The sequence below is a fragment of the Arachis hypogaea genome, chromosome 16 (assembly GCF_003086295.3).
Source record: "Arachis hypogaea cultivar Tifrunner chromosome 16, arahy.Tifrunner.gnm2.J5K5, whole genome shotgun sequence".
Taxonomy (NCBI): Eukaryota; Viridiplantae; Streptophyta; class Magnoliopsida; order Fabales; family Fabaceae; genus Arachis; species Arachis hypogaea.
In genome coordinates, this window is record NC_092051.1 from 141,917,649 (window position 1) to 141,989,737 (window position 72,089).

General features: G+C 29.6%; 4 protein-coding genes and 1 long non-coding RNA gene across 14 annotated transcripts; 2 read left to right on the forward strand and 3 right to left on the reverse strand.

Annotated features, from left to right (window-relative positions):
* Positions 1-7,637: 7,637 nt before the first annotated feature.
* LOC112754121 (casein kinase 1-like protein 4) lies at positions 7,638-14,437 on the reverse strand. Of its 4 annotated transcripts, none has more exons than XM_025801710.2 (15): positions 14,252-14,437; positions 14,080-14,165; positions 13,911-13,951; positions 12,962-13,031; positions 12,704-12,852; positions 12,464-12,559; positions 11,732-11,802; positions 10,888-10,949; positions 10,723-10,786; positions 10,553-10,637; positions 10,159-10,285; positions 9,419-9,495; positions 9,081-9,138; positions 8,282-8,391; positions 7,638-7,922 (listed from the first exon to the last, which is right to left on the reverse strand). In XM_025801710.2, the coding sequence occupies exons 2-15, from the start codon at positions 14,153-14,155 to the stop codon at positions 7,743-7,745; spliced, it is 1,266 nt and encodes a 421-aa protein (XP_025657495.1). In that variant the 5' UTR covers positions 14,156-14,165; positions 14,252-14,437; the 3' UTR covers positions 7,638-7,742. The 4 variants fall into 4 exon arrangements, with proteins under 4 accessions (XP_025657495.1, XP_025657494.1, XP_072077469.1 ...); XM_025801709.3 differs by having other exon boundaries at positions 8,264-8,391; positions 14,252-14,430; XM_072221369.1 differs by lacking the exon at positions 8,282-8,391 and having other exon boundaries at positions 7,702-7,922; positions 14,252-14,434.
* Positions 14,438-14,988: 551 nt separating this feature from the next.
* LOC112755419 (uncharacterized) lies at positions 14,989-20,304 on the reverse strand. 6 transcript variants are annotated; one of them, XM_025803501.3, is made up of 11 exons: positions 20,158-20,304; positions 18,495-18,706; positions 18,358-18,402; positions 17,641-17,697; positions 17,318-17,387; positions 16,975-17,016; positions 16,742-16,815; positions 16,126-16,196; positions 15,903-15,988; positions 15,654-15,763; positions 14,989-15,351 (listed from the first exon to the last, which is right to left on the reverse strand). In XM_025803501.3, exons 2-11 carry the CDS (start codon positions 18,654-18,656, stop codon positions 15,289-15,291), a joined length of 780 nt encoding a protein of 259 aa, XP_025659286.1. In that variant the 5' UTR covers positions 18,657-18,706; positions 20,158-20,304; the 3' UTR covers positions 14,989-15,288. The 6 variants fall into 6 exon arrangements, with proteins under 6 accessions (XP_025659286.1, XP_072077472.1, XP_025659285.1 ...); XM_072221371.1 differs by having other exon boundaries at positions 18,495-18,702; positions 20,158-20,282; XM_025803500.3 differs by having other exon boundaries at positions 15,654-15,810; positions 18,495-18,702; positions 20,158-20,282.
* A 3,678-nt stretch (positions 20,305-23,982) lies between these two features.
* LOC112757729 (uncharacterized) lies at positions 23,983-25,137 on the reverse strand. Its single transcript, XM_025806285.1, has one exon. The coding sequence runs from the start codon at positions 25,135-25,137 to the stop codon at positions 23,983-23,985; it is 1,155 nt and encodes a 384-aa protein (XP_025662070.1).
* Positions 25,138-37,762: 12,625 nt separating this feature from the next.
* On the forward strand, positions 37,763-41,523 carry LOC112755420 (uncharacterized). 2 transcript variants are annotated; one of them, XR_003179000.3, is made up of 4 exons: positions 37,763-37,991; positions 38,065-38,181; positions 39,329-39,400; positions 40,824-41,523. It is a non-coding gene; the product is annotated as an uncharacterized lncRNA (long non-coding RNA). The 2 variants fall into 2 exon arrangements; XR_003179001.3 differs by having other exon boundaries at positions 40,828-41,523.
* Positions 41,524-69,400: 27,877 nt separating this feature from the next.
* Positions 69,401-70,441, forward strand: LOC112755421 (ethylene-responsive transcription factor TINY-like). Its single transcript, XM_025803502.3, has one exon. The coding sequence runs from the start codon at positions 69,561-69,563 to the stop codon at positions 70,197-70,199; it is 639 nt and encodes a 212-aa protein (XP_025659287.1). The 5' UTR covers positions 69,401-69,560; the 3' UTR covers positions 70,200-70,441.
* Positions 70,442-72,089: the final 1,648 nt, after the last annotated feature.

Consider the following 72,089-nt stretch of genomic DNA (forward strand, 5'->3'; position numbering starts at 1 on the left):
GTATTTTACAAAAGATCAAGCAAACATGCTCAAGAGCAAAGGTGTTTAAGGTCAAAACAGTTTTGATAAACACAAATGTTGAAAAATTATACACATGATTGATTGGCTCTAGTGCAAGTGGGAGATTATTGTGATAATAGTATGCCCAAGATCCAATCTATCATGATTGGCTCTCGTACAAGTGGGAGATTGTTGGGAATAAGTAGTATGACCACAATCCAATCAATCACGTGTCAAATAATTTGTTATTGTTATTATATTAAAATGTTAATATAATAAGGTCCTTGATTAAATTTAGAGATTTATCATTGTGATAGTGATCTTTTATAATTTAATCTAAATTGTTCTTGGTCATAGGATTATTAAAAATGACATTAATAATCTGGAAAGATCAATATATATATATAATGGTCTTCATTGGAAGAAGATTAATAGATCTCATTTATTAAATTATATATATATATATATATATATATATATATATATATATATATATATATATATATATATATATATATGGTGCATATAGAGATATGACCATTGAACCGACTCACTCTGAGAATTCCTAATGGTTATAATTACTGTATATTTGTCAATAGGATATTCTCAAGATGAACATAGTAATAGAGTTTCCTTTGACCTGCGACTATCATAGTAATTAACAATGTATTTATTATACTTTGATTCTGGACACCTAATACCCTAGGGTACTAGTTGAATGGATATTGGGTATGATTTAAATACTTGTAAAATTAATGATTAGTCAATAAAGAATCCGTCAACTCTCGATAAAGAGTTTGAGCTCTGATTATAATGACTGAGATGAATAAAACCTTGGCCAATGGGATTGAATGAATGAAGAAATGAGTTTCTTAGGTCATTCACAGTTCATTATAATAATGGTAACAAGCTAAGTTAGCGTTTGACAATTGAACCATATTGTAAGGGTTAACCAAGAGTTGGAAAGATGGAAGGAATTATACTTTGTTCTTCTAAGGTTCTTAGTAAAAATATATTACTTCATACTATCGGGTCATTGAGGAGTGTTGCTAGACGCCAACTTTGATTAGTAAATTTAGTATGACTAATTTACTACCCGCTTAGTATTGAACCTATGGGGTCACCCACTAACGAGTGTTATAATCTTTGCTATAGAATTATTTAATTATTATTTTGATTTGATCAAATAAATAATTATATTAATTCAAATGGAATATTATTATATTCTTTGCTAGCACCAAGAATATAATAATAATATGATAATTGAGAATATTAAATGAGATTTGAGAATAATTAGTTATTCTATTTCCGAATTTGAATTATAAATTTGGATGAGATCCAAATTGATTATATTTTAAATTGTTATGATATGATTCATAAAATTTGAAGGATTCGGATTTGGAATTTCAAGATATGATTTAAATTTGAATTGAGAATCAAATTTAAAATCAATAACAAATCTCATACTCTATATATATATATATATATATATATATATGTGTGTGTGTGTGTGTGTACGTCAAGAGTACAGAAAAGCAGACGAGAATAACAAGAGTTTTATTCCGTTATCTCTACACACATAAACGTATGTGAGCCTGATTCTTGGAGAAGAATTTTATGGCGTGCAAAGAGTTGCAAGAGATTTCTCAATTTAGATCAGATGTCCATTGGTCAAGGAGTTGACAGTAAAGGTTGGTTTCGGTGTGGATACGCATAGCGCCTTTGTACCATCGAAGGAGAAAGTGATTTTTACTAAAACGTCTAAAGGTATTTAGATCTGATCTATTATATATTTATTATTGGAATAAAGTTTAAGCAAAAAATAGATCTTTTTAGGATTACATTCTTTTCTTCCGCTGCGTGTTATGAACACATGGTAATCCAACATCATGATTGAAAGATATTCTACCAATACATTCAGCCAAATTCAAAAAATGAATGAGCAACCACATGTTACTCCTCATCAATTCCCAAAAACAAAACCTCAAGACTCCAATTGGTGAATTAGCTCAACAAGCATTTTGCATTGGAAAAAAAATTTCCTGTATTTAGATATTATAAACTGGATCGTCAGTTTCATATGGAATTGGATGGTTATTTTCTTAGACAAAATAGATGGTTATTTTTTATGTCTAGTAGGTATGTCATGATCGAAAGATATTCTAACAGCACATTCATCCATGTACATAAAATGAATGAGCAACCACATGTTAGTCCTCATCAAGTCTCATAAACAAAACGTCAAGACTCCAATTGGTGAATTAGTTCAACAAGCAATTTGCATTGGAAAAATAAAATCCCTATATATAGACATAATATATTGGATGGTTATTTAAATATGGAATCGGATGGTTATTTTCTTAGACAAAATGGATGGTTATTTTTTATACCTGATAAGCAAGTCATGATTGAAAGATATTCTACTAACACATTCAGCCAAATTCAGAAAATGAATGAGCAACCACATGTTACTCCTCATCAATTCCCAAAAACAAAACCTCAAGACTCCAACCAGTAAATAAGTTTAATAAGCAATTCTATTGTAATAAATAAATTTAAATATGCTACTTTTTTCTCTTGTAGACATTTTTAACATGTGGTAATCCTTCGGCTCGTTGTCTCAGTGTTCTCGTGCTGGGTCCTGTGAATGGTGAAGTCACTTCCTTACGCTTGTTTTATGGTATGTTGCGGCATCCAGGTTTAGCTTTGTCTTCCAAAATTAAAATCACCTGATCAATCACCTGATCAGATTAATTCAGGACACATCACAATATCAACAAGCGCACAATGTGTCACAATTGACCAGTAACACTAGTTGTCCACTACAAACACCAAGACTCCTAAATTCGCGTGATTCATGACAAAATTACGAGTTCATTAAAGAATCTAAGAAAGACATACACAAACACTAGCTTAATTGGAGCTTTAAAATGACACAAAAAACCAATATGCCCAATTGCTATTAACAGGAATATAGAAAAACTATGTTTCTAAAAATCCAACAAAATGCAAAAAAAAAAAAAAAAAAAAAAAACCGATCACTTGAGTTCAAAACAACCATCCAGATATATTTTAAAGTAATCATCTGTCTTATATTCACTAATTAAATCAACTCAAATAGGGACGCATCAAGATAACCACAAGCGCACAAAGCGTCGTAGTTGCCCATCAGCACTTGTAGGCCGCTATAAACACCTAGAAAACTACTTAAATTATGTGGTTCGTAAAAAAATTACCAAGTTCTCAAATGAAAGCAATAATACAAAAATACATAATTGAACTAAATAAAGGCTTCAAAGGGACTCAAAGACCAATCTGCGAATCTGTTGTTTAGAAAAAAAAACCAGATGAAATAACACTGAACAACAAAATAAATATGAACTATTAAGTCATGAAAAAATGAAGAAAGTAAAAAAAAAAACGTAAACCAGCACAACCATATAAATGACATACCAGCATATGAAAATTATTATATTAATCAAATCAAATAAACATAAGCCATTTACTTCTATAAGCAATACAAGCACGTTAACTTATTAGACGAATTATCACAAACTACCATAAGAAATGCCATACACTTAACTTGATAAGCATTAAAAAAAATAAAAATGAATTAAAAGTAAAACCTTACCTAACAAAATCATAACTAACAAAATCTACATGATTCAAACAAGTCAAGAAAAATCAAAACAAATACAAATCAATTGCTTGAAAACCAGGACCACTGTCCTTTCTAATTCGAGCATGAACAAAATTTTTCGCCCTAAAGAAAACACCAACATAGCCATCAAGAGCATTGGTAGCGCGGAATTACACTTTGCACAATTGAACCAATAAGTGCACTGGGTCATCCAAGTAATACCTGAGTGAGTCAGGGTCAATCCCACGAGGATTGTGATTTGAAGCAAGCTATGGTTATCTTGTAGATCTTAGTTAGGCGGATAGAAGAGTTGTTTGTTTGTTTAATTTGCATAAAAGGAAAATAAATAAAACGTTACTCAGTTGATGGTGAAAGCAATGATATGAAGATGGTTAAGGCTTGGAGATGCTTTGTTCTTCTGGATCAATCCAGTCTTACTGTCTTCTTCAACTGTGAATGATTTCTTCTATGGCAGGCTGTATGTGATCAATGCCTTTCTTAAGAGATCGCCAATACTCCTCCAGATCTGAACTCCAGGGTTAGTATGGATCCAGTTTGATTGAGGGTGAAGCTCTTGCAGTTCATTCTCTGTAGTGATCCTACTCAAAACGCCACAGACAAGGTCGAATCTTCCAGATCAGAGAATGCTACGCCTTTGGTTCTTCAACTGTGAATGATTTCTTCTATGGCAGGCTGTATGTGATCAACGCCTTTCTTAAGAGATCGCCAATACTCCTCCAGATCTGAACCTCAGGGTTAGTCCATCCAGTCTTATTGAGGGTGAAGCTCTTGCAATTCATTCTCTTTAGTGATCCTACTCAAAACGCCACAGACAATGTCGAATTTGGTTCTAGCCTCTACCACAAAGACTTTAATCTTCCCATACCTCGGCTGAACTGGTGTCGAGAAGTCCTCAACGAAGTCGTGGATTAGCCGTCTAGGAGATGTATAATCAAGCTAGTGGTTCATCATTGTCCAATGAATAACCTTGTGCGATTCAACGCATTCATAATGATGAAGAACGGATATACATCTTAAAATAGAGAATCAAACATGTATTGAGATAGAACAATAGTACTTTATTAATCCATAAAACTCAGCAGAGCTCCTCCCTTCAACATAGAAGGTTTAGAAACTCATACTGATAGAAAATACAATGATAAACGTGTAAAGTGGTGGAGAACCTCTGAAAAGTGTAAATGTTCTCAAATAAATACTAGACTAATGACTAAGGATTACATAAGAAGGGCAAAATAGTCTTTTAGTGCTAAAATCTACTTCTGGGGCCCATTTGGTGAGTGTTTGGGCTGAGCTTGAATGAGATCCACGTGCTAGGAGGCCTTTAGGGTGTTAAATGCTGGTGTCTTCTCCTTTGGGTGCTAGACGCCAAAATAGGGCAGGAGGCTAGCGCTAAACACCAGTTTTGAGCCTTCAATTCTGAAGCAATGTATGGACTATTATACATTGATGGAAAGCTCTAGATGTTAGCTTTCCATATCCGTTAAGAACGCTCTATTTGAACTTTTGTAGCTACAGAAAAGCTCTTTCAAATGCAAGGAGGTCAGATCCTGACAGCATCTGCAGCACTTTCTCTGTCTCTGAATCAGACTTTTGCTCCAACTCCTCAATTTCAGCCAAAAAATACCTGAAATTGCATAAAAACACACAAACTTAAAGTAGAATCCAAAAATATGAATTTTACACTAAAACCTATGAAAACTTAAACATAAATGCTGAAAACTATATGAAAATGATGCCAAAAAAGCGTATAAAATATCCGCTCATCAAGCATCAACTTAAACAATACGTTCCCAAAAAATTCAGGTGTTCTAATTTAGAAAAACAACCTGATCAAATCCAACTACAAAATCTACGCATGAACATCGAGTTACACGCAAAATAAAATTCATCAGGTAAGCATATTCATTATCCAACCTTATCAGCAGTGGGAGATGGTGCCGTTGCAGGAAACAGGGCCGAGCTGTTCACCGTTAACCTCAAGGGTGAGACAGAGGCAGAACGGGACCACAAGGATGGTTGCTGCCGCTAGAGAGAGGGTCGAGCCACTCACCAGAACGCGCGACCGAAACGACGACGGCGGGGCTTGAACTGCGACACCGACAGATGAGATGGAGACCCGCGATGGGAAGAAGGCCGGCGTGAGGGAGGAGAGGCGTGTTCTGCAGGCTAAAACGCGCATGCAAGAGAGGCTGGTTGACTGCGGTGGAATCTACTCCGATGGGGGCTGGATGTTCAGTTGAGAATGGGGTGGGTCGGGAGCTGAAAGGTGATGAGGGAGATGCAGTGTCAGTCGGCGGCGCTATAATGAGATGGTTATCGGAGCTCGCAAGGGAGAGGGTGAGAAGTGTGCCGTCGTTCACAAAGAAGGGATTGGGTAAAATTTAAAATAAGGATGGGATGGTTAAAATTAAATTGAAACTAAGGGTTTTGTTACACTAGGGTAAAAAGTGGGTCCATTTTCAATTTTAATTTAAATTGAGTCAAATAAACAATCCATGGTACACATTGTATAAATACTCCATTAGTTCCTTAGCGAGATTCTATAAATAATTAGTCTAAGTAATCTTTTTAACCGATAAACTGTTGATATGTTAAATGCCACTTAAATCAATAATTTTTTTTTTTGGATTTTTTTCAATTTTAAAATTAAAAAAAATTGTTATTTTCCCAACATGGTTTTTGGACTTTAATTTCCTAAATACATTTTTTTTTTCATTTAAGCAAGTTCGCTGGACCCAGGTGAACTCTATAAAAATTGGCAAGTTCGCCTAACTCCCGGCGAATTCCACTCAAGTTTTTTTCAAACACGTATTTTTATGTCTAGAAAATAGTATATAGATCTACAAACAGTATATAAGAGTACATAAAAATACACGAACAACAAGCATGACTTCTTCAAGGATTTTTCTAATTATAAATTAAAAAAAATAAGCCATATTGTAGTGGATTATTTTTGAGAAATAGTTATTTTTTTAATTTATAATTAAAACTTTTTTTGTTAAATATGACTTATTCCAGTGTACCTATGTATTTTTAAAGACGATAACAATGATTGCCATTGTTAAATATGACTTATTTTTTTTAATTTACAATTAGAAAAATCTTTGAAAAAGTCATGTTTGTTATCCGTGTATTTTTGTGTACTCCTGTATACTGTAAAAGCGCGTGATTAAAAAAAATTTGAGTGGAATTCGCCGGGATTAGACGAAATTGCCAATTTTTATAGAATTCGCCGGGATTCGGCGAACTTACTTAAATACAAAAAAAATTGTATTTAGAAAATTAAAGTCCAAAAATCATATTTGAGGAAATAATAATTTTTTTTATTTCAATTACATGGATAGTTTGAAATGGAGTTTTCGAACTATAAAAGGGTGTTTTTTATTCGGAACAACAGGGACAGAAATGACATATATACTAAGTTTTATTGTAGTATTATTATTTTTTTATTTTTAATTGTGATTTGTGATGGACCATGTGTTGAATTGAAATAAGACAAAATTATAAATTGTTTATTATGTATTGATATGTCCAATTATTCTGAAACTAATGGGAGTGAAATTCTCATTTTTTTTTGCAATTGTTTAATAAAATATAATTTTTTATTATTTAATATTTTTTATATTTTTTGTCTTACTTAAAAAATATAAGACAAAAAATTATATTTTATTAAATAATTGAGAAAAAAATTAAAAGAACGTATATGAAGAAGCAATGTGTATAAATATAGTTGATTTTGTATGTTTATAGAAGATATGAAAATCAATATAAAAAAGGAGTATTTTTATCAAATATTAATAATGAACATTCTGAATGAAGTTCTAAATCCAATAATTAGCCAATTTTTTTTTAAATTCTTTCTCAATCATTACTTTTTTTTTTATTAAAGATAGAATACTCGAACCCGCAATTTTTTAATTGAGTATAAGGAGACTATACCATTTGAGCTATAACTCATTGCTTTCTCAATCATTACTTAATAGTTAATTGTTAGTTAATAAAATTAATCCCTTTTTCCCTATATAACATGACACAGTTCATCAGATTGAAATTATAGTTTTTTTTTTTTTTACACACTATTTTAATTTGTTGAAAAAGTTCTACGTAACGTAGGTACAGAAGTTCTTGGGTTACCATAGTTATTATTGGCAGATACACAACCCTGATTTGAGGCTTCTGCTGGAATTCTAAGTTTTGAAACATTTTCTATGAAAACTCTGGGCATGCTGCTGGAAATAGATAAATCACTATTCTTCTCTGTCTGCAAAAATTAAAAATGATCAAACTCGTCAAATTAATAATTTCAGTTCACTACAAATTGATTCAAAATATCTTTTTAAAAAAGATAAAAAATAAATATTTTTTTCAAAAATCAATCGAAATTAATTCTCTGTCTTGTGATAAATTTTTTTTTTTTACAAGTCTCTAGGCTTAATAATTTTTATTGTAAGCTTAAGTTGTTAGTTAGAAATACACAAATAATTCTATGTATAAAAAATAAATTTGTAGAAAAAAATGAGTATTCAATTCGTTTATATTTGAAAGAGGAATAGATAGATGGAAGAAAACAGTGGAGAAATTTTAAACATATAGGAGTTGTACATGTTTTTCGATGGGAACCTTGTCGTTACATTTCTGAGCATTAGATTTCTTGCTGTTTATGCTAACATGAGGATTATCAGTATTAATCGATGGTTTTGCCACAATATCTTGAGTAACATCACTAACTCCTGAAAATGAAACTTAAAACTATCACAATGTGTTTAGCAGACTTCACAGTACTATGAATCTTTCAAATATTAGGTAAATAAATTATAAATAAGTTTAATATATTTTTTCTTATGTGTTATCTCTTCTTTTTTTAGTTAATTTTTATTGTACTAATAAATTACTAAATTAATTTGATTAAACTTAATTACAAAAATAACTTAGTCACGTAATATCACTGAAATTTTTATTTGTATATTTTATATTTCGACACAAATTTTTTTTTTTTGTAAAGATTAGTAGATTAAGTTTTAAAAAATTTTAAACTATTAAATACATTTCTAAAGATTATTAATATTGGATATATTAGATTTTAACTTCGATTTCTCTCCCAAATAATTCTATGGTAGCTATATACATATCTTAAATTACGAAATAAACACGTCATGCACGTTAACAGACACGTATATAACTGTGACAACATTAATTAAAAGACTATAAAAGACCCAACATGTCCAATATTAATAATCATTGATTAAGAAACTTTGATTATTAAAATTTGTAGGACATTAATCCTTTAGGAAAATTCTGGTGAACCTAATTGGGATATTATATATTAGTCTGAAAAGTTATAATCCACAGAGTTCAAGCTAAGGTGGGAATTGGGATATTTTGATGATGTGAAAATTTGTGAATAATAACACTTGATTACCTTGTTGGTTGTCACCATCCTTTGGTTGTAGATTGCTACGAACAGCAATTATTGGAGGCTACAAATTGCCAGAAACTCAAGCTATGTGAGAAACAAACCATGATATATACAACACCTAACAAGTGTTGGACTATCATAAACGAAATTTTTTTTAGAAAAAATCAAACAAGAGAATATAAGATGTCTTCTCATCTTATATTCTCTTGCTTGATTCTTTTTCGAAATCTCTCTACTGGTCGAGAATTTTTCTTGGTAGTCCAACGATAAGTAATATTATTTATCTAAATTTGCTATTAAAATAAATTAAATTAAAGTAGGCCAAGCCAAGCATAACTAACATTTGATTCAATTAACGTCTTTGTCTGCCGCATTTGCTGATATTTTAGAATGGTCCAGTCAAATAAATCATCATATCCTGCCAGAAAACAAAATTTAAAGATTTTATTACAATACTAACAAAGAAAACTGTGATATTACAATCTTACATGGATATATATATATATTAACCGATAAACAATAAACTAACATTAAAAATAGAGAAAATGGCGGCTTGGACTGAAGTACTTACAAGGAACTGAGCAAGAAAGCTCATTATAAGCATAATATACAAAAGAACACAACGATATCAATTTTGAGAAATATTCTATTACTAATAAAATTTATTGTTTTAGACTAATATTTTTAGTCATTAATTGAAATTTTTTTAATTTATTAATTTAATAATATTTTTTTATTTTTTAAATAATAATAATTAATTATTGATCAAAATAATAAATTTTATAATCATCTAATATTTTTTATTAATTAATTCATGTAAACGTCCCATTTAATATAGGATAAGAATTTGTTGTCATTATTTGCATTTGAATTAAAAATTTCATATGCTTTGCAAGGGAAAAAACGCTTTTAGTAGTCTTTTGTGAATAAGCTAAAAAGTAGCTAATAAAAATAAAAGGAGGTTAAAATTCAAATTAAATGAGACTAAAGTAACTAATAAAATGCAAGGTAATAATTTTAACATGTATAAAAGAAAAAACAATAATGAGCCACAGATATGATAAGCAACAAAATTAAATACCTTGAGCATTGAATAAATGACGAAACATGCGCTTCAAGAATCCATAATCTGGTCGTTGATCAAAAGTCAAAGAATGGCAATACCGAAAGTATGATGCGAACTGCACAGGACATGACTTGCAAAGTATCTAATAACAAAAACATAATATATATATCAATCAACTTCTATATATGCATTTAAAAAAGAAAATTAATTAAAAAAATATCTCAATGATAGGTACTCCTTCAAACGCAAACTTTAGTCTAAGATATATAGTAAGCTTCAATAATATTATTAACATGTTAGGGTGGAAGAAGTAAAACAAATTATTAACTCGCATTTTTAGCTTTATTAAACCTAAAAGTATATATATTAAAACGTTAAAGGAAAATAGAATGGGAAGAAATGCACATACATCAATTGGAATTGATTTCTTCATTTCACAAATTTTGTCGTATTTTTGTTTATTTGTTGGAGCTTGTAGACCTTGCCAAGGAAGGCTAAAATGCAAATCAAAAATTGAAATTGTTAATTAAAATTACATTTAATTTTTATGAAACCAATATGTTAATAAAACATATATACCTTCCTCTTATAAAGTACATAAGAACATAACCAAGAGACTCCAAATCATCCCGGCGACTTTGTTCTGAAGAAACAAATGACTTAAATTGAAGTAAAAATTATATATGAATTAATCTATAGACAATAAATAAAGAAGATAAAATTGATTTTGATATTTCTACTTACCAAATCCCGAATGAGTATTGCGACTAGCATAACGTGGAGTCCCTATTAAAAGTTTGTTTTCCCTTGATGATTTTTTTGTCATGTGTGGTAAAAGATAAAAGTATTATTGAGTAATAATTCTAACATGGAAAATGAATTTAAACAGGTAAAGTACAAGAAATACTGAGAATTAATCAACCAACAATTTCTTTGGAATATTATACTTCATTCCATTAAAAACTCTAGAGTGTAAGCTAATAAAGAAACAAAAATACTTTTATTTATTATTAATATTAAGAAAACTAACTTGGAGCCCAAATTAAGTACTTCTTATAAATTGATGGAAATTATAAGTTAAATTAAACGAAGCTTCTTATTTAAGATGGAAAAAGTGTCAAATTTGATTTGAGTAATTGGAAACTTTACAATACATACATATATGATAGAGAACGCATAGTAAAATATAGGGTTAATTAAATTTTTAATTAGATTTTTATATTATTTTTAATTTTATAATTAGGTTATTTTGATGTCAAAAATGTTAAAATTAATCGAATATTTTTTTTAAATACATGCGGTAAAAAATCTAATTAAGTTTTTAATTATAAATATCTTTAATTTACGAAAAAATATTTTGTTAACTCTAATATTTTTTACATTAAATAAAAATAACTTAATTATAAAATTAAAAATAATGTAAAGACTTAATTAAAAAAAATATATAAAAATTTAATTATAAATTTAGTAAAATAATAAAGACTAACAGAATAATTAAACCTAAAATATACTATATATAAAATCCAATTCAAATGATGTATCTAATAAAGTAATAAAACTCAATAAAAATAATAATAAAGAAGCATACCTACAAGGGATATGCTTATTTGTGATAGGGTCTCTGTATCTCTTTGCAAGTCCAAAATCAATCATATAAACCTGTATGCTTAACTAATCACTAATATGTATGCCATATGCCAAATGAAAAGCATGACAAAAGTTAATCTTCTTACTTTAGGTGCAATTTTGAAGTATATTGTTGGAGTAAATTTTTTTTTGTTTAATTACTCTATTAATTCTTATAGTTTCATTAAATTTATAATTAAATTTTTATATATCTTTTTTTAATAAGGTCCCTACAATGCTTTTAATTTTGTAATTAATTTTTTTTATGTCAAAAATGTTAAAATTAATAAAATATTTTTTTCAAAAAATATGTGATAAAAAATCTAATTAAGTTCTTAATTGTATATATCTTTAATTTGTAGAAAAGTATTTTGTTAACTCTAACATTCTTTTCACTAGAAAGAATCTAATTATAAAATTAAAAATAGTATAGAAACTCAATTAAAAAAATATATATAAAAAATTAATTAAAAATTTAATAAAGCTATAAATATCAATAAAATAATTAAACTATTTGTTTAATACATATTCCACACAAACCGTGTGAAGACACAAAAAAGGAAAAAGACGTGCCAAATCATCATATGGTCTTTGTAAAATATATTTTAAAAAAAAAAAAAGCAAATTATTTCATCACATAATTTATACAAAATTATACCTGCTTTGCTAAGTCACCAAAAAAAAAAAAAAATACCTGCTTTGCTTTTTTGCCAAGACCCATAAGGAAGTTATCTGGCTTAATGTCTCTATGCAAAAAGCCCTTGGAATGCAAATACTCTATCCTTGTAAGCTGAATGAAAAATAAATTGAAAAAATTAAATTTCCACAATTATATATGCAACAAAAAAGATTTTCAATTAATTACGAGAAAAAGGCTTCTTTTGTGGAAACCTTAAACCTCACTAACCAATATAAATGTGTTTTAATTAATTACCATTTGATCAGCCAACATCAAAACGGTTTTTAATGAAAATTTCTTGCCACAATAGTAAAAAAGGTCTTCAAGACTTGGTCCTAAAAGGTCAAGAACTAGAACATTCTTGTCTTTATCAGTGCCACTCCATTTCACTCTTGGAATACCGCCTAAATTAAAATATATACATAAATATCATATAGAATAAAAAGACAATAACAAGATTCATGGAAAATATTGTGATATAATATTAATTAATATTTTTTATGGTTAACTCACTTCCTCCTTTTAGAAGATTATATAGCTCAGCTTCATAAAGTAGCTGTGGTTGTTTGGTTTTCCTATTCTCCTACAAAACAAGAAATAGCTAATAATAATAATAATAAAGACTAAAATAGAGATATTTTAAGTGCATATTTTGAGTCATTATTTTGTTAAAAAAAGATATTTTTTTTAATGAAAAAATATCTTTTTTTTATTTTTTAACGTGTTTGGCAAATTTCTAGTAGTAAAAGTAAAAGTACTAGTAAAATTAAAAAAAAGATTTTTTTTTGAGAAGTTGTAATTTACATCTTTTTTTAAAAGATCTTTTTTTCTTAAAAAAAAAGATATTTTTTATATAATAAATAAACAAAAAAGTATTTTTATATTATTATACTCAAACATAATTGATAGATAAAAAGACTTTTTTACATGAGATATCCAAACATAAAATTACTTTTACTTCTCTATAAGATCTTTTAAAAAAAGATAACTCAAAAAAAGATCTTTTCTTAAAAGGTCACTCAAACAAGCCCTTAAATTAATTAAAAAAATCAGAATCAAACTAAAAATTTTATACGGATAAAATAAAAAATAGATATTTTATAGGAACCAAAAGCTTATTTAAACTTATAATTTTTGTGTTATTCTAAAAAAAATTATGTGATTAAAAAAAAAGAGAAAATGAAAATGAAATATTATTAAAAAAAAATTACTTATACACCCAACATTTGCAACTTACTAAAAAATTTTACAATGGTAACATTATTCAACCATATACCAAAAACTATATTCTAATCATATTAGGACTTTGCTTCTCTAATCATCATCTAATAATACAATAACTCGAATTTGAAAACACAAAAGATAGTGAGTTTATATATATTCATGATCTTTGAACAATGAAATTATTACTCGGTTATTTCCATTTTCATTGATGTAACATGGGAAGTAAAATAAGACTCACCATCTTAATTGCTACAGTTTCAGCATTCTCAATATTTGACCCTACATAATTACCACGAAACAATTAAACAAACATACTATAATTAAGCAAGTATATTGAAAAAACAAAATAAATTAAATAAATAAAACAAATGGCAATGAGAAAATAGAAAATGAACATAACAGAAGACCTATATGAATTTCACCAAATGAGCCACTTGCAATTTTCTGACCAATTTTGTACTTCCCTCCGATGACTCTCTCCATGAAAATATAACTGAAAAAAATAGAAGAGGCATGCAATTGAAGAATTAAATATGTTAAAGAATGAAAGAAATAGACGATTTTTTCAACAAAACATACCCTGGCCAAGGCTCAAAAATTATCTCCAAAAGAAATAAAAATTGCTATGAAAACTAGCTTGAACAAGTTCTGCTCCTCAGTATATTTGTTATTGTCTTTGTCTACATTTATTTAATTTGTACAATTGTACCTGCCTTTTTAATTTATGTAAGTTTAACGATTGAATGGAATCAATTTTAAATTATTTGATTGATGCTAATTGAAAATTTTGATTTTTTTTTTGTGACTAAAAAAACCTATTGTGAAAGAAGTCAAAGAACACAGTTTGCAACATTTAAAAGCTGATAATGAACCTTTTATACGTTTCTGGCAGCCATTTCCTAAAAAAGAATGAATATATTACTTATCCGAGGAGATATAATAATGTGACAAATGATCGGGAAATTTTTCCATCTATTTTGTCGATTTTATTTTATTTTCTGGCCCCCTGATATCATGTTCTACATTGATCTGTGTTCTTTTTTCTTTTTTTAATCACCTCTCATTTTTCATCATCAAGTACGAAATATCTAGTTGCTAAAAATATCATAACACTTGAATAAATAGATCACGCTATTGCAGATCATTAATAGCCAATATTTATATTACTATGAGCAATATTAGGGAGAGAATAACATAAAATTATCTTATTTAACTTAATATTTATAATTATATATATACCATTTATAATTATATATTTATTATATATAAAATTTTAATATTCTATAAAAAAAAAAGCCAATTTTAATATTCTAAAATCAACAAATCCCAATGACTGGGATATTTGGATTTGAACCTTAATTAAAAAGTCAAATTACAAAGCCTAAAAAATTGGCATTCAATGTAGCCTTAGGTTGTGTTTGGTTAGTGTCCTAATACAAAATATATAAATATCTTATAACGCAAATATCTTCTATTGCATTGAGACGAAGACAAAGATAGATCTGTGATACTAGAATTCACTGTCTCAATGTGCATCTCAAAAAGATAATGTCTTAAAATTTTAGTTGTCTATCTCAACCTTCCCTTCATTCCAAACGCAGCCTTAGTGCAGTTGCCTATTTACCATTTACATAATCGAGAAGGTGCCGATCAAGCTCGAAATGCCGAGAAAGAAAGCCCTGTATATTATAACCCATATGGTATGATCAAATTCTTTAGTAATGATAATCAATGATCACAAGGCATTAGGAACTACCAAAATGACTCTCATTCTACCCAAAATCAAAGGATGAATATTCAAATACTCACTCACCAAGTGATATGACATAATGAAATTAAGGACAAAAGTTTTAAAGTAAAAGGATAGATGGATCAGTTGACCTTTATCTTACAATTACATCATGTTCTAGTGAATATTCAAAATAGCGACTCAAGTTTCACAAAATCTGTGTTTCATTGTGTGTGAGAGAGAGAAATATACCTTAGTAATTGTAGGGTTAAAGAATGTTGCCTCAAAATCCAACTCTGGAAAGCGTGCAACTTCAGCAGCATTCTCAAATAAGATATACGTCGGTAGCTGGCCCATGAATCCTGACAGTCAGAAGACTTCATAAAATGCCATATTTCTGATAAAATAACTGAAGATCGATCCGATAACAGTAAGCAGAACGCAATTTGATGTTTAAAATAGATTGAGAAAAAATAGATGTCATATATCAATATTATTTACCACTAAGAGATATTCCAAATTTTTCAGCAGCATTTGGAAAGAGTCCGAGATCAACTATCCCAAATGATAAATTTTTGTTTGAATATCTGCCAGAGAGAGTATGTGATTGATACATCATACACAAACATAGGGAAAGCACTTATAATTCAGAAGGCATAAAAACAACTCATATCAGGCAAGTCTAAACAGTGTCGATTTAAGTCAAAAGGCAATAGAAGCATACGTAATTGAGAGCTCAGGAAAATGCCGACTTGAGCGAATGCAAGAAGATGAATATGAAGCACAAAATTCTACCTGCCAGTTCATGGAAGTAAGAAATGGATAATTTTGGGGACAATGGAAGAGATTCTAAAATATAAGAATGGCATGGAAACATTCCTAACAGTTCTGATGTAATCTTTTCAAGTTTCAATAACAGTGGGTGGTGTTTCACGCATTAAGAATTTAAACATAAACAACTAGTAAATGACAAGGTACAAAAACATAATTCCTTTTCACTCACATCATTTATTTAACACCACAACAATGTGATAAAGAGGAGAAATTTTTTCTTAATGGTATTAGATTGTATAATCATAGTTCTTTTTCCCCAACAAGCTTCCTAAGTTTGTTCAAGATTGCCATCAATGTCATCTATACCAAGAACAAAGTTAGCACATGTTTGGAAGTAAATTGTTAAGAGAGAAATTTTTTTGCTTTATGTACATATGGTTATCATTCCCAAACAAGCTTTATTTGTATACATGAGGTTATCATCAATGTGCATATAAGTACCCCGTCACAGATCTTCAACAGTTAAGAGTTTCATAAAGAATTTTCATTCAATTGGCGGTACTTACTAGCCATAATCTTGATGTGCTCCCCTCTGTCAACAGGCCTTCTAACTGCAACGGTGTTAGCTTGGTAGAGGCACCTGGATGAATCAATTATAGAGAAACAGAATAACATTAGCCACTACATTAAACGAGAACGATTTCTTGTATATATTTGATACTTTCATCTACGATGAAGTTTGTAAAATAATGAAAGCTAAAACATATAAGGAAAATCACCCAACCCCTTTTAACAGTACCTAGTCCTTCAGATGGAGGTTGCTGTGTTAGCATATGTATCACTGCAATACAACATGGTAGTGTGAATCACAAAATCGATAATTAACTTTCAATAATCATCCAACGAACTACTTGGACTTATAATCAATTTTAAACAGATGAAAACTGTATTATTGGTTAATATATTTGAAGGGAAAGTATATAAGTTGTTGCATTCTACAAAAAGAAAAGGGAAAATAAGCAGCTGCCATACTTGAGCTTACTTGAATTCCAGGAAGAAATGTGGAGTGAACAAAATTTCAATTACAAGGCCAGAAGTATATACTTTACTTAAAAAACTCAGTGTAACACGAAACTACCCACCTAGAAATACAAGAATATACCAAAGAGCTATGCGGCGATCCAGTGTAAAGGCAAGGGCAAAAAGACAAATCTGGAAAATGAAAATGATAGAAGCTGAGAAGTAGAAAAGATGAAGCCACAGATATTGTGCAGCAAACAATATGCATGGTCTACAGTACAATAAGCACCTTAATTGCTGACAAATATTATATCATGACCTATCTAAAAGTCAAATAGATCCTCCACCCCCTAAAAATAATAAAATAAAATAAATGGGAAGTGAATATATGATTGGATCAAAGAAGAAAGGTAAAAGCTTTTGCAAATGCATCAATCCTCATCACCTTGGCAAGAAAAAGAATATCAGCTATAAATGCTTCCCATGTTTCTTCTCTCACTGCCTGCAACGGGATAAAGAGATATACTTGAATATACACAAGTCAAATGTCATACTAGTGGTATGTGAGACACCAGTTGATATACCATATCCATTCAAATAAAAAAATTACATTGCCCCTTAGAAACAAAGCCAATTTAGAGAGTTACTTAAAAAGGTAATAGAAAGTGAGATCATGATCTTGTGCATAGCAGCATTAAGTTTTTTACTTTCCTATAAAAACAGGGAATTTTTCACTTATGGCATTCTCAAGGGTTAGAACAGCTGGTAATCTTAGTGCCAACAAATCACATACTTGTTTGATGAGCCTTTTAATGGTTTGCATTTTGCGCATAAATTTAGATGTTAATGGAGTCATTTACACCTTTTCAAATTATTTGGTACAATTGCATAAGACAGTTGATGTTTAGATCCTGCAATTCACAATCTGATGTTTTTCAATGAAGAATTCATACGAAAGCAATTTGTTTCCTTCAATAATTGTTTCATTTGGATCATTCTAGTTCTTTCATCTTGTAAGCTTTTAGGTAGCTCTGGATATTGATGTTGAATGAATCATTGCATTCAATTTATGTTTGAGTAATATGACAAATTGACAATATACTTTCGATGCAATAATTTTGAAAATAGATAACAAATTCTATCTGATTTCAGTAGCAGGTACCTTCAAGGCAACCAGCACGGCAAACACTAACACTGTTAGTATTTCCTGCAAGTAAATGTGAGAGATGCAAGAATTAAGCAATTTATAAAGAAGCAAATGAGAGAGAGAGAGAGAGAAACAGAGAGAGAGAGAGATACGCGACGAAGAAGACTTAGGGTGAGCTGAGGTGTTAACACTTGAACAGCAGAGCTACGAACAACCAAATAGGAGAAGAAACATAAGAAATGAAACAGGTAGTATGGTTCTGAAGCCATCTTATTCAGCCACTGTTCCATATTACCACTGCTTTCCTTTCCCATCTAAGCTTGAGTACGGATCAACCTTACTATGTGCCTTTTTGTACTTCTGACTACGCAATGCATTGAAATATTAGAAAAAAGAACCCCCCCCCCCCCCCCAAAAAAAAAAAAAACAAAACAAAACTCTTAGAGCAAAGTGATTATGCAACTTTGGTTGAAACCAACAATTCGAAAGAGTATTCATCAAACACATGAAGCATTATTTCTGCGAAGGAGGAATCATATTCTTTCTACTTATGTTAATATAATGGGGGGTTGGGGATATTGTTACGAGCAAAGTCTACTCAGTATATAAAATGAGATTTTGTTGTCACTGCATACTATTAAAACTAGAGGCAGTAGATCCATTAGCCATTCAAGTTGTGAATTGTGATTATGGACTGTGCTAAAAAAAGCACATCAAGTTGATGGTTCACGGGTCACAACTATAGTCTATAAAAAGCTCAATCCACTTACAATTATAAATCATAATATGTTTGACTACCCGAAACTCCTATATGAACTAGCACAACAACATAACATAACTAGATCGAGGTATATTAGCCTTGGAAATAACCAATCAGGGATAAACAATATAGTTCTTGCCGAGACAGTATAAATAGATCAACCGAGGTAACCAATCAAGGTTCACTAATTACAAAACTGAACTCTTTAGCTCAAGACAGTACCAATGATTTGCCGGGAGATACAAAATGAACACAGGAAGCACACACATTTCCCCATTACAAAGTTCATATACAAAGTTCATCCATTTCTTATAATACCCCCCAAATCAAATACACTGTCAAAAGTTATCCTCTTAAACAAACCAAAATATTCATTTATGACAACATCTATATAAAAAGAGGAACTTTAAGCATGAAAATTGAATTAGTTAGTTAACACGGAAACCATCTTTGTTTGGCCAAATAACATGAACACCTTGAAAGAAGAACTCCCCAAGATTATACTGAAGATTAGAACACGGACATTAAAGAAAGAAAAATAGATTTGTATCAGCTTATGTGAATACAGTCATTTCTCTGCATCCCATATATCAACCTTACAGAAAACAATGAACGAAGAAAAAGAAAGAGACAATACCACAACATTTCATTTCAATTTTTTTAAATAATAATTGAAAAAAAAAAAAGCATTACCCTAGTAAAAACCTGCAAAAAACTTTCCCAAGATTCCTGTACTACATTTCTTAAATCTACAGCTTCACTAAAATATGTTGTTGCTTTTCATCTATTAAACTGCAACGAGATTTAATCATAGGAGTATATGAAAAGCTTCAGAACTAATTAATATCAAAGTCATTATAACATCGTTGAAACTATCAACCATGGCGATTCAATAGCAATGAAACACAGAATTCAAACATCGACGCAGAAAACAAAATGAGAAAAGTGAAAGGAGTTCATGCGCAACCGAATCACTCGAGTTCCAAACCTAGCATCAGATAAATGTAATTGCATCAATAAAATCAAATCAGGAAAGAAGCGTTAATGAAGCTAACCAGAATCTGGTGATTAAACAGTTGAGGAGTTTGGTTCCCTCTTTTTACCCGTGATTTGATTTCTCTTTATGTCTCTCAAATTAAAATCAATCATGAGCCATGAACCGAGCATATGCCACAAATTTGAACTCATTTAATTTTTTTTCCCTATATAACATGGTGAGAGATTAAATTATCTAAAAATGTAAATAATAAAAAATTAATTTAATTATTTATCTTAATAAAAAAACTAATTTGTAAAATTTTTAGAGGATAGAGATTTATTTGTCAATTTTTTTGTTAAGAATTAATTTATCTAATATAAAGTTATTAGAAAAAATTTAAAAAGTTACTCATAAACTAAGAATAATATTAAAAATATAATAAGACAAAATTATTTTATTTAAATTAACATTTATAATTTTATATATGTAATAAATTATAATTTATGTTTATTATTATATTTTAAATTATTTATTTATTTTAATAATAATTGTAATGACTCACATTTTTTAAAATATAAATAAGTTATAATTTATTTTATAAATCGAAGCTTTTTATTGTTAGAAACTAATTTACTAAAAATAATTAAATTAATTTATGATTATTAAAATTTAAATTAATTATAATTTATTTTATTAATTTAAACTATTTATTAAAAATTATTATTATTATTATTATTATTATTATTATTATTATTATTATTATTACCATAATCCTTCTTCCATTTAGATTAGTGGACCGAAGCCACAAAAAAAATGAAAGAAAAGAAGTAAGAAAACGTAGGCTTAATGCATGCATATATATATATATATACCTTTTACACCTAATCATCATGCTTTAGTTAGGATCACTATTGCATGACCGAACCATAATAAAAGAAAAAGAAAGATTAGTAATGTAAATATATGCCCAAGCATTAATATAACAATGATACATATGTATATATATCTATTTCTTTCATAAATATTATGACACATAACCCCCTTATTAATTAATCATCACCATCAATATCTCGTTTTCGTTTCTTAACCGAAGCAACAAGAAAGAAAAAAAAGAGAGAACCGAAAGAAAGAAAGAAAGAATTCCATGGCACCGTAAATCTTTTGAGTTCGATTTTTTGAGATCTTTCAATAAAAAAATCTAATTCGGTAAAAATGTTCGTATTCTCTTCCTCTACACAATAGCGTTACTTTTGTTCAGTGGAAGCTGACGGTGATGTAACTCCCCTTCCTCTTGAGTTCGACAAATTAGAATTCTAGGAGGCACAGACGATTTCTGACATTTTCTTCTTCAACAGCTCAGTCAGAAAGTTTCTTCGAAATTTCCGTTATTTTGATTTCGTACGGAGATAGGAGATTTTATTTTAAAATTAAACGTTTTAATTTATGAATGCCATTAAAGTTTAGTGAATAAGTGCAAATAATTTATAAATGTCTCGTGACTAGTTTTGTTGTTGTGAGTGGTTAATTGATGAAATTGAATTGCGACTGGTTGAATTGAGGCTGTGAATGATGTTGGTTTTTTTATTTTGATGGAATTGTTTAAAATTATAATTTATGAGATTATGCTGAATTGGTTGGTTGTGGCTGAAAATTCTGATTATTGAGTTGAAAAGTCGGTTTGATTGAATACTATGTAAAATGATTTTCTTTTCTTGATTTGGGGTTAATTTGATATTGAAAATAAATCCGCATTTGAAACGATTTGAGATAGTGGAAATGAGTTTTATTGATTTATCAAAAATGATTCTTTTAGTCTTTTGAATGAGGTTTAAATCTAAAATGGTTTTGAAGTTGGTTTGGAAAAATCATGGTTAAGTAAGAACTGGTTTTTGTATGAAAGAAGAACTTCTTGTAAATAAAGTAGTTTCGGAGGTTTGGAAAAGGTTATAAAGAGTGATGTTGGTTTTAAATAAAAAATTATTTGAGTTCGGTTTATTAAGAAAAGGAATTTTAAATAAAAAATTATTTGAGTTCGGTTTATTAAGAAAAGGAATATCTGTCACAAGAGAACAGAGAACAAAAATCAAAAGAATGTATTAATTAAAGAAATTGTTTGCCACAGGAGAGCAGATGTGACATTGTTTGGGCCTTGGTGCCAAATGTAAAGTGGGGACGCCCACACACTAAGAATTGTTTTCTAGATGTACGCTTATTGATTTGGAAAGTCACACTGTATGCGGCCTAGCCGTACGACTTATAAGCACACTGTATGCATCTGGAAAGCCATACCTGAGACTTGTGCCCAGGTAATGTCGGGAGCGAATAGGTAACCGACACATGAGCTCATGACCTGCACTAGGGATAGACATGCATCATGTTATTTGCACATTTGCATTTGGTTGTGTTTGCTTGTATTACTTCTCTGTGATTGCGTTGTTTGACTTGTTTGTATGTTGGTTTGGACTTCTTACTTGTGCTATTAGTTTGCGAATATATTAAGGTGTTTAAGAATTGATGTTGTGATTGTTGAGGATTAATTATGTGACTAAGAAATGGGTAATATGACTAGTTTTATATTTAAAATTTGATTTGAGTTTAGAGATTTCAAAAGAGGTAATTAGTTAGTTAAAGTAAAACTAAAAGTATTTTCAAAAAGGTTTGATAGAAATATAGTTTTTTTTGTAAAGTTAATTATTTGTATTTTATTTTACTACTTTTACGGCAATTCTATTTCTTAATGAGAACGTGTGGTTTGTTCTCACCCCAAAGTCTTCCCCTTTCAGTGACACGGTTCGAAGACTCAATTTGAAGCTGCGGGCGATTATTAGTCTTATTTGAGTTAAGTTTAGGTATTGAGTTGCTTTCATAGAACTCCATCGCCTTTGTTATTAAGCTTTTATTTTATACAGAGCATAGAAATTGTATTTGAGTTTCATTTGAATCATTTTGTATAATATTTATTATTATAATAATAATTATGTGATTGTTATTATTTGAAGATCTTTGAAATTTAGTTTTAATTAATGGAAACAAAATTTTTTGGCTTTTCTTAAAAATTGAAACACGAAATCGAACTAAAGGCTCAATATTAAATAGTAAATGAGAAAAACAGGTTAATAACGCCTCACTTTTGGTACGATCATGACGTGCTAAAAGTTAGGGTGTTACAATAATTAAAAAATATAAAATAAGAAAATGAATGTTAGCCGTTATTGGGTAGTATAAATGGAATTTAATTATTTACGTAATTAAATACACGTTTACCATCAAAATTAAATTTTTATTATATTGGCCAATAACTATTTATTTTTTTATTTATATTTTTTTATTATTATTAAAATAAATAAATAATTTTAAATATAATAATAAACATTAATTATAGCTTGTTACATATATAAAATTATAGATGTTAATTTAAATAAAATAATTTTGTGTTATTATATTTTTATTATTATTCTTAGTTTATGAGTAAGTTTTTAAATTTTTTCTAATAACTTTATTTATAACAACATTTATAACAATTTTTACTTAAATAAATTAAATGCATTTCAAAATTACCCAATTCCCCTGAATCAGATTCTGCAACGTGATTGTCCTTTTTGTATTATTATATAAATCGTCCCAGGGTGCAAAGGATTATATTAAACGTAAATCATCTCACCCTAGGACAATTAATGAATGAATTTGTGATGCAAAATAAGAGTAAATCGTGGCAGGGCTTCTTGGGTTAGTAGTTGAGCATAAATCGTCCCAGGGTAGTAGGTTTTACGAGTTAATGGGCTAAACCAAACTGGGCTGGCACGATTTACTTGTTTTTTCAGACCCTCAGGACCCTGGGACGATTTATGTGTTACTCTGTAACACTCAAAGGGGTGGGACGATTTATGGCCAAGTGATAACCCTAAGGACTCAACTCCAACCCAATCCTGTCGCACCATGCAACCATCGCAGGATCTTCCTTCCTCAAAATATCCATGTAATACCGGTGATCCTCCTCAGTCTTTGCGTATGCGGCATTCACTAGAATCCTCCGGGCTTCCTTAGACTTGTATGACAGTGCGAAGTTAGACGCGATGTGTCGCACACAAAATGCCCGGTATGCCGACGGTGGGAGCCATCCACCGTCCACTGCCAGCAAGGCAGCCTTGATGGCATTGTGCCGATCAAAGATGACTAAAATGCCGGGCTGAGGGGTGACATGCTGGCGGAGATTAGTGAGGAAAAACTTCCATGAATCCGTGTTTTCGCCTTCAACTAACCCGAAAGCCACTGGAAGAATGTTCGAGTTTCCATCTTGGGCAATAGCCATTAGCAGAGTGCCGCCATACTTTCCATACAAATGGGTCCCATCAATGGATATAAGTGGCTTGCAATACTTAAATGCCTCAATGCATGGAGGAAACGTCCAAAATAGTCGATGAAAGAAAACCGTTGACGCATCAACGGTATTACCTATCCTCACTGGCGAAGTACGCAAAAGCGCAATCGTACCTGGCATATACAACTGAACCCCCATGATCCACCGTGGTATGTGGTTATAAGACTCCTCCCAATCTCCATATATCTGCGCAATTGCCTTCTGCTTGCCCATCCAAACCTTCCTGTAGCTTGGCTTGAACCCAAACTTCGATGACACCGCATTCTGTAACACCTTAACCGACACCGATGCATCAGCCATCACCAATGATAAAATCGAGGCACATATGACATGGTAATCGAGCTGCCTGTGATCCATTGCTATCTCCGTTGCTAGACACGTGTGTGGTCCATTGTACTTTCTAACTTCCCAGTAGCCTTTTCTCTGTCTCATAGTGACACGGATCAGCCAATTACAACCATTCCCGAACTGGACACACTTCCCATGATACTTCAACTGGTCGGACTCAAACACTTTATACTCGACTCCCCGCCGAATATTATAACTCTTTATTGTCAGTACAGCTTCCTCTTTTGTTTCAAACCTTTGCCCAACCTCAAACTCGTCCGTGCCAATCACGCTAGGCCTTTCTCCGTGAATCACCGGGTGATGCTGATCTAAGTTTGCGGCCGGGTTCATTGCTTCAAAGTTCAATGTGGTAAAGTGTCGAGGGTACTGCTACGTTCCACTGCTACCATGGGTTTGAGCTCCCACGGCAACTGCGGTGTCATCGTCAGCGTCGCTCTCGTCACCAATAATTGGTGGCTCCGAATCTGACCCATCATCACCTATAGCCTCCACAAACGGATCTCTCTCTCTTACCTCCATGAATGCGGGTGCACCGTCCACTACAGGATCAGCTCCCATCGCAGCTGCAAGCTGGCCGAAGCTACGCCCATCACCCAAGTCATCACCCGAGACAGGCAAATCAGCAGCAAAAGATGGGGACAAAACAAGTGGAGTCGCCGGTTGCCTTGTTGGAACGGCGGTGGAAGTTCCTTCTATGATGCCAGTGGGCAGATTCGGAGCAGTCCCCCCGCTACTGCCCTCCACGTCAACCATTCTGACAAACAACTCCAGCGCGCCTAAGTCGGAAAATTTTGATTGACTATGAAATATAACTCGCATGTCGTCATCACCCAACATCGCGTACTTCCCAAACTTAACATAACCTGGCTTCAACGATATCGGAATACGAAAAAATAATTGCTTCACGCGCTTCTTGCCACAATTTCCAGCCTTCTCTAATATACTACTATGCAGATCCATCAACGTCGTCGACGGAGTAATAAACACTCCTATCTGCTTTTTGCTAGAAAAAGTTACACCCTCACTTGTGTTTTCATCTATTTTTTTCCGGTGATGCACTAACAAGAAAATACTCTCTGCCATCTCTCACAACCTCAACATATGTTTTGTGTGGCTCGTCTGTTTGAAACTCGTTTATTTATAGAGTTTCTGGCTGCATAAATCGTGCTTGAGTCCTTAGGGTTATCACTTGGCCATAAATCGTCTCACCCCTTTGAGTGTTACAGAGTAACACATAAATCGTCCCAGGGTCCTGAGGGTCTGAAAAAACAAGTAAATCGTGCCAGCCCAGTTTGGTTTAGCCCATTAACTAGTAAAACCTACTACCCTGGGACGATTTATGCTCAACTACTAACCCAAGAAGCCCTGCCACGATTTACTCTTATTTTGCATCACAAATTCATTCATTAATCGTCCTAGGGTGAGATGATTTACGTTTAATATAATCCTTTGCACCCTGGGACGATTTATATAATAATACAAAAAGGATAATCACGTTGCAGAATCTGATTCAAGGAATTGAGTAATTTTGAAATGCATTTAATTTATTTAAGTAAAAAACCCTATATAATGAGAATACATGGGTTTGGTGGCCAAGATTTCTTTCATCTCTCATCTGTTTCTCTCTTCTCATCTCATCTCTTATTAGTATTATTGAATACAAATAGAAATTTTTTTATTTAATTTATTTTTTAATCCAATTTATCTTTTTTTAAAGATATCACAAATAGAAATAGACACATGCCTAGAATTATTGCCCTTCAATATTTTACTTAAGGTACTCTATTTAAATTAATTATTATAAATTATAAATAATAATTTTTTTGTTTAGAACTTTAGATCTATGTTTTGATTATTACTATTATACTTTTTTTTTATTCTTAGTCTTAGTAGCTATGATTTATATAAAAAATTATTTTATTTTTGGTAAAATTTAAAAATACATTAATCTCATATATATCAATAATATATTTACTTTGTAAACATTCAGATACTAAAAATAATTATAAAATTGGTTTAAATTCAAGTAATAGATAAAACAGCAATAACATTAGTGGGTATAAATTATCATTTTTTTAAAAACTTTAATTCATAATTAGTAAATTTTTAATTATTTCTAATATAATATGTTACATATATCTATAATACAGTGTATTATAATTGATAATTGTTCACTTAAAAAATTTACACTATTAATTTCATATTTGAATTTTTTTTATTATGGTACTATTTTAATATACTCTAGATTTTTATTATGTATTTATAATTTCGATAAAAAATTATTCTTAGAAAAAATATTAATCTTATTTCTTAATTTTTTTGGTCCAGACAATATTAAAATATTTATATTAAAAGATTTAGATAATTCAAAAAATATTATTTATATGTTAATAATCTATTTTTTAGATATTCAAGTATTAAAATTAGTCTAAATAATATACTGAATGATGATAACATTGGTTAGTTGTGTATATATATTCCATTAGTTTGTTAATTTTATATTTTGAATTATTTTTTATTATGGTAACATTCTAATGTACTCTAATTTTTTATTGTGTATTTATAATTTTAAAAATAATCATTCTTAGAAGAAATATTAATTTTATTTCTTAATTTTTTTTAGTTCTGACATTATTAAATAATTTATATTAAAATATTTAGATAATTTTAAAACTATTATTTATACTATAACAAAATAACAATATACAAAAGGATATAGGAGTTTGATGTTCAACTCTTTTTTACTATTCAGTGAGTTTTGTATGGCAGTTGTTGTATAAAATATTTATTTAAAAATATTAATAATTTTTTATTTAATTTATACGATAAATAATAACGTTTTATGTAATTTTATTTTATTTAATATCTAATAAATTTAGATTCAATTTTTTTTTTATTTTTTTCGACGTGATTAAACTGAAATAGTGCCATGTATGATTGACAACTTTGATTTCTATCATAATAACTATTTTTTTTATTAATTTTTATTTACTATTTTTTTAATTTTTGTCATAATGACCTTTTTTTATTCTAATAATAATTATTTCAGAAAGAGAAGTGCATCTTGAATTAGAAATAGAAGTAAAAAATAAAACAAATTAATAGAGTAAAGAATTCAAAAAGAGGTTACACATAATTTTTCTACAACTGTTACTGAAATACAGATGAAAATAAGATAGAAAATATAAGTTGTCGTTCACCGTAGAGTGGTTTCTTTATGTAACGTGAGGTACGCGAGAAGTTTCATCATAAAAGATAATATTAAAACTTAAATTTAGACACTAAAATTTTGAGGTGAGTCATGCTCTATAAACTATGTGCAATTATTCTCATGTATAATAGTAGCTGTTTTATAAAATATTAGGGGCTCAAAAGGCACGTTGCCTGTTCAGCCGCTTTTCTATTACTTTTAAAAAAATAATTTTATTTTTTGTTAATATATCATTCACTTTTTAAAATTATTAGATAAGTATTTTTTATTTTAATATTAACTGATCTTATTTATATCATATTTTATTAAAATTAAAATTACTATAAAAAATTTTTAAAATGTTAAATTATAAAAGCACATAATAAAGAGGTATATATATTATCAGAAAAATATAGTTCAAAAAATAATGATAATAATATTTAGAAACATTATTTACAAATTTAACTATTTATAATTGTTATTAAGTTTAATTATTTATTTTTAATAGTATTTAATTTGAAGTCGAGATAAAAATTTATATTCAAAGCACACTCTATTTTTATGCATAATTTTAATTGATAAAAAATATTTTATTTTTTTAATTTTATATTTAGTTTTTTAAATTTTCTTTAATTTCATTATTTTTTTAATTATTAATTTATATTTTTATTATATTATCTTACTATATCAAACACTATTATTTCTCTTACTATTATTCTCTAGTACCTGTCATTGTCTTATCCTCATTATTATATTACCTTGTTCTCATTTATCGTTTTTTCTTATAAATTATCTATTCTGTTAACTTTTATGAGTGGTTGAAGTTTTGTTAAAAGAAGTAAGAGTAAGACATAAAGCGTTTATTTTTTTTTTTCAATTATCAAAATTTGATGTCAGTAATCCTAAAAAAATAATATCAAAATATATTATTTTCAACTAAAATAATACATAATTATAAATTTTTTAACTAATAATTATAAATGTAAGTTACAATTTAATATAATAACTTGGGACAGAAGACAGCCATTACTATCTATATTTGACTGATACTATATAAGTTTCACATTTATTTTATTGTGCACATTAATTAAGATGTACTTTATTATTTTATTTTACATGTTTTGAAATATAAGGATGAGATTAATTTTCATAATCTAATGAAAATCTTTTTATTATTTTGTTTGTCAATTGAAATTTTGAATACTATCAATAAAAAATAGTTACTTAAAGTGAAACACTATATAAAGAGAGATAGAAAATTTTTAGATTTATCGTTCTGGTTTGTTTCTTATTAATCCTCACTTAATATACTCAAATTTAATAGCTTTGATGGTGGTAAATTTTTGTAATTAGTTAAAAAAGTTCAAATTTCTCTTTCTCCCCGTCTCTCTATGATTTTGAACAAACTCAATTTTATTAGTAAAAAAATTTTTAAGTTCAGAATATTTTTAACTTCTTATATAATAATTAGACTTAATAAATTACCAAAATTTAAATCTATTTTCTTGCACTACTTCTTGATCATATAATTAGAATCGTTTAAACGGGAGATCTTTAGACCCTAAAATTTTTAAAATAAAAAATATAATAAAATAAATTAGAAAACCTAATAAAATAAAATGGTTTAAAAAATTAGAATATATATATAGGAAAAATAATAAATTAAAACTTACGTGGTCCATGAGATAGAAAAACAAAGAGAAGAAAATAATCATTAAGGTTGAAACAATAAAAAATGTATGACATAGTTCTTATCTTACTATATTTAAATATTATATGTATATCTAATAATCAATAAAAAATAATATTATTTAATATAAAATAGATTAAAAATAAAAAAGAGATTAACAAAATCAATTAACAAATTTCTTATCTTAGGTCGCCAGAATATTTGAAAAATCAATTAACAAAGTTCTTATATTGCTATATTTATTGTGTTATATGTCGAACTAATAGTCAATAAAAAAATAATATTATCCAATGTAAAATAGATTACAAATAAATAAAGCTAACAAAATATGCGTGAGAATTTTTTATTCTACCATTGGTAGGTATAGATTTTTTTTTGTATCTTTTATATGTTAATCATGTGACAAACAAATAATATTAAATTAATTAATTTTTTGCAATATAATTTAGAAAATTGATAAATGTCAAATCAAGTACTCTATATAATTAAATATCAAATTCAATACTCTGCCTAATTAATAGTTTAGATAGTTTAGGAAATTAACATATTAATGTTTTTAAGCGAACTTTCTTGCATCTCTTGTATACATGTCAATCAAATAAATTGGCTAATATTCAAAATAAATAATATTATAGTAGACAAAATTAATAATTTAATTTAGTTTAAAAGTAAATATTGATGTACTTAAATATCAAATATAATACTCTACATAATCAATATATTAGAAAATAAAAAAATATTACAAAGCAATTTAAAAAGAAAATATAAGTTAACAAAATATTTATGGGACTTTTTTCATTCAATTATTAATATGTAAAGACATATCAAATAAAAAAATCGTTGTGCACTTATGAAGTGGAGGGTGTGACTTATGAAGTGGAGTACGAGAGTTTACAGTTGATTTGTGCTACTTGTGCACGGTATGGGCATGATAAATCGTTGTGCATGGAGAAGGAGTCCTTGGAAGGAAACATAAATTCCTTTGGTGATGGAAAAAATAATGAAGCCCCAACACTAGTGCCACACAACAATCATGAGATTCAAAAAGAGGCTGAATCAGAAGCTCGTGATTTGGGTGAGAAATTAGGAGTTGTTAAAGGGAAGGATGTGGTTACGGAATCATTGGCTCCTCACGTGCCTGATGGTCTTGTTAATGAGGCATGCATGGATGATGGAGAGGGATGGCAACAAGTGCTGCGTAAGAAAAAATTTACAATGGGCCAGTCATCAGGTTTGAAGGACCAAGATGGAAAGCAGCACAAGTTTAGTTCGAGAAGGGTTCCAAGGCCCAATTTGCATGGTGATGGAGGCAAATCAACTGGCATTAGGATGGGGAAGCAAAAAAAACATGAAATTGCGCCATCTCCATCGCGCAGAACTCCTGCACGTCGTGGAATTTCTCTACGGAAGCGTCCTCGGCCTTCCTCCTTGCAGAACTCGCCAGTTGATAAAAATGGTGGCACAACGGAGGAAACCTTAGTAGATGGAAACATGGCAAGTGCAGTGTCAGGGGGTCCAAAGGTGGCAATTATTGAGGATCAGAGTGTGCCAGTACCGCAGGACAAACCACCTATTGAGGTTGGTGATTCTGTTTAGAGTTTATGTTCTTATTTATTCTGTCCCTATTATTTATGGATAGTTTAAATATGATTGTTTGGAATATTAGGGGTGCTTCTAATAAGTTAGCCCGGGTGCATTGTAAGGAACTTGTTAGGAAATTTAGACCTGTTTTCTTTATTGTGGTTGAAACTCACTCCCCTTTTCAGCATTTAAAATTATTTTGGGAAAGGTTGGGGTATCACTCTGTTGGTATAGTAGAGGCACAAGGGCATAAGGGAGGTATTTGGTTTCTATCCTCTATGAAGGGTGTTTGTTGTAAGTTCATTGATGCTTTTGATCAGGGTGTTACTGTTGAGGTTCATTTTGATAATTTAATTTGGAGGTGTAGTGGTATTTATGACAATCCTCAATTTAATAAAAGGGTTCTCCTTTGGGATTATCTTGTTGCACAATCCATGGTTTTTCAAGGACCTTGGATTGTTCTTGGTGATTTTAATGAAGTCAAATTTTCTCATGAATCTAAGGGCTGTCAATTTTCTCATCAAAGAGCAGACATGTTTGCTACTTCATTAGGGGATAGTGGTTTGTTTGATCTGAAGACTATCGGGAGGCAATTTTCTTGGTACAGGAGGGTGAAAAATTATGTTGACGTGGCAAAAAAGCTTGATCGAGTCTGTATAAATAGTAGTTGATTATCTATCTTTCCAGAGGCTTATGCAGAAGTTTTAAATAGGCTTCAGTCTGATCATTGTCCTATTCTGGTGCGTTGTAAAGGTCGTCCTCAGCCTACAGGGAATCGACCTTTCCGATTTGTTGTTGCTTGGGCTACTCATCCTGGGTATAAAGATATTGTGAACCAGTCATGGTGGTCTGGTAATAGAGGAATTCATGGCAAGCTTTCAGAAGTACAGAAGAATTCACTAGAGTTTAACTCGAAGGTATTTGGTAACATTTTTGTTAAGAAATGTGAATTAGAGCAGCAGATTAATTATTTACAAAAGCATTTGGAAGTGGTGGATAGTATTTATTTGCGTCAGAAAGAGCAACAGTTGCTTGATGATTATAATAATACTCTAGTGCAAGAAGAGCTCATATGGTTCCAAAAGTCCAGAGAGCAGTGGGTAAGGTTCGGGGATAGGAATACAAGATTCTTTCATATTCAAACTCTTGCGCGAAGGAAGCATAATAAGATTCATGGCCTTTTTCTCAAGGATGGAGTGTGGGAAACTGATCCAGAGGTTCTGAGGCAAGAAGCAGAGTCTTTCTATAAAAGCTTATTCTGTCATTTAGATGATGTTGATTTGGGTTGCCTTGGTGATGTGCCTCTTCCTTCTCTGAATGAGGAAGCTTGCAATAATCTTACGGCACCAATTACTATGGAGGAAGTCAAAACAGCTGTTTTTCATATGAACTCTTTTAAAGCTCCAGGTCCGGATGGGTTTCAAGCTTTCTTCTTCAAAGAATATTGGGAGATCATTGGTCTTGATGTTTGGAAGATGGTTAAGCAGGCATTCTCCGGTGTTACTCTTGATCCGAGAATGTTGGAGACTTTACTGGTTCTCATTCCAAAGGTTGAATCACCGGTATCTATGAAAGATTTCAGGCCGATTAGTCTCTGCAATGTAGTTTACAAGATCATCACGAAGGTCCTTGTTAATAGGCTTCGTCCTCATCTTGCGGAGATTGTTGGCCCGCTTCAAGGAGGATTTATTCCGGGACGAGGAACTCCTGACAACATCATTATTGCTCAAGAAGTCCTCCATTTTATGAAAAAGACTAAATCAAAGAAAGGCACACTGGCCTTTAAGATTGATCTGGAGAAAGCTTATGACAGAGTTGACTGGAGGTTTTTAGCTCATACCCTTAAGAGCTTTGGTTTTCCTATTCCTACACTTAATTTGATTATGAATTGTGTCACTGCTTCTTCCTTATCTATTCTTTGGAATGGGAGTCGTCTGAATGGCTTTACTCCTAACCGAGGTCTTAGACAAGGAGACCCTATATCACCCTATCTTTTTGTGTTGTGTATGGAGCGACTGGCATGCTTTATTAGTCATCAGGTTGATTTGGGCTTGTGGGAGCCGGTTGCTATTTCTAGAGGGAGACCAAGAATATCCCATTTAATGTTTGCGGATGACTTGCTTCTATTCTGTAAAGCTACAAAGAGACAATTGCAAAATGTGATGTTGGTTTTAGAGACTTTTTGCAAAGCATCTGGGATGAAGATTAACGTGGAGAAGTCTAAAGCGCTTTGCTCCAAGAATGTCTCTGCAACAAGGAAAGAGGTTTTCACTGGGGTATCCTCTATCAGATTTGTCCAGGATTTGGGCAAGTATCTTGGAGTTACCCTTAGCCATTCTAGGGTGACTCGTTCAGCTTTCAATGGTGTCCTGGATAAGATTCGGAGTAGGCTAGCAAGCTGGAAATGGAGTTTACTCAATCGGGCTGGTAGACTCTGCTTGGTTAATTCTGTTGCCGCTGCTATTCCCACGTACCAGATGCAGGTCTCTATTTTTCCCAAAGGAATCATTAGTAAATTGGAGTCTATGATGAGGAATTTTCTTTGGAAAGGACAAGTTGATGGAAGAGGATTGAATCTTGTTAGTTGGAAGGTACTGGTTACTCCAAAAAAATATGGAGGTTTGGGGATTAGAGATCCTTATTGTGTAAATATTGCTCTTCTTGGGAAGCTAGTTTGGACTTTTTTCCAGCAGCCAAACAAGCTATGGGTCCAATTATTGGATGCCAAATACAGATCATCTCTATATGACTGTTTTAGTTATCCTAAGAACAAGGACTCTCCCATTTGGAGGTGTCTTTGCAAGGCTTGGAAAGTGTTGAAGGATGGGTTTGCTTGGTGTATTGGAGATTTGAACCAGAATTTTTGGTTTTCTAGCTGGAGGAGAGAAGGACGGTTATCTAATGAGATGGATTATGTCCACATTTCTGATTCGAATCTTCGGATACAGGATATTTGGTCGGTTGGTAGGTGGCATTTGGATACTCTTTATTCTCCTTTATCTCAAAATCTGAAAGATAATATTCTCTCTTACAATCCAGATGAACAAGCAGGTCCGGAAGTGGGTTGGTATTGGAGTGGGTCTGCTGCCAAAGTCTATGACTCACGCAATGGTTACTTGTGGTTGTGTAAGCAGCTGTTTGGTTGGGAGGAGAGGGAGAATTGGCTTTGGCTTTGGCGTCAGCTTGTTCCGGAAAAGCATAAGTTTTTGGCTTGGTTGTGTCTTAAGGAGGCTCTTCCTACTGCAAGTTTTCGCTTTAGAAGAGGGATGTCGTCATCGGATAGGTGTCCAAGATGTCTTTCTAGCCAGGAATCGGTTATACATTGTATTCGGGATTGTCCAAAAGCTCAGCTTGTCTGGCAAAGGTTGGATATTCCTTGTCATCCTTTGGATTTGAAGAACTGGTTCTTGTATCATAGCAGAGAGCACCCGTTCAAGTTCTTTTCGGGACTTTGGTGGATATGGCGAGCAAGGAATAACGACATCTTTAATCCCCATGAAACTTGGCCTCCGGAAAAAGTCATTTGTTTGGCATTAACTTCAGAAAAGGAGCTTAGAAATATTTTTGAATTACAACGTATGTCCCTTCCCTCTACTCTAAATGGTTTTTGGAATCCCCATCCATTGGTACTTTTAAGATTAATTGTGATGCTAGTTATTTTGGTTCGGGTGATAGTGTTGGTTTTGCTTGTGTTATTAGAGATTGTAATGGGAGCTGGCAAAGGGGGTGTTTGGGAATGATTGAGAGTAATAGTATTCTCCAAGGAGAATTGTTTGCTATTTGGAGAGGATATCTCTTAGCTTGGGATGTGGGTCAACGAGATGTTATTTGTGAGACGGATTGTGTGGAAGCATTTAATCTTGTTACTCAAGATGGTTTTGGGTTTATTGATCCACTGGTGCTCAAAATAAGAGATATCATGCATTGGAATTGGCGTGTTGACTTTCGTTTGATTATGAGAGATGCAAACACGGTGGCAGATACTATGGCAAAGATGGCGATGAAGTTACAACTTTCGCATGTGGAGCTTCTTTCACCTTGGGAGGAGTTTAAGAGTAGTCTTAAACGGGACTGTCCCTCTATTTAAGCAGTTCCTTGTTTTGTTTCTTTTGTTTTTCTTTGTTTAATTTATTTCAGTCACCAAAAAAAAAAATAAAAAAATCGTTTTCTTTCTACATCAAATTGATAAGATAAAAAAAATTGTTTCTTTTTACATTAAATGGATAAAAAAAAGACATAGTACTTTTTTTATACGTAAAATGTTTAGAATAAATTAAAAAGACAGAAAAATTACCGAAAATATAGATTAGATAAGTAAATTAAAGAGAAAAAAAAATATAAATGGATGTTATGCACGTGAAAGCAGCAAAATCGTCCAAAATTTGTAACTGAAGGCAATGGAAGATGACGGAGGCGAAGGTATCGAAGAAAAGAGAAGAACGAACAGTAAGAAAAATACAGAAAAGTAGAAACCAAACTAACATAGAGTTAAACTAAAGCAGGATGGTGAAGAATGTAAAAATATTGATATTCATTTTCGTTTTTTTTTTTTACTTATTAGCAATTTGCATACCATTTGCATTTTTTTGGAGATGTGTTATTATAGTTATAGGAGTAACAAAACGGTTTTTTTTAGTGGGAAGTTATTGAATTTTTCAAAACAAATTTTATGACTATTTTGTTCTTGTAATTTACTTTATGAAATGGTTTGTTATAAGGTTAATATAGTCTAAAAAAAATTGGACATTAAAGTCATAGTCAACCTTTTGTATTGACTTTATATATTGTTATAGATTATAGATTTATTTATTTATTTTAAAAATATAATTTTTTTAATTCTAAAAGTATTGGTATTTTTTTTTATTTAATTTATAGTGCAAATAATATTTTAGTTTATTTTATTTAATACCTAATAAATTTACATTCGAAATTTTTTTCACATGATTGAATTGAAACAGTGTTATTGTATGATTGACAATTTTAATTTTAATTTATACTGTAAATAGTAATATTTTATTTCATTAGTTACCTGATAAATTAAAAGAGATATAAGAATTTGGTGTCCAATTATTTTTTTATTTTACTTCTATCACTATAACCTAAAACAATCGAAGCAATTATCGTTAATTACTATATTCTCCTATTTTATTTATTAATTATTCTTATAGTTTGATATTTAAAAATAGAAAAAATAAACATTCTCATTTCTTTAGTTTTTTTACTATTTATAGAAAAATGTAAGCCTATTCAGGTTCAAATTCATATTTTGGTATACCACTTAAAAAAAATGAAGACAAATATAAAAATTCATGATATTTAAGCAAAATTATCTTTTGTAAATAAGTAACATGTATTTTGATTTATATATACTCTTTTTAAATTAGGATAATATTATTATCATTATTTTGAACTATGTTTTTTCTTATCTCTTTATTGTATGCTTTTATAAGAGATAATACTCAATTTGGTTCCTAAACTTACACGCGAGTCTCAATTTAGTCTCTGAGGTTTCAATTGCCTCTATTTAGTCTCCGAAGTTTATAAATGTGCCTCATATTAGTCTCTGAGACCATTTTTAGTATAAAAACGTTAATAGAGCGTGTTGTAGACTATCACACGTCACGTTAAAACTTGTAAAATGATGCAGTTTTAGTTTTGACATTTAAATAGCTCAAAAACGGTATTGTATTACTTATTTTGTTAGGTAAAATTTTAATAAACACAATTTAGGATGTTGTTTTTAGGTTATTTAAGTGCCAAAACTAAAACGACATCATTTTACAAAGTTTAGTGTGGCATCCGGCTGTTACGACAGTATTTCGTTAAGATTTGTACGTTGAAAATTGTTTCAAGGACTAAATAGAGGCAATTGAAATTTCAGGAACTAAATTAAGATTCGCATGTAATTTCAGGGACCAAATTGAGTATTATCTCCTTTTATAATTTAACATTTTAAAAATTTTTTATAGTAATTTTATGTTTAAAAAAATATGATATAAATAAAATCACGTCAATATTAAAATAATATAAAAAATATTTATTTAACAAATTTAAAAAGTGAATAATATATTAAAAAAATAAATAAATTAATTTCTTAAAAAAATAGAAAAACGGCTCATGTTGAGCCGCTAGTATTAAATAAATTAATTCTTAACAAAAAAAATTGACAAATAAATCTTTATCCTAAAAATTTAGATTGAAAGACAAAAATTTAGTATTATATTTATTAAACTAAAAATTTATATTTAAATTTCTGTCTTTGTTTTTTAAATTTTAGTATTTTAATATTTTTAAAAAATAAAAATACTAAAGACTAAAAATTTTAAAGATTAAACAAAAATTTTAAGGGAAACATTACGATAAAGATTTGTTTTGTACAGATTAAATTTTTGTGGTTAAAAATAACTACACGTGTATATCAATCATAGCACTAGTATTATTAAATAATAATTTGTATGGTTTAAAATGAATATATGTATTCTCTATATGAATTTACATCTGTATGCTATAATTAACTAAATTTTAATTATAATTTATACCTAAATTACCCCATTCTAATTTAATAATTGTAAGTTTCTAATATTACTCTAATGTAAATAAGGGCTTCATTGTTAACCTGGTGACTCCTTCATCTTCTCATTCTTCTTCAAGGACATCACTGCAGCCTCTCCATCACCAGTCGAAGAACAGTCACCTCCTCGCCGCTGGCGTAGCCATCGCTAGGTAAGTGAGTCGCTGTTTTCAAGTTCATCTTCGTAGCCCCTATGTTCTCATTTCCTCGTTTTCTCCTTCACAGGACGGCTGCTGCCTCTTTCCTGTTACAACAATCGAAGAACCAAGCTGCCCCCTCTCCCCTGTTGCTGTCGACGTCAGCCACCAACTCGCCTCTCCCCTGTTTTCTCCCCTGTTGCTGGTACTTTACTGATTCTGTTCATTTTTTTTGGTCGTGCCCTAATATGTGGATTTGGTCGTGACCTAGCAATATGACTTTGATTTGGAGAAATTAAAGTTTGAAAAGAGACAAGTTACTATTTTGCTTGGTTTGTTATTTTCTTAATGGTGTGAAGTAGTAGCACTGATGTTGAAGAAATCCTTTGTCTTTGTGACTTTGTCCTATATTCAGGGATTTGCCATCTGTTTTTGGGAATTATTAATGCCACTGTTACATGGGAATTAATTGTAGTTTATAGCTAACAGGAGTAAGAGATTTATGGTCTGAATAATTCTATATACACACTGATGATCATGATTGAAAATCATTATATAAGAAGTTACATAGCTAGATACATGCATGACCCTTTTGAAAATTTATATGATGGTTTGTTCCAATCTTTATTAAGATTTAACGGCATAAATTTTATCTTCTTGCTCTTGTTATAAACCATATTGGTCTATCACTCACTCACTCTCTCTCTCTCACACAAAGGATTAAATAATATTGATATAGCATGGTTATAATGCCTAGCTATATATGTGTCTCTCTGAGAATGAGAAACAAACTTTTGTCAAATTTGTCCTAATTAACTAAGTCATTATATTACTTTAGATTATGTGTTCATGTTATTAAATCATTCTTCCCCTCTTATCCATGACAACACCCGAAAAAGCATCATAGAAATCATACAGAAACAAATTCAACTCATAAATAGAATATTTTTTTTGGTCACACTTTTTCTCCTTCTATTATATTTACATTGTAAGGTTAAGGGTAATTTTGTAAATTTAAACATTTCAGTCTCTAGTTTTAATTCAAACCAAATAAGATACTGAGACATAATTCAGTTCTATACACTTTATACACCAAACACAATATTGAGACTTATTTTAATTTCTGTCTCTCTGTCACAGTCTCTCGGTCTCTGTCTTGCTACCAAACGCTACCTAAAAATTTTACAAATCAATTATTTTATTAAAATAAATAATTAAATTAATTTTTTATTATTTACATTTTTAGATAATTTAATCTCTCAGCATGTTATTTTATAGAAAAAAAATTTTAAAATTAGTTCAAATTTGTGGCTTATGCTCGGTTCATGACTCATGATTGATTTTAATTTTAGAGACAGAGAGAAATCAAATCACGGGTAAAAAGAGGGAACCAAACTCCTCTACTGCTTAATCACCAGATTCTGGTTAGCTTCATTAACGCTTCTTTCCTGATTTGATTTTATTGATGCAATTACATTTATCTGATGCTAGGTTTGGAACTATTGAGTGATTCGGTTGCGCATGAACTCCTTTCTCCACTTTTCTCATTTTCTTTTCTGCATCGATGTTTGAATTCTGTGTTTCATTGCTATTGAATCACCATGGTTGATAGTTTCAACGATGTTATAATAATGACTTTGATATTAATTAGTTCTGAAGCTTTTCATATACTCCTATGATTAAATCTCGTTGCAATTTAATAGATGAAAAGCAATAGCATATTTTAGTGAAGCTGTAGATTCAAGAAATGTAGTATAGGAATCTTGGGAAAGTTTTTTGGAGGTTTTTACTAGGGTAATGCTTTTTTTTTTTCAATTATTATTTAAAAATATTGAAATGAAATGTTGTGGTATTGTTTCTTTTTCTTCTTTCATTGTTTTCTGTAGTTTTGATGTAAAATCTTGGGTTTTTTGTTTATTTTATTATTATTTTTTAAAGGTTGATATATGGGATGCAGAGAAATGACTGTATTCACATAAGCTGATACAAATCTATTTTTCTTTCTTTAATGTCTGTGTTTTGATCTTCAGTATAATCTTGGAGAGTTCTTTCAAGGTGTTCATGTTATTTGTAGATGGTTTTCATGTTAACTAACTAATTCAATTTTCATGCTTAAAGTTCCTCTTTTTATATAGGTCATAAATGAATATTTTGGTTTGTTTAAGAGGATAACTTTTGACAGTGTATTTGATTTGGGGGGCATTATAAGAAATGGATGAACTTTGTATATGAACTTTGTAATGGGGAAATGTGTGTGCTTCCTGTGTTCATTTTGCATCTCCCGACAAATCATTGGTACTGTCTTGAGCTAAAGAGTTCAGTTTTGTAATTAGTGAACTTTGATTGGTTACCTCGTTGATCGATTTATACTGTCTCGGCAAGAACTATATTTTTTATCCCTGATTGGTTATTTCCAAGGCTAATATACCTCGATCTAGTTATGTTATGTTGTTGTGCTAGTTCATATAGGTGTTTCGAGTAGTCAAACATATCATGATATCTAATTGGTAAGTGGATTGAGCTTTTTATAGACAATAGTTGTGCAGGAGCTATTTATAGTTGTGACCGGTGAACCATCAACTTGATGTTTTTTTAGCACAGTCCATAATCACAATTCACAACTTGAATGGCTAATGGATCTACTGCCTCTAGTTTTAATAGTATGCAGTGACAAGAAACTTTGCTCGTAACAATATCCCCCACCCGCCATTATATTAACATAAGTAGAAAGAATATGATTCCTCCTTGGCAGAAATAATGCTTCATGTGTTTGACGAATACTCTTTCAAATTGTTGGTTTCAACCAAAGTTGCATAATCACTTTGCTCTAAAGAGTTTTTTTAATAGTAAGGTTGATCCGTACTCAAGCTTAGATGGGAAGGGAAAGTAATGGTAATATAGAACAGAGGTTGGATCAGATGGCTTCAGAAGAAGAAGGACAAGCCGAAGAAGAAGCACAACAAGCTCCTCCACCACCCCTCGTGCCTCAAGGGCATTATTTTCCGCCACAAGAGTATTGGCAACAATTGACTGCGTCCCTTGAGCAAATAAGGGTGAACCAAAATAGCCATGATGTCCTTCTCCAAAATAGCCATGATGTCCTTCTCCGTCAGATAAGGGATAACCATGATGTCCTTCTCCGTGAGATAAGGGTGAACCAAGAAAACCATAGTGTCCTTCTCCGTCAGATTGTGACTGTGCAAGAAAGAATGCACCTCGAGCTTCTCCAATTGAGACAGGAGATAGGGAGGCTGCAAGGACCACAAGGAACACAACCGGATAAGGGGGATGGCCACCACGATCATTGAGGTAGTTGAGTTCTTTTCATGCTTGCCTTCTGCTTTTCTTCCTTTATGATTATGATTATGTTTCTGTTTTCAGTTTATTTCGGTTTATTTGCATGAGTCCTATTTTTCTATTTTTTTTTAGTTTTTAGTTTAATGTTTTTATTTTAATGATGTCTCCTGTCATGTCTTCAAGCAGTATTCAAAAGACAAAAGAAGAGAACAGTGGTGTTATCATATTAGAAATTGAGTTTATTTTACAATTGTCTTGTCATATTACATGTGGTAGTATATAATTGTGATTATGAGTGCATAGAGAGAATGATGAATGAATGACCTTGGAAAGGAGGGATGTTGATTCTTGATGAACACGAACTTAGAGAAGTGATATGAAACTTTCAAAAATAGACAAAAGATTGACTCTTGAATAAAAAAAATTAAAAAAAAAAAAGAATAAATTACTATATGTACCTATGAAATATACAAACATAGACAAATATATCAATCAAATAAGAAAACGACCATTGTACCCAAGATTCCTATACTACATTTCTTGAATCTACAGCTTCAATAAAATATGCTGTTGCTTTTCATCTATTAAATTGCAACGAGATTTAAACATACGAGTATATGAAAAGCTTCAGAACTAATTAATATCAAAATCATTATTAGAACATCGTTGAAGCTATCAACCATGGCTATTCAATAGCAATTAAATACAGAATTCAAACATCGATGCAGAAAACAAAATGAGAAAAGCGGAGAAAGGAGTTCATGCGCAACCGAATCACTCAAGAGTTCCAAACCTTAGCATCAGATAAATGTAATTGCATCAATAAAATCAAATCAGGAAAGAAGCGTTAATGAAGCTAACCAGAATCTGGTGATTGAACAGTTGAGGAGTTTGGTTCCCTCTTTTTACCGGTGATTTGATTTCTCTTTATGTCTAAAATTAAAATCAATCGAGTCATGAACTGAGCTTAAGCCACAAATTTGGACTCATTTAAAAAAAAATTCTGTAAAATAACATTTGAGAGATTAAATTATCTAAAATTGCAGTCACCAAAAAAAAAAAATTATCTAAAATTGTAAATAATAAAATATTAATTTAATTATTTATTTTAATACAAAAACTAATTTGTAAAATTTTTAGAGGATAGAGATTTACTTGTCAATTTTTTTTGTTAAGAATTAATTTATCTAATATAAAATTATTAGAAAAAATTTAAAAAGTTACTCGTAAACTAAGAATAATATTAAAAAGATAATAACACAAAAATATTTTATTTAAATTAATATCTATAATTTTATACATGTAACAGTTATAATTAATGTTTATTATATTTAAAATTATTTATTTATTTTAATAATAATTAAAAAATATAAAATAAGAAAATAAATATTAGCGGTTATTGGCCAATATAATAAAAATTTAATTTTAATGCACCATAAAGTAATTTTACACGTGCGTTCAATTATGTACACCACATCAATAAAAATAATTACTTTTCACATTAACCGCTTGAATGATCATAAAAAATAAATATGTAATTTTTTTTATTTTTACCAAAGAAGACTCGTACCCGCAATCTCTTAATTGAGTATGGGAAGATTATGCCATTTGAGCTATTAAAATTACACGATTGTATAAAACGATTTACATTATTAGTACATTAAAATTAAACTGATATAATAAATACAACAATATTTCTAAAATATTCAATCTTGTTTGATAATGAAGAACAAAACATTTTTTTTGTCTACGAAGAACAAAAGCATAAACATTACTCGTCTATCGAAATGTCAATTTTACTCTTACACCGCACAATCACCACCACTATTCCACCACCATTCACCACTATTGATCACCACAAACACCATTCAAGTCCACTACTTTTTATTGTATGAAATATTTGAAATTGAGTATGTCAATTGTCAAACTGAAGAATTGAACAAATTTTCCTTGCGCAAATTAATCGAATAAGTAGATATCTTGCTTCTCGATCATGATTTAATAAAAACAAAAACTTTTTGAATTCAAATTTAACGCAATCAAATATCATCATAGATATAAAATTCAAACACACATGTACCATTAGCAACTTACTTAACACCCTAGTGTGTGTGTAATTGTGTGTATATATAATTTTATCCACGGCGAATCACTTAGTGGAATCATTATTACATTGAAGAAAATGTGAACTTAATTATCTCTACATCTATAGTAATAGTCTCACTACTTTAGGGTAGGGTCTTCATCTTTTATTCTAAGGAAAATTGTATTAAACGAGCTAGGCTCTATGTTATTGGTCCGAAAACACTTCATATAGGGTTGGCCTACCTCGTTTAACTCAGGGGCTTAAAAGTTCGATATACTTAATTTCTACACACGTTAGCAATTATATTATATTAGGTTGCCAAAGTGGTAGTTAACCATATACGTCAACATTCTGTTAACCGTGTTAACTAAGTTGGTGACCAAACAAATACAACTAACTTGATTTAAGATTATAAAATTTAAGGATTAAATTGAAGCAAAAACTCATGTGCCATATGAAATTGATAGTTAAAAATTGTTAGATAATTTAATATATTTGATTGAATTATTATCTAACGATTTTGACTATCAACTTCACATATATGAAGATAACTATATGTGAGTTTTCACTTTAAATTAATCCTTCTTAAAACTTAATGATCAAATTGATCATTTTTTTTAGTTAATATTCAAATTGGTCATGAAGTTATACTTGTATCTTAATTTGGTCTCTAAAATTTTAATTTATTTAATTTGGTCCCTAACTTAGCATCTGTAATTTAGATTAGTCATAATTTTATTTTCATCACAAAATTATTAGGCTACATTTGTTTTGTGGAACTAAAACTGAGATTAAGAAACTAAAACTGAATATTGTGTTTAGTGACTAGAGTTTAGAATTAAAATTTCAGTCTCAGATTAGTACCTCTAATTAAAATGTAGAGACATAAGAGATTGAAATTTTTAGGAACGAAAATTGAAATTTTAATAATATTTAATTCTAAAAATATTCTCATTTAATTTTTTAAATTCCAAAACTACTCTTAGTCTTTATATTTATCTTAAACTAAATATGATACTAAGACAAAATACAATCTTATATATTTTATACCCTCAATTTCTGAGTTTTTATCTCCCAGTCTCAGTCTTCTTTTCAAATGTAATCTTAACAACGTATTGAGATAGATTAATGACGGTCACACTAAACTCTCTAACGAACTACTTGATATAGCAATTGAAACTTTTTATCCCAATTTACTTTTTAAAAAGCCTGTAACGTCCTTAAATAAAATTAGGATTAGGATTTTAAAAACTTCACAGATAAAAAAATTAAAGTAAAAATATTTCAATTACCATATTAAATAATGGTTAAAAAGTCTAACATGTCTATCGCTAGTTTCTCTCAATAATCTGTTAACATTGGCAAAAATAAGATAAAGAAGCAATATAAATCTCAAATGTTAAATTAAAAGATGGAATTAAGTAAATCAAAATTTTAAAGAACAAATAAAGGCGCGAAGTGACCAATATTTCCTCTTTTCTTTCCTAACGTGATATCGCACTTGGCACATAGCAATGAAGGCATGCTGAAGGAATAGGAGAAGTAGGGATATGCGAACATGGGTATTCGTAGAGACACATGAAGATGGATAAGTGTTCAATAGTTGATGTAGTACTATATTTTCTGTTTTTCTATATTCTGCTCTTAAAACAGAACAAGAACCACAATAGCGTTGCTATCAAGTACGGTTGACCTTAAGGACTGGAAAGTGCTCGACATTTATTTTTCTATCACAACGTGTTTATTTGGAAGAATAACATATTCCTAATCGAATCAAACATACATATGCGTGCAGCAATTACATTATTTCGGTGAGGATTTGAAAGGAACTTGCATTCTGTCCTATTCAGAGAGTGACAAAGCACCAGAAGAGAATAGAATGGTACAAGTTTCTGAATGCACCTTTCAAGCCACGACACCAATTAATCATATGATTTCGACATTTTAACCTATAAAAATACCCACATTTTTTTATATCTGCTATCATAAAATAATAATTTGCGGACAATAATAAGCGTAATTAAATATATTCTTGCATCCACTATGCTTGATTGTATGAACAATTCAACATGAACAAAAACATTGGCATATATAGATCACCATTTTAATTTTTTAAATTAAAATAGACCAAGTTTCAATCATAACTCACAGCTGATAGAATGTAAAATATCAGGTGTAATTGGGTCGGATTTCAGAGTGAGAAAAAAAAAGAAACCGAACTAATGGGTTTGGATTAAAGTTTACTAATCCCATATTCGAACCATATTTAAAGTCGAGTTGCACTGGGTTTTATCCAATTACAAGATTGTTATTCCAATCATAGTTGATTGAGTCAAAATGGATCGGATGATAGGTATTCACATAAAAATATTTGTACTATAAAATAATAGTTAAAATATGAATAGATATTATATTTAGTTATTTAATTAAATATGTTAAATTATTTAACGATTTTTAACTGTAATATTCATATTAAATCATGAAGATATCTTTCTTATATAAATGAATAATTTTAAAAAATAATTATTAAATATTTTTTATATTTCTTATTATATTGTTGTCAAGTTAATAAATACTAATTAAATTCATATATAATCTAATAAGTAAAAAATTATATCTAATTTTTTTTCCAGTTAATCTTTTAAATAAAGATATCTAAATAATTTTTCATTCCTTAATTAAAAAATAAATTAATTTAAAAATACTTTAAAATATTATAATCCAATATATGTATATCCAACATTATATCATTTAGTGTTTATAAATTTAAAATTATATCAGATTGACATATAATATTACATTTGTTTGTATTAACCCATTAATAACTCTTTACTATTCAATACACATCTAGTAGACAAACAAATATATATAAAAAGTTAATCCAAAAAACTAATATTATATGTCTATATAAAAATTCTTACGTTTATTTTTTTTAAATACACAATAGTAAAATACTTAATATAGTATTGAATATTATTACATTTTTTAATTTAGCTTTCATTTTCCTTTTTTAATTACTAATTATAACAATATTTAATATTTTATTTAAAATTTTATAAATACTATTTGGATGATATATAACTAAAAAAAAAAAGATAAATTGTTACTATAAAAAAAGTATATCTTGTAGAGTTGTCTATTTAAGAACGGCCATTTTAGAAAAAGAAAATAATATTACGGTAATGTTAGGGATAATGTTAGGAAGACAAAAAAACAGTCATAATTTATTTTATTTAATATTTATTAATTATTATAACAATTAATAAATACTAAATAAAATAAAAATTATAATTGTTTTTGACTATTTTTTTTACCAAATATTTTCGATAATATTAAATGAGAAGGATGTGACAATAGCCATGGTGTAAAAGTAGCGCCTCTGCCCCCAAAGAAATCCAAATATCTATGTTTGTTAAAACAAATAAAAGTTATTTTTAATAAGTATATGTTATAATAATAGTATTTGGTAAAATTATTTTAAAATTTTAAAATGATTATAATAGATATAAGGGTTAAGTATGATTTTGATTCCTAACGTAAAGGCCGAAAATTTATTTCGTCTCTAGTCTTTTTTTTACTACAAAATGGTCCTAAAAATTTCAGTTTATTTTAAAATCGTTATTTTTACCAAAAATTTCTTTTATTACCAAATTATCATTTTTTAAAAAAATTATAAAATAAAATAAAATAAAATAAAAGAAAGAGAACAAGAGAGGGGAAAAGAGAATAGGGGGAAGAAAGAGAAGGGAGGTGAGGGAAGAAAGAGAATTTGGGGGGGGGGGGGGGATAGAGTATGGAGAAGGGAAGGTGGGTACGGGGAGGGAAGAAAGAGAATCCGGAAGGGAAGGTAGCGCCGCCGCTCCTCACGCCGCTGCTCCCGCCGTCGCTTGTCGTTTTTGCCTCTGTTTTTGTTTCTTCTGGTTTTGTTTTTGTTGTTGCTTCATTCTTTATTGTTGTTGTTGTTGTTGTTGTTGTTGTTGTTGTTTCACTGTTTCTGCTTTCTGCTTCTGCACTCTACTTCTGTGTTTCTGCATTCTGTTTCTGTTCCTGCATTTGGTTGATTTGGGGAAGAAGGGGGAAGGGTATTTTCGTCCGAATGACGATTTTAAAATAAACTGAAATCTTTGAGACCATTTTGTAATGAAAAAAAGGCTGAGAACGAAATAAATTTTTGACCTCTACGTTACGAACCAAAATCATACTTAACCCTAGATATAAATATAACAAAAAAGTCTTTTTTTTTAATCTTTGTCTATTTTAATATATAATATTCTATTAAGTTTCATAATTTTAAAAAATATAAGATACTTTTAAAAAATATTTCTATGGATGCTTTTAAAAAACCTATAGCTTATATTAAAAGTAAAAATGCAAACACATGAACATTTGATTTATCGATCACAAGATGTTGATTTATCATATGCTTATCTTTTGAAAAGTACAAAACACATAGATCTCCAATAATTACTAACATATTTTGTTATTAGTAGAGATACAAAAATATTTAATAATAAAAAATTAATTAAAAATAATTAAAATTTATCTTATTTAATATTTATCAATTATTATTAAAATTAATAATAAATATTAAATAAAATAAAATTTAGCTATTTTTTTTATCTTTTTACTATTACCGGTAGAGATATATCCCTCATTTTGTCGATAATGTTTCTCATAGAAGACATCTAATTATTTTCCACTATTTAATAATAATAAGCTAAGAGTTTGGTATCCTCTCAACTTTGTTTATGCTCAGATTTAATGACTAACATGCGTGCCTTGTTAACACGGACTCGTTAATGTCTTGTAACAAAGATTAGTTTTCAATAACTTCAATTCATTTATTATTTATCTTTTCTACTCTTGAATTTTAATAATGTTTTAATTTATCAATATATAGCAAAATAATAAAACATATCATAATAAAACAATCAAACACTTTATAATATTATAATTAAATTATTTTATGAATATCAAATATGTCTTTTTATATGGATCCCGCTACACATTCAAATAATTTTATATCAAAATTCATCCAAGTTATTTAGTTTACGCTGCGGGACTTCATTTTCTTCCTCCTCCTCCTCCTCCTCTTTTTCTTCATCTTTTTTCATTATCGTCATAGTCACCACCACCATACCACCACATCCATCTCCTGCTCCTCCTTCTCCTATTTCTTTTTTGTTTGAATTTCTTTGATCTCCTCATTCCTTTTCTTCTTCCTCCTCTCTATTATCATTATCGTCATCACCAACAACACTAATATTTTGTTAACATCTTTATTGATTCTGATTCTCTATGGTGATCGAATGAACCAAAAATATTATCAAAACGAAACTATTATATAATACTAAATGAACCAAAAATGGTCCATTATATAAGTTCGAATTTAGAAACACCTGTGTATCGAATGAATCGAAAATATTATCAAAACAAAATCATTGTATAATACCAAATGAACTGAAAATTGTCCATTATATAAATTCGAATTCAGAAACATTTACGTCTCAAATGAACCAAAAATTAGCTCAAAATAAAACTATTGTATAATACTAAATGAACCGAAAATTGTCCATTATATAAATTCGAATTCGATGATAACGATAACGACGATACGTATTAGAAGAAGACAATGACTATAACGATAATGATTATGATGATGATCGATGATGATAGAGGAGAATGATGAAAAGGAAGGAGGAGACGAAATTTCAATAGAAAGAGGAGGAAGAGGAACAGGTATTGTTGGTGACGATGGTAACGAAATTAAAAAATAATAATAAGAAGAAGCGCAATGAAAAAAGAAAATAGAAAATACGTCACTCAAATCACTTAAATGAACTTGAATGTAAAATTGTTTGGAGATAGAAAAATTACTCTTTTCATATTGTAGCTATATATATATATATATATATGGATGGTGAATGCTACCCAACCTCCTCTAAAATAACATGTAAGTTACCCTTTATTATGTGTCACATTGTAATTGGTCCTTATCTTAACCATAGTTGGGTTATTTTATAATTTATTATTCTTAAAATATCAAAGCTCCACTCCCGTTAATTGAAACACATTCCACTCCTCCATTTTTTGTTCATCACTTCATCACCTAGATTCGGTCATTCCAAGCACCGTCGCGTTCGTGACAAGAAGCGCCAACGTCATCACCATCTACTGCCCTCCCACACGACCTCTCTTTCTTTAGTGCATAATCCCTTAGTCACGTCGTTGAATTCCGTCGCCCATAACTTGTCCTTCCCAGTATAGCCAGCACCTCTTTTTGTCATGGATCACTGCTTATCCACATAATTAATGGTTAATTTTGGTTATTAAATTTTTTTATTAAAAAAACATATCTTTATTATTTTTTAAACTGTTATATTGGTCTCTTCTCTAATATAATATAAAAAATAATTTTTCATACAAATAATTTGTTTAATTATTAATTAAATAATAAAATACTAATAAATTAAAAATTAAAAAATAAAAATACTATAAAAAAATATGGTAAAAAAGTTGAATTTTATCATTTTAAATTTCTGTTATTAATTTTAATAATATATTTATTTTTAAATAATACATGTATGATAAAAAAATATGTTTATTTGTTTGGAGTACAAATTTTATTATTATATTTGTATGTTCATGATTTTAATTATACTTTTAAATACTTTGAATAAATTTATTTTATTATATTATATTTTACATATAAATATATGTTCCGTCACGTAATTAAATAAAGATATATTTTTTTAATAAAAAAATTTAATAACCAAATTAACCATTAATTATGTGGGTAAGTAGTGATCCACGGCAAAAAAGATGCTGGTTATACTGGGAAGAGAGGTTATGTGGGAGGGCATGGCGATGACGTTGACGCTTCTTGTCACGAATGCGACGTGCTTGGAAGGACCAAATCTAGGTGATAAAGTGATAAACAAAGAATGGAGGAGTGGAATGTGCTTCAATTAACAGAAGTAGAGCTTTGATATTTTAAGAATAATAAATTATAAAATAACCTAACTATGGTTAAGATAAGGACCAATTACAATGTGACACATAATGAAAGATAACTTACATGTTATTTTAGAGGGGATTGGGTAGTATTCACCTATATATATATATATATATATATATATATATATATATATATAACATGTTGCTTACATTTAATAGTGTCTAATAAGACACATATTATTATTGCTTTACAAATAATAGTACTCTCACTTTCATAACCTCAAAATCTAAAAAGTTGATTAGTTACTACTATTGCATAGGCCTTTTTGCCAATAATTTATTTTTTTTAGATAAATTATCAAAATATTACATTTTTTTAATTAATAATTCATATACCATCTTTTCATTACAGAAATAGCTGAATTGTTATTTCTTGTTGTTTATAGTGATATAAGAAAAGTGACAGTAGAGCAATTAATTTAAATAATAATAATATTTTAGTAATAAATTTCGAAAAAAATACAAGACATTAATTTCGTATAACTAAAAAAAAAATCTCCTAATCAATCTCAATAATAATAATAAAAGGTAATGGAAATTCACGTATATACGAGGCTCATGCAGATGTCACCTGAATTGCATGTGAATAGAACATGAGATGACATCAAAATCAGAAAGACAGTGAAACCATATCATGCACGATATATATATATATATATATATATATATATATATATATATATATATATATATATATATATTAGATTTAGATTCTTTAAATTTTAAATTTAATTTTAGAAAATAAAGTATGATCTATCACTATTTATTTTATAAGTGATACTAAAAAAATACATAAAAAAAAATTCAATAATAAGAGATTTTATTTTATCTTCTAAAATAAAAATTTAAAATTTAGAAAATCTAAATTCATATTTATTAATGCATCATTAATTGGGTGAATAAGACATCAGAGGCCCCACCGAAGACTACACATGCATGTAATAATAAATAATTAAGGTGGTAGAAATTAAGGTGCCACATCTTCCGTGTATGGGCAATGCATGTGACAACTATTGTTATCTAACGGTGAAATCGAAATTAGATCCTCTTATTTTCTTTTTTTTTCTTTTTTTTTTTGAGAGTATAAGATGTAATTTTTTATTATATATTTTATAAGTAAAAAGAAAAAATATTAAAAAAATTTAAAAATCTATTTCCATAAAACCTGCATGCCTCTCTTCATCCACAAATAATTAAGAGTAAAATTTAAGTTTTAAAACCAATTTAAAATGGAATTACTTATAATCAAGGATCTTTATAGTATTAAAGATATAATAATTAATATTATTTTTTTTATCAATCTTTCTTTTCTCAATTTCTCTAAACTCTATCTCTTTTTTTTGTTTTATTTCTTTTTCTGTTCATTCTTTTATTCAATTCTATTAAAAAGGCTTTATAGTATCAAGAACTTAAGACAAAAGATTCATGGCTTTTTTAATGAAGATTCTAACAATTCAATTGTCAATAATAATCTTGTTAGAAAATTATTTTAATTTTTTAATTTGTTTGTGTCAATACATATATTAATTATAATCACAAATTATGCTATTTTAAATTAAATGACTTATATAATGGTGATCTCATTTATTGTTACAAATACTAAATTGAATAAGTCATTATTACTTTTGATTTGGAATTAAATGAGAATAAAACCGGATATTATCTTTTGTTCCTTAGACTTAGATAATTATCTTTTAGATTTTAGATATATTATCTTTTGGACTTTAGATACTATTTTATTTGGGTTTAAGGGTTTAATGGGTGCCATGCTCAAATATAAATAGGCCTTCAGAGTTCGGTCCCCAATATACCAAAGCCGCATTTGTTACTCTTTCCCCATCAAAAAAATTGTAGTTCAGCCTCCTAGGAATACAGAAGGCTTTGATTGAGGAAGATCGAAAGAACTATAAGATCCAAATCCTTCCATCAATTTTCGACTCTTATGAGTAAAGGTACGCTTTCGCATTATGATATATTTTTTAGTGATTTAATATAGATAATCTGGGATATTGAAATTAATTTATTCCAACAGATAGTATCAAAGTCATCCATAATTTAATCATAAAAAATATCAATTTTTTTTAATTATTCTTTTGCTCGATATATATATATGTGCGCGTCATATATAACTGGTACTGATGTACAAGCACAATGCAAGGATTAATTTTTTTTTAAATGCCAATACTCTGGATTGCACTTGATTGCATTATTTTATACATATACGTGTATTATGTGTGTGCTACTGTGCGTACATATATATGGCTTTATTATAGCTTTAGTATGGCTTTAATATATATATATATATATATATATATATATATATATATATATATATATATATTTCACTGTACCCAATTTTTTTTCTTTTATATTATAATGATTTATTATGAAACATTAGTACAGAATATTATTATGATTATTTTGGATTTAATCATGTGTGTCATTAATTTGGTGTAAAGTTAATTGATTATCTTTTTAGGATATAAGGATTATTATGTATATGTAACTTATGCGAATATTAATCGATCTAAAAGGAGATTTATATTTGGCCAAGTTATGTATACATATTAATAATATTTGAATAATAGAAAATATTATTTAATTGTTACATAAAGAAACTAGTAACAATTTGGATTAGTATACCCATCTATTTTATAAAGATTTGGTTTTGGAATAAATTGATTGAACATTATGCTGCCAAAGTAGCCTCTTTTGTGAAAATTGATTTATTCAAAACATAAAGAATATGGTGATATATAATTTATGCGAATATTGGTCAGTTCAAAGGAAGGTCTATATTTGGCCGAATTATATACACATATTGATAGTAATTACATATTTGGGTAACTGATTAAGAATAAAATAATACTTATTATTTATGCGAACAATAATCGGCCCAAAGGAAGTTTATTGTTTGGCCAAATAATAAGCATTGCACACTTTTGTTTATTTTCTATTAATTATGCGGTCAATAATCGGCCTAAAGGAAGGTTATTGTTTGGCCAATTAATAGAAAATATATGCGGTAATAAATAGGTTGCGAAGTTTAAGTTTCCATGTGCGCATTAAGTCGGTCCAAAGAAAGGTTTAATGTGTGACAGGAATTTCGACAATATTTGATTACTGCAATGAGAGTATCACTTACAGTTAATTTTCTATCCAAAGATTGAAAATTAATGTTATTCTAGATATCTCAATATGGATTTTTTCTCATTATTTAACTAATGTTTACTGCATGTTTATTTGTTCTAATCCATAAACTATGGCTTTAGCTACCAATGTTTCTGCACAAATTAGCAGTATCCCTATGCTGAATGGTTCAAACTTTAAAGTTTGGAAGAATACCGTAGAAATTGTCCTCAGTTGTATGGATCTAGATACAGCTCTTCGAGAGGAGAAACCAACTTCCACTCCGAAAAATCTCAATGAGGTTAAAATAGAGAAGTGGAAGAGATCCAATCGAATGAGCATTATGATCATGAAACGCTCAATTCCTGAGGCGTTTCGGGGCTCAATTACTGAGGATAAAGATGCTAAACAGTTCCTGAAAGATGTTGAAATTTTTTTTACTAAGAATGAAAAGGCGGAGGCAAGTAGTCTTTTGAGCAAACTTGTCTCCATGAGGTATAAAGGTAAAGGGAACATAAGGGAGTACATTATGAAAATGTCTCATCTTGCTTCAAAATTGAAAGCACTAAAGTTAGAGTTGTCTGAAGATTTACTCGTGTATTTCATTTTGATTTCCCTTCCTGCACACTTTGGGCAATTCAAAGTGAGTTATAACACTCTGAAGGACACTTGGTCCTTAAATGAGCTTATATCTTACTGTGTGCAAGAAGAAGAGAGGCTACAGCAAGATAAGACTGAAAGTGCTCACATGGTTTCATCTTCTTAGTATAAAAGAAAGCGTAATACCATTGCGGATGTGCCTTCTCAGCAGAAAAAGGCTAAGAAACAGGATCAAATTTCAACCTGTTTCTTCTGTAAGGTGGGACACATGAAGAAGGATTGTACCAAATATACCACCTGGCGTGTAAAGAAGGGTATAATTCTTACTTTCGTTTGTTCTGAGAATAGTTTAAGTTATGCACCTATTGATACTTGGTGGGTAGATTCTGCTGCTACTACTCATGTAAGTGTTACTATGCAGGGTTGCCTGTGGAGCCGACCGCCAAGTGATGCTGAAAGATACATCTATGTGGCAGACGGCAATATAGTTGCAGTCGAAGCTATAGGAACCTTTAGATTATGTTCCACGAGTGGATTTTACTTGGATTTATTAGAGACATTTTATGTACCGTTGTTTAGACGGAATTTGGTTCCTGTTTCTCGTTTGGACAAATCATGTTATTTTTGTTCGTTCGGAGACAATAAAGTCAGTCTCTTCTATAATTCGAATAATACTTGCTCTGGTCATTTGGTTGATAATACATATAGGCTGGACTTAAATTCCTATAATAATGAAATACTGCAAACAGGTACAAAACGAAAATAAAATGAGAATTCGGCATCATTATGGCACAAACGCCTAGGTCATATCTCTAAACAGAAAATTCAGAAGTTCGTGTCGGATGGAATTCTTGGACCCCTAAATTTGGCGGACTTTGAAGTCTGCATTGAGTGCATAAAGGAGAAAAGGACAAACGAAAGAAAATTAGGTGCTGAGAGAGCTAAAGATGTCTTAGAACTGATACATACCGATATATGTGGCCCATTTCCTGCTGTCTCTTGGAATGGACAACGGTACTTTATTATGTTCATAGATGATTACTCTCGTTACGGGTATCTATATTTAATTCATGAAAAGTCCCAAGCCTTGGATGTTTTCAAGTCTTTCAAAGCTGAAGTTGAACTTCAACTTGGAAAGAAAATTAAAGCTGTCAAATCTGATCGTGGTGGTGAATACTACGGAAGATATGACGGTTCAGGTGAGTAACGTCCCGGGCCTTTTGCTCTTTTTCTAGAGGAGTGTGGTATTGTTCCGTAATACACCATGCCAGGCAAACCTAGCATGAATGGTGTTGCAGAGCGAAGGAACCGAACTCTTAAAGACACGGTGAGAAGTATGATTAGTCATTCTTTCTTGCCTGAATCACTTTGGGGAGAAGCCTTAAAAACCGCAGTGTACATCCTTAATAGAGTACCAAGCAAAGCAATTAACAAAACCCCATATGAAATTTGGACTGGAAAAAGGCACAGTATAAAGCATTTGCATATTTGGGGATATCCAGCTGAGGCGCGACCTTATAGGCCGCATGAAAGAAAATTGGACTCAAGGACAATTAGTTACTACTTTATTGGTTATGCTGAGTGTTCACGGGGGTACAAGTTTTACAATCCTGCATCAAAGTCTATTTTTGAGACGGAAAATGCGAGATTTCTTGAGGATGTTGAGTTTGGGGGGGAAGGAAATATTAGAAATGTTGCTTTTGATGAGGATTCTGTAACTGACAATGATCAGGTCCTTGTGTCTATTACTGTTCAAGTTACAGTTACAGTACAAGAGTACAATGAGAATCCTACTGTAGATCCAGTTACAGTACAAGAGAACAATGAGAATATTATTGTTGCTCAAGATACTGCTACAGTACAGGAAAATAATGAGAATCCTCCTCAACCCCAACCCATACAGCAAGCTCAACAACCTCAAGAAGTGCCATTAAGGAGATCCATAAGAGAAAGGAGAAGTGCAATTTCGGATGAATATGTAGTCTATCTCCAAGAATATGAGGATGGCATTGGTTTGACAGAAAATGACCCAATCAATTTTCTTCAAGCCATGCAAATTTCTAACTCTGAAAATGGATCGATGCCATGAAAGAAGAGATGAAGTCTATGAAAGACAATGACGTTTGAGATCTCGTAGAATTACCTGAAGGTGTGAAACCAATTAGTTGTAAATGGATATTTAAAACCAAAAGGGATTCTAAGGGTAATGTCGAGAGATATAAAGCTTGTCTAGTCGCTAAAGGCTTCACTCAAAAGGAAGGCATATACTACAAAGAGACTTTCTCTTCAGTATCATCGAAAGACTCTTTTAGAACCATAATGGCACTAGTAGCTCATTTTGAGTTGGAGCTACATCAGATGGATGTAAAGACAGAGTTTCTCAATGGTGACATTGATAAAACAATGTATATGGTACAACCAGAAAATTTTGCATCAGGTGATTCAAAATCTATGGTTTGTAAGTTAAAGAAATCCATCTATGGTCTCAAACAAGCTTCCCGTCAATGGTATCACAAGTTTCATCAAGTCATTACCTCATACGATTTTGAGGTGAATATCATAGATGAGTGTGTATACCGCAAGTTCAGTGGGAGTAAATACATTTTTTTGGTCTTATATGTTGATGACATTCTACTTGCCAGTAACGATATAGGCTTGTTGCATGAAACTAAGAAATTTCTATCGAATAAATTCGAAATGAAAGATCTTGGTGATGCCTCTTTTGTATTAGGAATCGAGATACTAAGAGATCGCTTTCAAGATATTCTTGGATTATCACAAAAGAACTATATCGAAAAGATTTTAAGTAGATATGACATGGAAGGTTGTAGACCGATGGACACATCCGTGCCTAAAGGAGACAAGTTCAGTCTCAAATAATGCCCTAAAAATGATCTTGAGAGGACAACAATGCATGATAAACCTTATGCATCAGCACTAGGGAGCTTAATGTATGCTCAAGTCTGCACACGTCCCAATATATCGTTTATAGTGGGAGTATTGGGTAGATACTTGAGCGATCCGGGTATGGATCATAGGATAGCTGTTAAATGCTTAATGTGTTATCTGAAGAGAACAAAGGATTACATGCTTACTTATCGGAGATCAGAAAATTTGGAGATCATTGGGTATTCTGATTCCGATTTTGCGGGATGCCAAGACAGTAGACGCTCTACTTCAGGCTGTATCTTCATTTTGGCTGGAGGAGCTATTGCATGAAAGTCTAACAAACAGACTCTTGTAGCTTCCTCAATAATGGAGGCAGAATATGTTGCTTACTTTGAGGCATCCAAACATGGCATATGGTTGCGAAACTTTGTCACTGAGCTTCATATAGTAGATGACATTGAAAAGGCATTAAAGATATTTTGTGACAACAAGTCAGCAGTTTATACTCCAACAACAATAAGAGCTTGACAAAATCGAAACATATAGACATCAAGTTCTTAGTTGTCAAGGAAAAAATTTAAGAAAAATAGATTTCCATAGAACATATAGGAGCAGAATATATGCTAGTAGATCCATTAACCAATGGATTGATCCCTAAAGTCTTTCATGAGCACACTGCTCGAATGGGTGTCAATGTTTGTGATGCCTTGGTTTAGTGGGAGTTTATTTTATGCTATATATCCTATGACAGATATTGAATTATTTTTCTACAAAATTAAGTTGATGGTTTATTTCATGTTATATGAAATGTTCATTTTGCAATATTTGTATTGTATTTGATCTCATTAAAGTTGGACCAGCTGGAAATAGACATGCATGAGACCACTTGGCATGTAATTTCCATATTACTCATCCAAATTTGATCTATGTCGTTAAGTATATTAAGATGGTGATTGGCGTGGTTTAGTCGCGACATTAATGTGATAAAAGCTGCGGTAGTTCCATATCTAATGTATGAGACGGACCAGATTGTTAAAGTAATAAGAGAAATAGCATTCAGATGCGCGCATAAAGTTTATAAGATGTGATTATATCAAGAAAGAATATATGTATAGCCCAAGTGGGAGATTGTTAGGAAATTATTTTAATTTCCTAATTTGTTTGTGGGCAATACATATATTAATTATAATCACAAATTATGCTATTTCAAATTAAATGACTTATATAATGGTGATCTCATTTATTGTTATAAATACTAAATTGAATAAGCAATTATTACTTTTGATTTGGAATTAAATGAGAATAAAACCGGATATTATCTTTTGGACTTTAGATACTATTTTATTTGGACTTAAGGGTTTAATGGGTGCCATGCTCAAATATAAATAGGCCTTCAGGGTTTCGGTCCCCAATATACCAAAGTCGCCTTTGTTACTCTTTTCCCATCAAAAGAGTTGTAATTCAGCCTTCTAGGAATACATAAGGCTTTGGTTGAGGAAGATCGAAAGAACTACAAGATCCAAATCCTTCCATCAATTTCTGACTCTTATGAATAAAGGTATGCTTCCGCATTATGATATATTTTTTGGTGATTTAATATGGATGATATGAAATATTGAAATTAATTTATTTCAACAAATTTCTCTACAAATCCCCAACCCACCATTCTTGCAAATTTCTTTTAACAAAGACCTTTCAATCCAATTGGTGATAAACTTGGAGAAAACAATCACAAGATATTACAACAAGAAGTAATTTTGCTATAAAAGGCTAGAAACTTGCACCATAAAAAAAAGTCATCGGATACCATTAAATTTATTAGCAGATTTATTATCAAAAAAATAATCTACCGGTAACTTGTTTATCGTTGAATTTAACGGCAGAATAAATTCAATAGTATAAATTTCGCTAATAATTATTTATTAAGAATTTTTTTTGTTCATCGCTAATTACTGATGAATTTAGCGGCGAATATAAATTTTTAATTACAAAATTCTGTAGCTTGTTATCGTTGAATTTTTTTTTCCAATAAATCTGACGGAAATATATTATTTATTATTAATAATTAAATTAATGATTGATTTAACCGACGGTAAATTTTAATTTTAATTTTTTTAAATTTATTTGAAAATTTGATATATAATTTTAAATATTTAAATTTAATAATTTCTAAACTAACAAAATTTAAAATTTTACAATTTTTTATAATAATTTGTCTATAATTTTTAGTTAAAAATTCACAAACAAGTTTAAATATCAAAGTTTATTATTAAAACAAAAAAAATTTAGTTAAGCAGAAAAATCAAATTTAAAATGCATCAATTCCTCAATTACAAAAAATGAACAAAATTAAATCAGAAATCAGAACAATACTGATGAGTATTAGAGATTATGCTATACTAATACTACTACATTACATAAAGAATTTAAAATTTAAAATTTAATATAAAAATAATTTTATATATTGACCAAATATTAATAAAATAATAAATTTTATTCATCATATAATATTACTTTTTAAAATATATTCACAAACTAATGAAAACAGAAGCCAATGTGAATTTTGGTTTTTTAATTGGTCAAACTTTATTCAAATATTAACCAAAAGACTACTATCCCAAATCATATTATTTTCTACGATAAAATAAAATCTATTTCATTTAAAAATTCACCATATTATTTCATTCTTAATTCAAAACTACAACCCTGGAGCATTTGTAAACGAAACATGATGAATTTGCAATAATAATAATAATAATAATAATAATAATAATAATAATAATAATAATTTTCGTCATTGGCCTTAAGATTTTTTTTTCTGGCCTTCGATGGCATTCACCTAAAGAGCTGCTCACTCAAATAATACAAAGTTTTTTATTAAAAATATATTATATACTTTTTTATTAATTTAAATTTTTTTAAAAAAATATTAAAGTGACATTATAATATGATATCAGAATTTTTATAATAAAAAAATTTAAAATTTAATTATTATTAAATTCTTACAAAAAAAAGTAACATAAAATAAATAAAAGATATATATACACACAAAATTTAAATAAATTCAAAAGAAAATTTTGTCAGAAAAAGTATTAAAAATAAAATATTTTATTTTATCAAATGAAAAAAAAAAAAAAAAGAGTATCATGATGACCATCCGAATAAAATTCCTAATTCATTCACCAACCGATGATGTTAAATGGAATGGCCATATCTAGGGCCTTTGACAAGATCCATTCCTTTTACATGGCCCACATGTCTCAGCATTAATAATGCTTAATCGTTTTCTTATCTAAAACTCTTGTTCAATGTGTCAATTCCAAGAGTTGCACTACTTTTGTACACTGATTAGATGGATCCTATGAGTCTTACTAATACAAACGGTGCCACATCCCTTTTTAAGAAGCTTTACTTTTCACTTTAAACATAACAAAGTTTTAAGAATTTAGATTCAATTATATATATGTATATATAATCAGTTATCAAATAATTAAATTATTTATAAATAATATATATTAAAATACAAAATATATGAAACAACACAAATTAGAATTAATTACAATTTTAGTTTTTAAGGTATAGGCCAAAATATTTTTTTTTATCTCCAATTTTTTTTCTCATACAAAATTGTTTTTAAGATTTAATTTGATTTTAAAATCGCCTTAATTACCTTAGATATCAAAATCATACAGAGGTAGCGACAGAAGCGAAGACAGGGGTGGATCGTGGATAACTTCTTCTTCCTCTTTTCTTCCTTCTTTTTTTCTTCTCCCTTCACAGGATCAGAAACACTCTCTTTCTCTTATTTTTTTTTCTTTTTTTATTTTATAATTTTTTTGTTAAGGGTAATTTGGTCTAAAATTTTAATATTTAAGTAAAAAGAACGATTTTATATGAAAAAAAGATTGTGGACAAAAAAAGTTTTTTTCCTATACCTTAACGACCAAAATCGTACTTAACCTACACTAATTATATATGATTTTATGACTAATTTTTTATGTACATGTATTATTCTTATTTTAAATTAATTGTTTCGCCCATCAAAATATTGTTTTTTTCAAATGTCAATAAAAAATTAATCCCTATTATGTTATTGAAGAAGAGATTGTAAGGGAGAATAAGATAAGAAAAGAAAACATATAGCGTAAATTGGCAAATTCATTTTATGGGTCGAAATAGGTATCAATCAACAGACCACAGCTCGTTTGATACGTGCAATTTGAACCTCTTCTCCAAAGTAGTAGCCATATATATATGTACCCTAAAGCCTACAAACTAATGAATGAATATAAATGTACATAAAGAACAACCACCATAAGGACAAAATTTAATTTTCCTAGTTATTAACTTCAAAGCACTGCCTTTTTTTCGAAACTTACTTGAATCATATGATGCAATAATAAATAATTGGCACTTGTAAATTATTATGCAAGGGCTTGTAATGTAATGTGTCAAATCTTGACATATAATAGTGAAAGCATGGGGCCTTTGGAAAATTCGATATAGCAATGTCACTTTGATGTGTGTGGCAGTGTCGGATTAGTCCATTATTAGTAGAGTTGAGTAATGTTATAAGAAAAAAAAAATTATTATTTTAGATTAATATTTGATCAATAAAAATATTTGTTATACGTAATATCTAAAAAATATAGACTTATTTAAATCTTAAAACTTAAATTTTAAATCTTAATAATATGAAAATAGAATAATACTACATAAACAATAAAATTTATCATTTTAAATTAATATTTGGCCAATGAAAATATTTTTTATGCGTAATATCCAAAAAATATAGTGTTGGTTAAATCTTAAATCCTAAACCCTAAATTTTAAATTTTAAATTCTAATAGTATAAAAATAAAGTGTTGGTCCAAAATATTAAATAATATTAATAAAAAATATTAGTTTTTTTAACATTTCTCAAAAAAATATTGTCTTAGCAAAAAATGTTAGTTAATTATAATAAAAGGTGTTAACTACTCTTAACATTTCTATTAGAGTTAAATGCATGGCTAATTAACAGGGGTAGAACTTTGTATATAGAAACATTGGAAACAAAATACAAAATAAAAATATAAGAGTAAAGAATTATTTTTGTCCCCAATGTTTGGGATAAATTTTATTTGTGTCTCTAATATTTAAATCGTCCTATTTGTATTTCTAACGTTTGTAAAAGTGATTCAATGTTATCCTGCCGTCAATTACGCTTTAGTTTGAGTTTTAAAAATCTCTTCTTGAAGTTAGAATACAAATGTCTGAGATAGAATCGATGATCCACTCCGAAAAATAACTCATCAAAAGTTGAAACTAATTCCTACAACATTTATATAATTCACTTTTCTAGGGATATAATTGAATCTAAACACAAATAGTGGGTATAATATTAAAATCGAAGATTGAGAATGAATACATCTAAGTGAGAATAATTGAAAAATATAATCTGATTTATTAGTATAATTGATAGTAGGATAACATTGAATCACTTTTATAAACGTTAGGGATACAAATAGGACGATTTAAACGTTAGTGATATAAATAGGACTTACCCCAAACGTTAGAGAGAAAAACGATACTTTACTCAAAATATAAAAAGTAGTATTCTTATATTTTGTTTGGTAATAAACTAAAATAAATTATAAAAGTCTAATTTAATTTTATTTTTTATACAAAAAATTTGGAAAAAAAAAAGTTGTGTTTCTTATTATTATATTTGTATTTGAAATGGTACAAAATATACTAATTCAATATATTTAAACATAATTTTTTTTTTGTTTTTATCGTATTTGTTAAACATAATTTTATGTTTTTATATTCTTGTTTGAGTGTCTTATGCCTATAAACAAAGACAATCATAAAATTCTTAATTTAGTTTGGTTCCTATTTTTTTTTGGCCTCTTTAAATTACAATTTTTATGTTGGTCTCCTTAAACAAAATTTTTAGTTAATATATAATTCGCACGTGACAAGAACAGCATAATTCATTAATTTGGACAAAGGTAACACGAGCGCAGATTTGGTATGATCAGTTTTGTTGTATATTGGTTTTGTAAAAGCTAAGTGTCTTCATTAACTTTTGAATATGATAGATATTTAATTTGTGGGGAAAAAAATTGTAAGATTCAAGCGCGTGGAATAAAGGAGTTTAAAGTATTGTAAACATATCCAAATTTAAAAACTACTGTTTTGAGGGTTATTTAAAACGTTAATTTAGATCTGAACGTGAGGTCTAGATCTTTTTGAGTGGTAGTGTTCGATTTGTTGTTATTGAGGTGCCGCTTGTTCAAATTTTTTGTGAGGAGTTGGAGAGTGATACCTGCAAGAGATTCCGATACTTAAGTTAGCAAGGATTTTAGATAGGTTTTTAATAAAGTAGAACGTGAATATACCTGAGAGGTGTCAGTATATTTTTAGTAGAGTCGATAATCACCTTTGTTGGAGTAGTTCCATCTTTTTTAATGGATAATTGTTCCCTTTATGTTGAGAGTTTGTTAGGACTTATCTTATCAGATCAGAGAAGATAAATATAGTTGTAGAGATTGGGTGTGGCAATTTTTTACTTAGATAAGTATAAGCTGCCCCTTTTCATTGTATCCGACCTTTTTAAGGAGGTCGGAAATGCGGTAGAGGTCACCTTTTTAGGTGGGCCTTTCATCTTTATTGAGTCTGGCTTTTGTTTTGGGTCAGGGTATGAACAGTGCCCCTACTTGAGTCATGATCTTTTTATAGGTCGGGTTCGAACATTTTGTGACTTCTGCTCGGATATAGTTTGCTTGACTTTGAGTCTTAGCAACTTTGTTAGGTTATTAATTTCCTTTTCTAGTTCCAACTTCGAGTAGTTGGTCTTTATTAAGTTACTTTTACAGCTCATTTTTTATCGGACCTCCTTGAGGCCGCTTTGTACGAGTTGTTTATATAACTTCTTATATTAACTTGTACCTCATTGTTTCATCTTGCCGACCATTTTTAGGTCGGACAATAATTTTCATGGTTCGTCGAGATTAAATTAATGCGTTCTAAATAGGAAAATTTTAAAGAGAGAGAGAAAAATTTTTGTTAATAACCCAGAAATTCCTTTACATGGAACTAGGGGCTTGAGTACCCCTAGACCTTGTGTTGGCACCTTGTTTTCGGGATGGTGGATCTCTGAATGAATCTTTTTTGGATGGAGATTTCTGATGGCCCCTCTTCACGGGGTTCACGCGTTTGGTGTGGTGGAGGCAGTATAAGGGCATTGCCCTCTGGTTGGGGCTCAGTTTCAGATTTAGACGCCGTATGACCGTCTTCATACTAGTTGTCCGGCATTATTATGGGATGAATTTCAGGTCTCCGGCAACGGCATCAATGTTCCAAGAGTTACTTGAAACGTTGATTTGGGTCTGAACGTGAGGTCCAGGTTCCTTTGAGTGGCAGCGTCTGACTTGTTGTTGTCGAGGTGCCGCTTGTCCGAGTTTTTCGTGAGGAGTTGGGGGGTGGTACCTGTAAGAGACTCCGATGCATAAGTTAGCAAGGGTTTTAAGTAGGTTTTTAGTAGAGTAGAACGTGAATATACCTGAGGGGTGTCAGTGTATTTATAGTAGAGTCGATAACTACCTTTGTTAGAATAGTTTCATCTTTTTTTATGAATAACTATTTCTTTTATCTTGAGAATTTGTTAGGACTTATCTTATCAACAAAAATAAAGATAGTTGGAGAGATTTGATGAGGCAGTTACTTACTTAAATAAATATAAACTGCCCTTTTTTATTGTATCTGACCTCTTTAAAGAAATCGGATATACGGTAGAAACCATCTTTTAGACGGACTTTTTATTTTTATTGGGTTTGATTTTTATTTTGGATTTGACTTTTTGGGTTAGATACGAATAGTTATAAAATGAGTATTATATGTATTATGATGGTAAAACAAAATAAATGTGTATATAGTTGCTGATAAGTGTTGGGTATTAAGGATAAATATATATAAAGTAGGAATAATTGGGTGTTAGGTATTTCGCTTTTGTGCTTGAGTTTGGATCTCCATAAAATCTTATGATTTATGAGGAGAGAAATGATAGGAGGTAACACTTGTATATTATCTAATACTTTGAATTAATACGTTATCATTATACTATTAGAATTTAAGATTTAAAATTTAATAAAAAAATATTTTTATTTATTAAATGATAAATTTTGAAATTAATATTTAAATTATTTTTAAAGTTATATTTACGTCTTAATTTAGTCTTTAAAATTTTAATTTATTCAATGTGATCTCCTAATTTAATATTTATAATTTACAAAATTATTAACAACATACTAAAATAGATTGACAATTATCACGTTAAACTCCTCAGTAACTATCTGACATTGCATTTAAAACATTTTATTTCAATTTACTCTCTAGGAAGTCTTTAAAATTTTTAAGTAAAATTAGGAGCAAGAGTTTTAAATGAATAGTAATAGAAAGCAAATTGAGATTAAAAAAAAAAAGTTTCAACTGCCACTTCAGATAATCATTAAAAAATTTAAGGAGTAGTCATTGCTCTATTTCAACATGTAATTAAGGATTCTGTGACAAAAATAAGGATAAAGACTAACGTAAATTATGAATACTAAATTAAAAGATCAAATTGAATAAATCAAAATTTTAAAAACTAAATTAAGACACAAATATAACTTCAAATATTAATATAAGTATTAATTTTAAATTTTGTTAGTCGTATAATATTACTCTTATAATAATTATAATAATGCGTGCTGAGCTGAGCTTACATATGGTTGTATATATTCCAAAAATATTATGAGAAAGATTTGTATATATTAAGTATTTCAAAAGGTCAGTAATAATACTGCATTTCAAATATTTTTTTTATAATAAGGTTCAGTTTATTTTGTTAATTTCGGTTGGTTTTATTTGTCCATTTGTTGATTGTGATAGCTTTTCTTTTTCTCTAGTCTTATGTCTATAAAATTATTATTTCTTAGCTTAAAGTTTTCTCATAATATCTACTGCATTATTCATTTTAAATAAAATTTAATGAGCATCATCAACTATGAAGAAATATAAAAAACAAAAATCAATACAAGTTAAAAGTGCCAAATATACTTTGGACGATTGTCCTTGAATAATTTAACCAATAATGTAGTTCGAAGACTAGTATTTTAAAGTTCTAAAAATGAAGAGGAAACAAACATATAAAGAGATCATTGCCCCTATTAGGAGTGGCAAATAATATATATTTGGAATTACAAAAGGGAAGATATCAAAGAGGGTCCAAATACCTAAATCATTGCTGGCTCTTATAATCTAGGTTTTAAAAGCACTCACATGCATGTCTTAGTTGGTCTTGTCATATATTATTAATTACTAAAGAGCAGTCTTTTTTCTTTTATAAAATAATATTTTGGATATTCTTCGTTAGAGATAATTTTATTCAAATATTTGAGATTTTAAATTACCGGGGTATATGACTTTATTTTCAAGTACTAATTTTCTCATATTAAGATTTGATCTCAAAATCAATAGTAAAAAAAATGTATCAACCACTTCAAATCTATTGTTTAAAATATTTGGCAATTCTAGTAAGTAACAAAAGATATAAAAAAAACTCGATATTCGTTAAAGATTTGATTGGTTTAAAAATGTTCGATAAAAATACTTAATTATTCATCTTTTTTATATAATTTTGTCAAATTAACTGAATTTTTTAAGAATAATAAATTATTTTATTTTTTATAATTAAAATTGTTAGGATTTCAAATCTTTCATAATAAAAGTAATAATTTACTCTTCAAAATAGATATATAATAACATAGGACGGAGAATATCATGAAAGAAATTACTCTATACATGTTTATTGAACGTCAAATTGTATGCGTATTAGGAGAGTCTTTATCATTACTACATATTCCTTATTTTATAGTTAATTTAACTGAAAACATGCATTGAATATGAAGTTAATGTTTCGTATTGCTTAAAATTATAAGTATGATAGTCTAGGTATCTTTACAAGTATGAGGTAATTTTCCCTTTTAGAGTACCTTTTCATATGTATGTCATTAAGGTGACTAATTTAGCAATTAATTTTTTATATATACATAACATAATTAATATAAAAATTTGAAAAGATCTAATAATTTTTGAGTAGGGGGTGAAAATAGATCGAGTCAAATTAAACTTTGGTTTAGATGAGCCTTACTTTATGATCAGATTTAGACATATTATTTTTCATGAACTTTTTTTAAGTTTGAGTTCCACCTGTTTAAAAACCCGATAATAAACTTACAAGTTACAATAAACCTATTTTGTGAATTATTATTCAAAATAATAAACTTTAAAAAATCTAAATTAACATTAGATATATTCTAGATTTTATAATTCATAATTTTAAACCACAATTCATTATTATTTATATATGAATCGTTAATCGTATATCATAACTTTACTTATGATCTATAAATATAAACTCTTTTTTAAAAAAAAGGTTACAGTCTCTTAACTAATTTTAACTATTGATTTTTTTAGTTTTGTTTTGAATTTATTACAAGTGAATAATTAATAGTCCAAATTAAAATATTTAAAAAAATAAATTAATAAGCCAATTCAATGAATTTTATAAATTTTTAAAGACTATAATCTGACATTTTTAACTAATAAATTTTATAAAAAAATTAAATTTAACCTATTTAATAAAATAAATGGAACCTAACTTAAAACGAGCTGAATAATAAATTTCATAGGATATTCTGGTCCACTTCCACCCCCTACTACCGAAGGTGGAGGTTCTTCAATCAATTTATTATTACGAGGGATGCATGGGTGTTATATATAGCGAGTTATTGAGGACCGCATTCCCAAAAGAAATGAAGTATTTCTCCTCAATTTAAGTAATTGGTTAAGAGTCAAGTATGGATGGACGCATTCGAAGTTAGAACAGAATTATTGAATGACGATAGCACATGGATCATGATGGGTAGATGCAGAGAGATAGTTAGTTTGTTCAATCTTAGTCACCTTTCACTTCGAACTTGGAAACTCAATTAAAATCTTCAGATCAAATTATTCTACATCACAACTTTTTGGCAACCTTGTACAAATATCAAAACAAAAATTAGTCACAATTATTAAAGACTTAAGCTAGCAAACAACAACAACAATTTCAACTAAAATATTAGTAACAGAAGTAAAAAAAAAAAAAAAAAAGGCCGCTTAAAAACCTACTAATACGTCTAATAATAATGTCAAATTTGAAGTACAAATGACAATACCCTTAATAATACAAGGAAAAAAGTACATAAATGATATGTTAAATGACAACCGAGAGAATGCAAATTGGAATTTCAATATGGGAGATGATAAAGATGCTTAAAATGTCTTTTTTTTTAAAGATATTTGTTATTAACTAAAATTTAATACATATAATTAATTAAACTATATTATTTTTGTTAAAATTAGATCAGACAAATTAATTTGGTAAAAAATATCAGTAAACCAAATCTTGAACTGATTTAAATTAATATTTTTTTTATAGAAAATGACTACAATAATCTTATTATAAAAAATTACTAAAATATTTTTATTATATATTTTTTTTAATTTTAAAAACCCTAAATTCTAACTCTATAACGACAAAAAAAGTTAAAATTTAGGATTCTCAATATATATATATATATATAAAAGAATATTTTAGTCATTTTTTATAATAGAAATATTATAATTTTTTTTTTATAAAAGAATATTAATTTAGACCGATTCAAGATATAATTTATCGATTTTTTTTGCTAAATCAATTTATCTTGATCTAATTTTAATAAAAATAACATAATTTAATCAATTATATGTATTGAATTTTAATTACTTAAAAACATCTTTAAAAAAAGATATTTTAAACATCTTTATCTAAGTGGCTCCCTTTCAATATACCTTAGCCTAATGTTTGACAGAGATACCGGAAAAAAAAGGGGGGAAAATATGTGAGAAATTCTTTCATATTTTATTTCTTAAATTCAAAGTTTTTAAATAAAAATAAAATATCTCCTATATTAATAAATTTTCGATTAGGACCGCTTCAAAAATATTTGTATCAATTAAAATGCCTCCATAAATATTTATGCTCTTACTTAATCTTAATATTTATATTTCTTATTATTATAAATACTAGAGATCAAATACAATATATTTGTATATTTTAATTATAATTCTTACACATAAATCTTTTAGCAAAATATTTAATCACTAAAATAATTATATAAACGTTTTATAAAAAGACGAAAAATTAACTATATATTAATGTATAACCACCACTATATTTTTGTTCTATTATTCATATTTTTATTATAAATACAAATATGGAATGATTCCATATTTCTATGCTGAGTGCTTAATAATTCATTTCCTTGCTAGCAAGGTCCCTGTATATATATATGATGATATCATGGGCATTGCGAAGCATAAAGCTCATCAACTATATCCACATATTCATCATCGCACGTACACACTACTTAGCTAGTTCTCTGAATTAATTTCCCTAACCTTAATTTCTTCCCAATCCATTGAGAATAAAAAAGCACCTTCCAATTAAATACAATATGAATGCTTCCATTTCGGAGCTTGAAAGCACCTCAAACTCGTTATCATTTTCTTTCTCACCATCACCGCCGCCGCCACAACCACTAAAACAATCGTCTTCAACGAAATTAAAGGGCAAAACGTACTCAAACAACAAGCACCCGGTGTACCGAGGGGTACGGATGCGGAACTGGGGGAAATGGGTGTCGGAAATCCGGGAGCCGCGCAAGAAATCGCGCATATGGCTGGGCACATTTCCGACACCAGAGATGGCGGCCAGGGCTCACGACGTGGCCGCACTAAGCATCAAAGGAAATTCCGCCATTCTCAATTTTCCTGACCTTGAAAACTGCCTTCCTCGCCCGGCATCCTTGGCGCCTCGCGACGTCCAGGCTGCCGCGGCGAAGGCAGCTCACATGGACAAGTTTGAGTTATTAATACCTTCTTCGTCCCCGTCCTCGTCCTCGTTGACTTTCGAGCTGACGGAGATTATTGAGCTTCCGAGGCTCGAAACCGGCGACGAGTACCGGAAGGAGTTTGTGTTTGTGGACTCCGAGGATGCATGGATGTATCAACCACCTCCAATGCCGTGGTTGCTGTACGGACAAGAAGAAGAAGAAGATGGTACTTCTTTCCGGAGTTTTTTTTCGGATTACTAAGGCTCTGTTTGGATTCACGTAACATTCGTGAGTGAAATGGATCTGAAACCAGGGGAATTAATATGAACTCTGTTATTTGGATATGACGACGAGTTCACATCTCAAAAACAAAAACTCAGAATTTTATAGAATAATGTGATGGGATTAGTCCATTATTAATCTTAGTTCCATTATTTTATTACAATTTGGATTTTATTTGTGAAGAATATGGAAAGAAAGGAAGGATTTTATAGATAAAGCAAATTTATATACATTTATTGTTAAAGAAATTCTAGAAGATTATTTTTTTTTGTCAACAATTGATTAAAATATCAATATTTTAATCTTTTATCTATTTTTGCAATATTCATGTAGAAATAAATATCATATCATTTGTAGTTATATTAAATAGACTCTGCACACAGATTAACAGAACATGCATGTATGAATCATGATATTTTATATTTTTACATTTTTTTAATAATATTACAAAGACAAAAAAAACAACAACCAAAATCTATCTTATTTAATTTTCATTAATTATTTCATTAATTATCAATAATTAATAAAAATTAAATAAAATAAATTATGAGTATTTTTTTGTTGTCAAATATTTTTATTTTTTTGAGAAAATATAAAAAAATAACACTTTTTCTAAACAACGTAACAATAGGTCAAAAGAAAGAAAGTTAATTTTAATTTTAAAAATTAAATTATGAATTAATTAAAATTAATCATAATAAAAGAAAAGTTAATTTTAATTTTAAAAATTAAATTTTAAATTAATTAGATTTAGTTATAATTTTGAATCATTTTTTTTTATTTTTACTGCAATTGCTCTTTCGCAATCTTGTGCCACCGTGGCCGCTATGTCCCGACCCCATTGTCCCTACACCTGCTGTTTTGTTACTTTTTTTTTATTAACTAAATCGAATGTTCATTTTACTATGTATACTCATAGTTCTTTTCATTCTAAAGTGGATGTTTATTTGGATATACAATTGATATTTTACTTGATTTACTTAATTTTGCATCCACACAAAATGTTTATTTTAGGAATAAGTATTGTTTTGGTCCCTAACGTTGAGGGTCAGAATCGAAATCGTTCCCAACGTAATTTTTTATTTAGAATCATCCTTAACATTTTTTTTCATATTAAAATCGTCCTTTTAACTTTTTTCGGACAAAAATACCATCCACCACCACCACCACCACCAGCACCTCCACCACAAAAAATAACAACATCAATGAAATCAACACAAATTCAACAAATCAGGGAATCAGAAATTCAATAAATCAACACAAATTCAACAAATTCAACAACAAAATCAACACACAACAACAATAAAATCAGAAAACAACAAATCAAAATCAAAATTAAAGTAAAAGCAGAAGCAGAAGCAGAAACTCAAGCAGAAGCTCAAGCAGAAGCAGATGCAGAAGAAGAAGCATATGCAGAAGCCGAAGCAGAACCACCGGCAGCTCGTGGGCAACGGAGCGACGGCGGCTGGGCAGATCGGCAGTGGTAGGAACCCAGCTCAGCCTCAAATCCGTCTCTCTCCTTGGCGCGCTGCCCTCCTCACGTCGGGCTCCCCTTCCCGGCGACGCAGCAGTCACAGAAGCAGAAGCAAAAGCTCAAGCAGAAGCAGAAAGCTCCCCCTTCGCCGGCGCCGTCCCCCCTCCCCTTTCACCCTCTCCCTCCCCCTCTCCCTCTCCCTCTCCCTTTCCCATGTTCCTTCCCCCACTCCTTTGCGCCCTTCCCCTTTTTCCTTCTCCCCTCACCCCTCGTGTGTTTTCTTTTTTTTTTTTAATTTTATAATTTTTTTATTAATAGGGATAATTTAGTAATTAAATAAAAAATTTATTAAAAAGAACGATTTTAATACGAAAAAAATTTTAAGGATGATTCTA

What these genes read in the sequence shown, in the direction of transcription:
- LOC112757729 (XM_025806285.1), bottom strand. Translation starts at nt 25,137, where the DNA reads ATGAACCCGGCCGCAAACTTAGATCAGCATCACCCGGTGATTCACGGA.
- LOC112754121 (XM_025801709.3), bottom strand. Translation starts at nt 14,155, where the DNA reads ATGGAGAGAGTCATCGGAGGGAAGTACAAAATTGGTCAGAAAATTGCA. An exon ending in TAATCTTCTAAAAGGAGGAA is followed by an intron (nt 12,853 to 12,961) that starts GTGAGTTAACCA and finishes ATTTTAATTTAG; the next exon opens with GCGGTATTCCAAGAGTGAAA. An exon ending in GGATGGTGACAACCAACAAG is followed by an intron (nt 8,392 to 9,080) that starts GTAATCAAGTGT and finishes TTTCATTTTCAG; the next exon opens with GAGTTAGTGATGTTACTCAA.
- LOC112755421 (XM_025803502.3), top strand. Translation starts at nt 69,561, where the DNA reads ATGAATGCTTCCATTTCGGAGCTTGAAAGCACCTCAAACTCGTTATCA.
- LOC112755419 (XM_025803500.3), bottom strand. Translation starts at nt 18,656, where the DNA reads ATGGGAAAGGAAAGCAGTGGTAATATGGAACAGTGGCTGAATAAGATG. An exon ending in GCACATCAAGATTATGGCTA is followed by an intron (nt 16,197 to 16,741) that starts GTAAGTACCGCC and finishes ATGAACTGGCAG; the next exon opens with GTAGAATTTTGTGCTTCATA. An exon ending in TTTCCTGAGCTCTCAATTAC is followed by an intron (nt 15,989 to 16,125) that starts GTATGCTTCTAT and finishes TCTCTCTGGCAG; the next exon opens with ATATTCAAACAAAAATTTAT.